This window comes from Bufo bufo, chromosome 1 (assembly GCF_905171765.1).
Source record: "Bufo bufo chromosome 1, aBufBuf1.1, whole genome shotgun sequence".
Classification (NCBI taxonomy): Eukaryota; Metazoa; Chordata; class Amphibia; order Anura; family Bufonidae; genus Bufo; species Bufo bufo.
Window position 1 is genome coordinate 755426926 of NC_053389.1, and position 72089 is coordinate 755499014.

Genomic DNA, 72089 nt, shown 5'->3' on the forward strand with positions numbered 1-72089 from the left:
CTGTGGAAAACCGCAGCCGGCGTCCGCTCACAGTTTAGTCCCATTCAATAAGGGGTAAAACTGCAAACTGAGTACAAGATATCCGCAATCACATATGGGGCTCATTCAGACGACCGTTTTGTGGAAGATGCGCACAGCACACAGTATGTCCTATTCTTGTCCGCAACGCGGACAATATGCATTTCAATCATAAGGCCGGAATTGTGCATTCCGAAAAATGCGGAACGGACACGCAATGTAGCCTTAAACTAACTTCATTATAAAACTCTATGATACAGTCAGCTTAGTTCGCTGGAGTGGCGGTCGGCCCGGCAGACACATGGGGACACAGTTACTAAGGTACGTGCAACTATTTTTAGCATAAAATAGTCGCAAGTTCCCTTTTCTAACCGTCTGTGCGACAATATTTAGTTGAATGGTCGGTTTTATGCCATGTCTGCCAGTTGGGTATGACTTTTTTTTGGGGGGCCTGCTAGGGCGGGGACTCCTACTCCAGAAAATTTACTACCATTTAGGCCTATTGCACACGACCGTATGGCTTTTTCAGTATTTTGCGGTCCGCAAAAAAAGGATTCCGCAAAAAATACAGATTACATCAGTGTGCATTCCGTTTTTTTGCGGAATGGAACAGCTGGCCCCTAAAAGGACAGTACTATCCTTGTCCGTTATGCGGACAATAATAGGACATGCTCTATCTTTGAACGGAATGGAAAAACGGAAACAGAAGGCTTACGGAGTACCTTCTGTTTTTTTTTGCGGATCAATTTAAATGAATGGTTCCGTATACGGAAAAAAAAAAATGGAACGTAAACGGGGGAAAAAAAAGTTCATGTGCATGAGGCCCTTGGCCTTTTCTTTCCCTGTCTGTTCTGTTTTTTTTGCGGACCGTATGCGAAACCATTCACTTCAATGGGTCTGCAATAAAAACGGAAGTTACTCCGTGTACATTCCGTTTCCGTTTTTCAAAAAAATAGAACATGTCCTATTATTGTCCTCATTACAGACAAGGATAGTACAGTTCTATTAGGGGCCAGCTGTTTTGTTCCGCAAAATACGGAATACACACTGATGTCATCCTTTTTTTTTGTGGACCGCAAAATACATACGGCTGTGTGCAAGAGGCCTTACTCCTGGAAATTTACTAGTATTTTTACGCCAGGCGCAAGGATTATCACAGATACGCCTAACTCATGGCAAATCTACCGGCAGCACAACGGGGAAACTAAGACCAGCGTAAAAAGCCGGTTTTAGTAAATGTGCCTCATGGACCGTGTTCTCTGGGTTGTGTGCATTGAGCCCCTACGTTCACATCGCAGATTAGGACCACGCAGGGCGGCACTGACACGACCGCGATGGGAAAACCACAGCAGCAGGTGACCCCTGCAGGTTTTTAAACGGTTCGATAAGTCATGTGATTTTTAAAAACGGAGCTGGCCCCTGGAGCAGGGGATTGTGGCTGCGTCAGCGCCGTCCGGTGTCATCCTACCATTAGGGTAGGTTCACACAGCAGAGAATGCACAGCAGCTATTCTGAGAGTGGACGTTCAGTTTACGCGCTGCGGACATGTCTAAGGATTCAGCTCCATTCAAAGGGGCGAATACACGGGAGGCCACTGATGGCGGTTTCCGTGAAAACGCAAAAAGTTTTTTTTCTGTGGCTTTCCTATGACACAGATTCTTTCCGAAAAAGGTGCCACAGCAAAAAAAAAAAAAACACAGTGTGAACACACACTTATTGGGAACATCAGCATTAAAGGGAATATTGTGGCTAAAAAATGCTCTGATCTCATTAACCAGCGTAAGAAAAATGGAAACACAAGTTAACAATTGATATCATTTTAAGGCACGGCTTATGGTCGTCCCCACTAACACATGCCATGTCACACTGCCGGGGCCCAGTTGCTACTTTGAGCCTTTTCACGCGGCTTTCACAAGAAAAAACGCGAAAGAAAGACGTTCCCTAAAGTCATGTGATACTAGGACGCCCCTCCCCCCCACTCGGTCACATGACTGGCAAAACAGCGCGTCTCCGGCTTCTGTCCCTAGAGCCCGCCCCCAAGAAGCCCATTGGCGGATAGCACTATCCTGCTTCTCTCATTGGCTGAGACGCGCCGCGGTGACGGGGCTGGTGAAGAGCTGTGTCACCTGGAGCACTGTGGACACTTCCTGGATGTGCGGCGTCTGGGAGAGCAGGTAACTGCAGACCACATACAGGGGAGGGGGGAGACAGTAGGAAAGCGGGGGCTGTCAGCAAGCAGGGGCAGTGCTTCTGCTGGTAGTGGTTACCCAACTTTCCCAGAAACAGATACCTTAACGGGATTTTTCCAGGGCTGGTGTCTTCCTTGAACAGCGCCACCCCTATTTATGGACTGTGTCTGGTATTACACTTCAGCTCTCTGCAGTACCACACACAACCTGTGGACGCCCACTGATCAGACGTTGGTTTTATGAAGCCTCGGCACTGGAAACTACAGTGTATGGAGCAGAAGCAGAGGCGCTATACAGCTCTGGTGCACTGAAACTCAGTTCCTGTGCACTTGAATGGGAGCTGACTTGCAGTACCCCGGAACGGCCACTACACAGTGTATGGAGCTGTCTGCCTCCAGCTCTGTACACTGTATTGTTAGTGGTGCCGAGGCAGCCCAAAGTTTTATCGCTGGGTGTGTCAGACCCCAACCATTCTGATAATGATGACCTTGGATAGGTCATTAATATCTGTAGCACAGAGAACCCCTTTAATATATTGCTCTAACAATCTTTTGATTTTTCTTTTCAGACTTGATCCACTATGGCGTCCTACTTTGATGAACACAACTGTGAGCCCACAGTCCCTGAGGAGCAGTACCGTCAGAATGCCTTATTAGAGTTGGCCAGGTAAGTTAGTATACTGTGTGTGTGTGCTCATATATATGCACAAACGCACACATTTTTTGGACTATAAGATGCACTTTTACGCATGGTTTACATAAAAAAAATCAGAAGGAAAATGACATACTAGTTCAGCATTAATAATAATAATAATAATATGCTCTGTGGGTAAGTATTATTTATTCTGTGGGTGAGGAAAACCTGCTCTATCTCAGGCTAGAGACATAAAGCTGGAGATATAACCTGGCGATCTCACTCCCAACTGATTTCTAAGGGCTATGTTTTGGGCTGTATCATGGCTAGCACAATGATCCCGGGCTTCATTTAATCCCTTTCCATGTCGGGTCTTTAAAGTTGGTGCCTACTCCTCCTGTTTCACACGGTAGACACCCATGGCTAATATCCACAATCGGCAGTAATGCTGATCGTCTACATTCAGCCCCTCAGATGTTGTGGTCAAATGTGACCATGTCATTTAAGAGGCCTAAAACCCGGAAGTGTGTGATTCCAGGGGCGGGAACGCCTTCCCCGGTTGAAGATCTGGAGAGGCGTTGCTTGTAAGGCTACTTTCACATATGCGTTATTGCTGGCCAGTTTTGAGATCCAGCATGGGATCTCAAAACCACAGTAAAACGCATCTGTTTGAATAATACAACCGGTTGCATCCGTTCAGAACAGATCCGGTTGTATTATATTGAAAATTAACATACCGGATCTAGCACTAAAACCATTGTAAGTCAATGGCCGCTGGATCTATTGTTTTTTCGGGCAAGAAAAAAACAAACGGATCCGGCACCATTGAGGTACATGATTTTTTGTGCTGGATCTGGCATTTTCCGTTTTCAATGCCGCACACAAAAACACTGCTTGCAGGGTTTTTTTTGCCCGACATGAGAACACAACAAACTGGAACGGAATGCATGGGATTATAGATGATGTATACACACCCCAATAACTTAACCTAATAGCCAATAATAAAATTAAGACACATGGACACATAATATAAATGGATAAATTAGGCCACGGCCAACTTTATTAAAGAATAGCTTAACAAATGAATAAATACCATAAAACTTATTAACCACTGAATAGACCAGCCATAAGCGTGGCCTAAATACCATAAACATCTAGTCCACTTGCCACTTATGGGTGAGCAACTTTACCCTACCGGACCATGCCAACTAAACAGGCGGCATGGGCCCCACCCATAGCTATCTCAATCATCGCCTGCAAGTCCAAATTAAAGATATTTAAACCAATCTCCGAAAGATCAATCTTATAAAAATACAGGCCAGGCAAACCTCCTTCTAAGTCCATGTGTCGAAAAGAGAATCCCAAACTAGAGGCATAAAACGAGGCATGATTCTGTTTATGCGAATCCTAATTTTGTCCAAATACCGTATTTTCCGGCGTATAAGACGACTTTCTAACACTAAAAATTATTTTCAAAAGTCGGGGGTCGTCTTATACGCCGGGTATACTCAGATCCGATGGTATATTCTAACCCCCAGGCATTCCCATGGTGACGGGGACGCTTGCCTGGGGGTTAGAATATACAGGGCCCCGCCGCTCACAGGAGTATACATTTATTAACTGTAATCTGTAACTTTAACTTTAAATGAGCGCTCATGTCTTTACTAGGGTACCTTACTCTCAGCTCCGCTAACAGGCAGTGCGGGCGGCGCTCACTCACTGACGTCACGTGCCTGCTCCTCCCACTAGGTGGAGCAGGGGCGTGACGTCAGTGAGTGAGCGCCGCCCGCACTGCCTATTACCAGAGCTGAGAGTAAGGTACCCTAGTAAAGACATGAGCGCTCATTTAAAGTTAAAGTTACAGATTACAGTTAATAAATGTATACTCCTGTGAGCGTCGGGGAGGGGGATCTGTGGATGGCACTGTCATGGGGGGGGGGGGGGGGGGATCTGTGGATGGCAGTGTTTAGGGGGGATCTGTGTATGGCACTATTTGGAGGGGGTCTGTGGATGGCACTGTTATGGGGAGGGGGATCTGTGGATGGCACTGTTATGGGGAGGGGGATCTGTGGATGGCACTGTTATGGGGAGGGGGATCTGTGGATGGCACTGTTATGGGGAGGGGGAATCTGTGGATGGCACTGTTATGGGAGGGGGATCTGTGGATGGCACTGTTATGGGGAGGGGGATCTGTGGATGGCACTGTCATGGGGGGGATCTGTGGATGACACTGTTATGGGGAGGGGGATCTGTGGATGGCACTGTTATGGGGAGGGGGATCTGTGGATGGCACTGTTATGGGGAGGGGGATCTGTGGATGGCACTGTTATGGGGAGGGGGATCTGTGGATGGCACTGTTATGGGGAGGGGGATCTGTGGATGGCACTGTTATGGGGAGGGGGATCTGTGGATGGCACTGTTATGGGGAGGGGGATCTGTGGATGGCACTGTCATGGGGGGATCTGTGGATGGCACTGTTATGGGGAGGGGGATCTGTGGATGGCACTGTCATGGGGGGATCTGTGGATGGCACTGTTATGGGGAGGGGGATCTGTGGATGACACTGTTATGGGGAGTGGGATCTGTGGATGGCACTGTTATGGGGAGGGGGATCTGTGGATGGCACTGTCATGGGGGGATCTGTGGATGGCACTGTTATGGGGAGGGGGATCTGTGGATGGCACTGTCATGGGGGGGGGGATCTGTGGATGGCACTGTCATGGGGGGGGATCTGTGGATGACACTGTTATGGGGAGGGGGATCTGTGGATGGCACTGTCATGGGGGATCTGTGGATGACACTGTTATGGGGAGGGGGATCTGTGGATGACACATATAGCATAAGATGCTATATAGTGTCATCCACTGATCCCCCTCCCCATAGCAGTGTCATCCACTGATCCCCCTCCCCATAGCAGTGTCATCCACTGATCCCCCCTCCCCATAGCAGTGTCATCCACTGATCCCCCCCTCCCCATAGCAGTGTCATCCACTGATCCCCCCCCTCCCCATAGCAGTGTCATCCACTGATCCCCCCTCCCCCATAGCAGTGTCATCCACTGATCCCCCCTCCCCATAGCAGTGTCATCCACTGATCCCCCCCTCCCCATAGCAGTGTCATCCACTGATCCCCCCCCCTCCCCATAGCAGTGTCATCCACTGACCCCCCCCCCCTCCCCATAGCAGTGTCATCCACTGATCCCCCCTCCCCATAGCAGTGTCATCCACTGATCCCCCCTCCCCATAGCAGTGTCATCCACTGATCCCCCCTCCCCATAGCAGTGTCATCCACTGATCCCCCCCCTCCCCATAGCAGTGTCATCCACTGATCCCCCCTCTCCCCATAGCAGTGTCATCCACTGATCCCCCCTCTCCCCATAGCAGTGTCATCCACTGATCCCCCCCTCTCCCCATAGCAGTGTCATCCACTGATCCCCCCTCCCCATAGCAGTGTCATCCACTGATCCCCCTCCCATAGCAGTGTCATCCACTGATCCCCCTCCCCATAGCAGTGTCATCCACTGATCCCCCCTCCCCATAGCAGTGTCATCCACTGATCCCCCCTCCCCATAGCAGTGTCATCCACTGATCCCCCCTCCCCATAGCAGTGTCATCCACTGATCCCCCCTCTCCCCATAGCAGTGTCATCCACTGATCCCCCCTCTCCCCATAGCAGTGTCATCCACTGATCCCCCCCCTCCCCATAGCAGTGTCATCCACTGATCCCCCCTCCCCATAGCAGTGTCATCCACTGATCCCCCTCCCCATAGCAGTGCCATCCACAGATCCCAGTCAGTTCCCTGGACTGGAGAAGATCGTCTTGAAGACAGGGAGGGCTGGGCATTCAGGGGTAGTATTATACGGCGAGTATATCCCAAACTCTATATTTTCAGTGTAAAAGTTGGGGGTCGTCTTATACGCCCAGTCGTCTTATACGCCGGCATATACGGTACTTAAAATTCGCATAAGACAGCCACCGTAAACGAGGAACCATTTCAGAGAAGATTAGAGTCAGGAGACAACCGCCTAGTTCTCACCATGGTGCGCTTCATACAATACGCTAAATCCATAGTGCCTGCCTTACCCACATCATTGCCGCCTGCATGAAAAATAATATCAGGATCTGGATACAAGGAACGCATTTCAAGAATCGCATCCATCAGACCTTCCCAACGAAGTCCCCTAACCCCGTTCCAGTATATTCAGACTTTATCTGTGGAGCATGACAGGTTATCACCGTACGATCTCTCCAACGCTCTTCGATGGCCCCAGTGCACAAAGGAATGGCCGAAGATCCATACGGTGATTCCTGCGGAAACGCACCGCATGAAAAAACATGAAGGGATCGACGAATATACAACTGACAGCGACTAGAGGACCACCTCCCAATTTGCTTAATCAGTGACTTACTTAAACCAGACCCAGCGGCCGTGGTTGCGGCGCCTTTCCTAAAGGAGTGCGACGTGAAATTAAAATCCTCTAAACCCAATTCCTGCAAGCATTTGGACATAACCGAACGAAATTGATACTGCGTTAACGGAGAAAAATCACCATGAATAAAAAACAAAACGCCACCAGCTGGCCTAGCATGCAAATAACGTGACAACATACTTACCGGAAGAAAATTAGGAAGAAAAAACAAAACCTAATTACCATGAACATTCCCCAAAGCCAAGCCTGAACTAGAACCTCTATTCTTTGGAAGGAGCTCGCTGATCCAAAATGCGCCAAAAAACATACATGTCAAAGCCGTAGAAAAAAGTAACCCTTCACAATCCTCAATGCAAACCGAAGACTTAAAGGGCTTCTGTCAGCCCACTAAACCGTATATATATTTTTTTGCTTAATAATAACCCCTACACTGCGATTTATTCATACATAAGTAAAATAAGAATTTTGGTTCAGTAGAATTTGCTAAAACCCTATTTTTATAATATGTAAATTACCTTGCTACCAGCAAGTAGGGCGGCTACTTGCTGGTAGCAGCCGCATCCTCCGATGGTAATGACGCCCCCTCTGCTTGTTGATTGACAGGGCCAGCGGACGGGATCTTTCTCCGCTGGCCCTGCCTGTTTTCATTCAATATCTGGCGCCTGCGCCGCGGCCGTACCTATCTTCAATCGGCGCAGGCGCACTGAGAGGCGGCCACTCACTCGGCCGCTTCATCCTCAATGCGCCTGCGCCGGGTGTACATGTGACGTCATCGGCGCAGGCGCATTGAGGATGAAGCGGCCGAGTGAGTGGCCGCCTCTCAGTGCACCTGCGCCGATTGAAGATAGGTACGGCCGCGGCGCAGGCGCCAGATATTGAATGAAAACAGGCAGGGCCAGCGGAGAAAGATCCCGTCCGCTGGCCCTGTCAATCAACAAGCAGAGGGGGCGTCATTACCATCGGAGGATGCGGCTGCTACCAGCAAGTAGCCGCCCTACTTGCTGGTAGCAAGGTAATTTACATATTATAAAAATAGGGTTTTAGCAAATTCTACTGAACCAAAATTCTTATTTTACTTATGTATGGATAAATCGCAGTGTAGGGGTTATTATTAAGCAAAAAAACAAAAACGGTTTAGTGGGCTGACAGAAGCCCTTTAACACGACAGAGAGGATAACAAATTAGGGGAAATCGGGCACCTGTTATCAGGAGAAAAATGACCTTTCTTATAACCCTTCAGGATTTGCTTAACCATAAAATAATCCAATATAGCCGGAGCGCCCAAAACGCTAAGAAAAAAGGAAACACCAGCTAATACCCTCACAACCGTTGCATGGGCTAAATGTTCCTTAAAAAGGGACAAACAAAAGGCTAATGCCGAAACCTTATTTCCCACAAAAGGAGACTGATTCCTACTCTCCGCAAAACGGCACCACTTACTCCAAGAGCGAACATAATCCAACCAAGTGGCAGGAGCCACAGAAGCCTGAAGATAGGACATACAGTACAGACCAAAAGTTTGGACACACCTTCTCATTCAAGGAGTTTTCTTTATTTTCATGACTGAAAATTGTAGATTCACACTGAAGGCATCAAAACTATGAATTAACACATGTGGAATTATATTCATAACAAACAAGTGTGAAACAACTGAAAATATGTAATATTCTAGGTTCTTCAAAGTAGCCACCTTTTGCTTTGATTACTGCTTTGTACACTCTTGGCATTCTCTTGATGAGCTTCAAGAGGTAGTCCCCTGAAATGGTTTTCACTTCACAGGTGTGCCCTGTCAGGTTTAATAAGTGGGATTTCTTGCCTTTATAAATGGGATTTCTTGCCTAGGATTGCTTGCCTTTATAAATAGGATTTCTTGCCTACTGAATAGACTGTTAGCTGCTTTTTTCTTGCCATAATACAAATTCTAACAGTCTATTCAGTAGGACTATCAGCTGTGTATCCACCTGACTTCTCCTCAACGCAACTGATGGTCCCAACCCCATTTATAAGGCAAGAAATCCCACTTATTAAACCTGACAGGGCACACCTGTGAAGTGAAAACCATTTCAGGGGACTACCTCTTGAAGCTCATCAAGAGAATGCCAAGAGTGTGCAAAGCAGTAATCAAAGCAAAAGGTGGCTACTTTGAAGAACCTAGAATATTACATATTTCCAGTTGTTTCACACTTGTTTGTTATGTATATAATTCCACATGTGTTAATTCATAGTTTTGATGCCTTCATAGTCATGAAAATAAAGAAAACTCTTTGAATGAGAAGGTGTCCAAACTTTTGGTCTGTACTGTACCTAAGACCAAATCAGATTCCAAAGATACGGAGGGCACAATTTGTCAACATGCAAAATTTCTGAAACTGAAAGCGAGTCAGCAATAGAGTTATCCACACCTGGAATATGCCGTGCTTTCACCCAAACATTCAATTTCAGACAAAAAAGAACTAAATGATGTAACAATTTAACAACTAATGGACACTTTGATGATAAACAGTTAATTGCAAACAAAACCCCTTTATTATCAGTATGCAGAAAAATTCGCCTATTAGAGAAAAACCTGCCCCATAAAACCAAATACACCACAACTGGGAACAATTCCAATAGCGCAATATTAATTTGTCACACCATTCGCAATCCACAATGGATGCCATCTCGAGGCACACCAGTGACCAATCCAGTAAGCTCCAAACCCACAAGAACCTGCCGCATACTTAAACAATTCCAGAGAAAGAGCCGAGACAAAATCTTCTTGCCAATAGGAACAACCGTTATACTGCTAAAAAAATTCCAACCACATAGATAAATCTTCCTTAAATGAAAAACCGGATTACGCACTCCAGAGATCTTAGCAGCCAACTGCCGTCAGAAAACGCGACCCATCGTCATGACTCTAGAAGCAAATGCCAAAAGACCCAACACGGGCTGTATTTCCTTTACAGTAGCTTTCTTTCTACCTAACAAGACAGTTATAGCAGAGCATGTTTTTTCCACCTTGACCAAAGGAAGACAGAACACACCTTTCACCGAGTCAATAACTATGCCCAAGTACTCTAAACAATTGACAGGATAAACCGTCTTATCAACCGCTAAAAGGAACACCAAACTCTGAACAAATAGAAACAAAGGAATCTAACAACTCGGAACAAACCAAAGAGTCAACCGGACCAATAAACAAAAAATTATCCAAATAATGCGTTACTGCTCCCCACATGTTGCGCACAGCAACCGCCTATTCGAGAAATGAAGAGAAAACTTCAAAAATAAAAAAAAGATAAGTGTCTCCCCTTGAGGTGTTCGTTATCAAAATAAAAGGAACCTTGAAACTGAAAACCTAGTGAACTAAAAGCAGACGGATCCACTGGCAACAAACGGAAGGCCAACCGAATGTCCGCTTTGGCCAATAAGGCCCCTTTGCCAAAACGACGCACCAGAGCCACTGCGGAATCATATGTAGCGTACTTAACCGGACACAATGCCTTATCATTTAGCGATGCCCCATAGGGAAAACACAAATGATGAATCAAACGGTAGGCGTTGGGCTCCTTTTTAGGTACAACATCCAATGGAGAAAGACGAAAGTTCCCAAAAGGATGGAATGGGGAAGGACCAGCGATTCTATCCAATGCCAACTCCTTCATCAACTTGGCCTGCACTACCTGCGGGAACTGCGTAACCGAAGATAAATTATTTACCCACTCACAACCCACCCCCGAAAATGGTGGTAAGCAAAAACCTACCGCAAAACTTTCAAGAAGTAGCTCCGCCATCTTGCGATTTGGATAACGCTCTAGCCACGGACACATGGTCTCCAGTTTTTACCGGCGTCTAAGCTTTTTGTCACAAATTCCTTGGTAGATGGCTGAGTGGGTAAATTTGCTCTTTTAAAACTCGTGCCGATATCTACAGGAGGAAGGCCATCGACACTGAGCCTCATCAAACGCAAAGCAGGTGCCCTTCCTCAACATAGGGGACTGCAGGACAGACAAATGCGGCTGCTGCTTAGGGGCAGAAAAGGACGGCTGCTGCGGCACTAATAAATTAAGCCACAAACCCACATCATTTATGCCCCAACGCATACTAGGATATACAGACAGCCGTTGTCTAACACCCTCATCATATGTAAACCACCCAATTATCTAAGTGCTGAGGCAGTCCTGAACATCTTTGAGGGAACTTCTCTCCCATCACGCAAAAAAATGTACAATAAGCCTGAAACCAATTAAAAGTCCAAGGAATCGGACGCCTCCTATCCTCATACTTCTCTAATTTAAGTACAAACTCCTTGGATGCAGGCAATAAAGATAGAATGTCGACAAATTAATTTCTCCATATCTTCTCTTTTACCGACATGGACAAATGAAAGCCTAAAGGGGAAATATCACACGGGAGCGACTCCTTATAACACGCCTCTGCCACCCCTCTTTTCCTTGATACCAATGGTAAAGGGACGGAATCTTCACTATCTAAGTCCTGTCCCTCCCTCTGCTCTCCCAGCCGCCAAGCGTCAACGACCTCCTCAGCCAAAGCAGCCGGTCTAGCAGGTGGAGGCAAATCTTGCAAAGAGGACACGGAGGCCAGCACAGGGGCTAGACCATTTTGGCACTCGCCACCAGATGCTGCCTTCGTCCGGACCTCGGCAGGAGACAAATCCACTGGAAGCAAGGATGGATCTTCATGGCACGCACCCACGAGCTGCTCAACCCCAGAGTGGGGGGCTGCCGGTCGGGACGCTGCACCTGTGGAACCCGACTCCCGTGCTGCCGGTTTTTGCGATTGCGAGACGCAGCCCGCGGCTCTAACAATCTTCCACCCTCCTGACAGGCCATCTGGGATCCCTTCTGCCGAGAAGGACCACTGGAACAAACGGGCTGGAAGCAGTTTGCGGAGGACGCTGATTCTCTGTGCACCCCCGGAAGTAACATCAGGCTCCCACTGCAATTTCCGGTCCGGGCCTCTGACGCAGGCCGCTTCTCGCCTCTGCTCATCTCCACGATAGACCTGGAAGGAGAGGGAGAAAAACGTGCGCGCTGCCTCCTCTCCCTCTGCAAGGAGCACAGCGCAGGTAACACTGATGTGGGGCCCGCATCCACAGCCGCTTCCACCGACGATTCCCCAACCTCCACCGCACCGCCGGGCTCCGACACCATTGGGAAAAATCATAATCCCATGCAGATCCCTCCACATAGGATTTTCGGGATCTTTACATTCTGGTTCACCCCGTACCGTTCAGTTCAGTTTTATCCCTATTGACAATGAATGGGGATAAAACTGAAGCGTTTTCCTTGAGTTTTGAGATCTGCCGGATCTCAAAACTGGAAAGGAAAAGCGTAGATGTGAAAGTAGCCTCGGTAATGAGCCAGAGCCTGTACTAGGCTTCTAGGTTCATTACTTTTATATTACAACTCAGGCCAGCCGGTGGCAGCACTGAAATATAATATAGTAATATCTGTATTGGATAATGGCGAAAATTCCATTACTCTATACAAATTGCAATATGATGATTTCAAAGTAAAAAGTTTTAAAACGTATAAAGAAAATATCGTGACTGGTGTAACGGAAAGAAAATGGCCAATTCGACGTTTTTTTTTTGTTTTGTTTTTTTTTCATCACTGAGGCCACTGAGACTAAAAAGATCTTACAAAACAAAACACAAGAAACGTAAAAAAGCAAACAAACCAAAAAAACAATTGCTTATAGCTTCCTGGATGCTGGAGCGTGCTGAAGATGGATCTATATAGCTCCCATTAAAGAGTCACCGTGCTTTCACACAATTTCATTTAATTTAATAGAGAATAGTATAAATAGCAGCTTTTTTTTATCACTTCATGTAAAAAATATGCCTGCAACCACCTGGGAAAAAAAGTCACGGCGACTAGGGGTCTCCCTTCCACCTAATTTACAGTTCGTGCTTTTTGTCAGACAAGATCCGTCCCTAGTAACGTAGAACTGCTTATCTTTTCTGTGAGCTGTCGAGCTGAAAACATACAAAGTGGGGAAATAAGGGAAAGGACACCCCAGAGGTGCAGTGCTTGCAGATTCCACAGGAGAGCGAAACCACCTGCTTCTTTGTGAAATGCATCTAACTGTGCAGCTGAAACAGGGAGTAATATGTGCAAGATATTAAGGAAGCCCAAAAACGCCTGCTCCTTCTCAGTTATGAGTCTACAAAGTAGCACAGCCATTATGCAAACTTTTTTTGAAAACTCAGATACGCTTTAAACTCCCCTCCCAAGTGGTGAGTGTGAATGAGAGCGCCCCCTTAACAGCCCAGGGAATGCAGATGCCAGGCTTGAGAAAAGATGCTGCTGTAAGTATGAATGCTGTATGTGCAGCCATAGTTACTGACTAGCATCAGGGCCGTCTTTACCAAGAGGCAAAAGGGGCAGCTGCCCCGGGCCCAGTTGCCCAAGGCAGCTGCCTCTTGAGCCCTGCTAGCCACTGCCCCGGGTGTCAGGCTGTCAGCTACACAGGGGGTGCTGCCATGCCTGCCGGCACTGAGTCCAGCCAGCGTACTGTGAAAGCTGTGATCTAGTCTAGGACCTTAGATGACATCATCACCATGTGACCAGTAACCTAGCAATATTACTGGTCACATGGCTATGAGGTCATCACAGGTCCTACCAGGAGTGTTGCAGGAGAAGTTTGGAGCTTTTTTGTGTGAAGATTACATCAGAAAAAGGTGACAGGGGCTGTTATGCTAATATACTGTAAACTACTGTATAGTGGGGTGCTGTATACTGTGTGGGGGGCCTGTATAGTGTGGGGGGGGCTATACTGCTTTACTATATACTGTGGGGTACTGTATAGTGTGGGGTGCTATACTGCATACTGTGTGGTGCTGTATACTATAGGGTGCCATACTGCATACTGTGGGTTGCTGTATACTATAGGGTGCTATACTGCATACTGTGGGGTGCTGGGGTGCACTGTAACAATAGGGTGAGCCGAGCCCTGGTCTCCTTCCTGCAGAGCGGTGCCCACTTCCAGCCTGAGCCCAGCTGCCCAGAGCACTGATCCTGAGCCGCTGGAGTCTTCAGAACTGGAAGTATTTACAGTCATTCACTGGACTCTATCAGATGTGTGGATTTTTTGTGTGTTGTGGTGGAGGGCGTGATTGCCTGCTAAGGTGTGGGAAGGCGGGATCCAGGGGGCCCAAGTAAATTTTTGCCCAGGGTCCAATCAATATTAAAGACGGCCCTGACTAGCATTGTGTAGTAGGGTGGTGAGTGTATATTCCTGGTATTAGACTTTGTATAATAGACTCGACTGCTCCATTCAGTAAACCTCAGCCCCTTCTTCCTTTTTGCTAAGTAAATAGAAATTTTTAAATTCTTGGGGCTTTTCCTATTTCTTCAGTTCCAGTTATCATAAATCTCGCTGTGAACTGATTGGCAGTGTTGTTTAGATGGAGCGGGATTTCATATCCTTCCTTCCTCTTGACCTTGTGCTCTGGGAACCATAAGGCTGCTCAAAACTACATTAAAAACTGCATTGAAATGTTTAACCATGTGTTTTGCTGCAGTGATTTCTGAGTGTCTTTTCAGTACCTTTCTATTTGAAATGATTGCTGGCAAAAACAGCATCTAAAACCTCCATCATAAATCTTAAAAACTCTTCAGTTTTTACCATGATTTTTGACTGCACAGTAAAAATGCTTTATGTAAATGTATCCTAGCAAATATTACATTTAATAAATAATATATTAGTATTTAGCATGCCCCCCCCCCCCCCCCCGTAGTGCCCCCAGTTTTTGGCATGGCCCTCTCTGTAGTGCCCCTAGTATTTAGCATGGTCCCCTTCTGTAGTGCTCCTAGTATTTTGCGTGCCCCCAGTATTTAGCATGGTGTCCCTGGTATTTAGCATGGTGCCCCTAGTATTTAGCATGGCCCCCCTCTGTAGTGCCCCCAGTATTTACCATGACCCCTCTCTCTAGTGTCCCCTGTACTGCCATGAAAGAAAACCCACCTGACTCCAGCTTCATGAAAATGTCTCTAGATCAGTAGTGTCTGATATAAGAACTGTAGCTTCCAGAATGCAAATTACAGAACACCCTTGAACAAGCAGGGATTGCTGTAGAATTTGAGCACTGAATAGGTGAATTGAGAGAGAGCCAGCAGAATCGTGATTGCAGCTCTGACCAAGAATGGTTTAATGATTTCTAGCGTCTCTCGGCTTCAGACCTCTCATAAGTGACCATTAATACTGCCGCATTTTTTATTCTGCATTATGGCTGCAAAATCCAGACTCCCCCCGACAGTTTGAATGAACTGAACTTAGATCAGCAAAGCATCCTATTATGATCAGAGTCTGGGTCATGGGGGGCGCCTAAAAGAGGCTTAATATGGGGATTTTTACCTATAGCGAAAGCCATTCAGCTCCTGATATGTGACTCTATTTACTTGGCATTGTCGTCTTACAATTTTCGCTGAGTAAATAAATTTTTTGGAACTTTTACCCTAAGGCGCCAAAGTCTCTTTTCATTGCCAGTCTCTGCTGTGCTCCCAGCAATGATCAAAGTTATAACCTAGGAGCTCTAGTACTGCAAGGAAAATATCCCGCTCAACATGACCCATACATGCAGCTGGACATGGCAGGAGGGGATTAAGCAAGAACTGGAAGTAGTCTAAGGGGTGGGAGGGGGGCAAATTCTTCAGTCATCGCTTTCCTAAAGGTCTTAATTTATCTGTTTTCCCCATCTTACAGCTTCTTAAAGGAGATATCCCATGCTTAATGTAAAAAAATGAGAATTTGACATCATATAACACATGACAACCTCTTTTGAACAAAGCTAGAACCAGCCCTGTACCTCACATGGATCCAGAGATCTCCTCATTCATTGCTCTGCTAGATTTATATCAAGCTGACAGCTGGGGGGCTCAGGGGGTGTGTCTCAGCTCTCCCTATCACAGCTCAGGAGGCGTGTCTCAGCTCTCCCTATCACAGCTCAGGGGGTGTGTCTCGGCTCTCCCTATCACAGCTCAGGAGGCGTGTCTCGGCTCTCCCTATCACAGCTCAGGAGGCAGATTAAGGATGAAACTGAGCATGTGCAGCCATCTCAGTGAGCAGGTCGAAGAAATAAGAAAAAAAAAACAGCAGGTGGCGCTATACAGATACATTTTATTAAATAACTCAGAGGCTATACTATATAAGTTTTTAATTAAACTCGATTTACAAAAGTATTCGGATCCAGGTGCTGGTTTGAAAGATGTAAAATATTTTTCATAGGACAACCCCTTTAAGGATTGTCAGCTTTCTGTTGGTATTGCTATGTCTTTGCTGAGCTCTTATTATCTTGTTTCTGTTCAGGAGTCTTCTTAGTGGGATGGATATTGACATCGGAGGTATGGATGTAACAGACTGGGACCATAGACTGCCCCCGCCGGCTGCCAAAAAAGTGGTAGAAAACTTGCCAAGAGTTACGGTGTCTGCAAAGCAAGCAGGTAAGAAAATCATCAGAAGCTTCTGTCACCTCATATGTACATTAGGCCTGGTTCACATGGTCATATTAAAAATTCTCCCAATACATGGAGGTTTTTTAATCCGACAGTGAGGTCTGTATGCCCGAGTAGGGCACGGACCTGGAGACCAGAGCAGTGTGTGCCCTTAGTTTCTGTGCACAGACCAAGGGGACAAGATGGAGGGGTGAATAGCACCATTTACTTCTGTGGGTCCTTGTGACTTCTGTGCGCAGTGGAAGAAAGATACAGGCGTCGGAATCGGGCCCTAGGGGTAAACAGCAGATCACACTGAACAGGTTCTGAAGGTGACCATACACATTAAGGCCCCATTCACACGTCCCCATTCACACGATTCAGAAGTGAATCCAGCCAGCAAAGGAGGCAATATGGACAATCGCAATACATTAGTAAGGCCCCTTTCACATGAACGATACTGATTGGCTCTGGATGCGTTCAGTGAAACTCGCACCATTTTGCAAGCAAGTTCAGTCAGTTTTGTTTGCGATTGCGTTCAGTTTTTTCTGCGCTGGAGCAATGTGTTTTTCACGAGCGTGATAAAAAACTGAAACAACATCTCTTAGCAACCATCAGTGAAAAACGCATTGCATCCGCACTTGCTTGCGGATGCAACGCGTTTTTCACTGAAGCCCCATTCACTTCTATGGGGCCAGGGCTGCGTGAAAAACGCAGAATATAGAACATGCTGCGTTTTTCACGCATGTACATGGACCCACTGAAATGAATCGGTCAGGATTCAGTGCGGGTGCTATGCGTTCATTTCACGCATGGCACCTGCAACTGCCTAAGGCCTCTTTCACACGAGCGTGTCCGGATAAGGTCCGGATGCGTTGCGGCAAACTCGCGCGAGTAGGTACGCAATTGCAGTCAGTTTTGATTGCGTTCCGTTGTTCAGTTTTTATCGCGCGGGTGCAATGTGTTTTGCACGCGCGTGATAAAAAACTGAATGTGGTACCCAGACCCGAACTTCTTCACAGAAGTTCAGGTTTGGGTTCAAGGTTGTGTAGATTGTATTATTTCCCCTTATAACATGGTTATAAGGGAAAATAATAGCATTCTGAATACAGAATGCATAGTAAAATAGCGCTGGAGGGGTTAAAAAAAAAAAAAAATTTAACTCACCTTAGTCCACTTGTTCGCGCAGCCGGCATATCTTCTGTCTTCTTTTGTGAGGAATAGGACCTTTTGATGACGTCACTGCGTCCATCACATGGTCCATCACATGGTCCATCACATGGTCCATCACATGGTCCATCACATGATCCATCACCATGGTGATGGATCATGTGATGAACGCAGTGATGTCATCAAAGGTCCTATTCATCACACAACAAGATAGAAGAGATGCCGGCTGCGCGAACAAGTGGATTAAGGTGTTATATTATTTTTCTTTCTTTTTTTTTTAACCCCTCCAGCCCTATTGTACTATGCATTCTGTATTCAGAATGCTATTATTTTCCCTTATAACCATGTTATAAGGGAAAATAATAATGATCGGGTCCCCATCCCGATCGTCTCCTAGCAACCGTGCGTGAAAATCGCACCGCATCCGCACTTGCTTGCGGATGCTTGCGATTTTCACGCAGCCCCATTCACTTCTATGGGGCCTGCGTTGCGTGAAAAACGCACAAAATAGAGCATGCTGCGATTTTCACGCAACGCACAAGTGATGCGTGAAAATCACCGCTCATGTGAACAGCCCCATAGAAATGAATGGGTCCGGATTCAGTGCGGGTGCAATGCGTTCAACTCGCGCATTGCACCCGCGCGGAAATCTCGCTCATGTGAAAGGGGCCTAAGTGCCTTGTACTAACTTTCTCAGCATGATAAATGCCATTTGCTGAAGTGAGACAGCCCCTTTAAAAAACGTCATCCACACGCTGCAGGAATTTTTTTTGCCACTAAATTGACCTGCGGTGCGGATTTTAAATCCATGTCTATTTATGTTTGGATTTTTTTTTGTAATGCAGAGGGTTAAATCTGCGACAACCCAGCAGCATTTCCACTATGAATACCAACTGCTGCGGATCTTGCTGCGGTGGCGTCCCGGCAGATACAGCAAATCTGCAGTAGACCCGTCACATGTGGACGTACCCGTAGAATGCAAAACTTCTAAAAGGTGACATGCCCATCAAGGCCACCCAGTCATGAAAGTGTTAAAAGTGGGATTCCTGTGAAGAGTGTACCAGCATAACGGGAGTAACGGGCGTCTTGTTAATCCATTGGTCTGTATATTGTACAGATGCCGGCCTGAAGTGTCCGGTGTGTCTGCTGGAGTTTGAGGAGGATGAGACGGTGCGGCAGCTGCCCTGCGAACACCTCTTCCATTCCGCCTGCATCCTGCCCTGGCTTGGAAAGGTGAGGCGATTTTAGCATTTCTTTTAGAAGAATAATAGAGGGTTGTAATGTGATGGGCATACCCCAAAAATCTGAATTATTATTGTAAATGTTTTAACAGAAACAAGTGACACCAGGTGAGGCTGAAATATTACCCCCTTTAACTGGGTGCACGCCCTTCACGGCCATGCCCAGGTGGACCCGGCGATCAGATGATCCTTGGGACGCTGCATTGTACATTTCCAGCTGCTTTGGGTCGACTGTGGACGTGGCCTTTTTGATTGCTAGAGTCTAAGTCTACTTTCACACTCGCGTTTTGACTTTCCGTTCAGGGCTCTCAGGAGCGGTCCAAAACGGATCCGTTTGCATTCTGAATGGAAAAGGATCCGCTCAGAATGCATCCGTTTGGCTCCGTTCAGTCACCATTCCACTTTGGAGACGGACACCAAAACACTGCTTGCAACTGAAACTGAGCCAAACGGATCCGTTTTGACTGACACAATAGAAAACGGATCCGTCCTCCATTGGCTTTCAATGCTGTTCAAGACGGATCCGTCTCGGCTATGTTACAGATAATACAAACGGATCCGTTCTGAACGGATGCAGACAGTTGTATTATCTGAACGGATCTGTCTGTAGTAGTGATAGTAGCCTAAGGCACCAGCCAAACTGTGCCCAGTTGTACCCGCCCATGCCACTTATGCTTTTTTTTAGTTTTCTGCAAAAAAATCTAAAAAATTTATCTGAATCAAGGAAAAGACTAAGCAGACATTTATGTAACGATAAGGTTGAAGGAGTTTTCTGGATATTTAATATTGATGACCTACCTATCTTCAATATCAGCGGGGGGGGGGGGGGGGTCTAACACCTGGCACCCCCGCCAATCATCTGAGCACTGCAGCCTCCTCGAAGTGTCGTCCGTTGGATGGCGGTTGTGCTTGGTATTTCAGCTCGTCCCCATTCCCTTAAATGGGACTGAGTTGCGTCTAGGCCATTTGACCGATGAACGGGACGTCAGAGGTTGCAGTGCTCTCCACGGCCTCCAGATGATGGACAAGTGTGTCGGGAGTTGGACGCCCTCCGATCTGATATTGATGACCTGTCCTGAGGATAGGTCATCAATATCAAAATCTCAGACAACCCCTTTAAAGGCAATACTGACCAATCAGATTTCAGTATTCCTCTGTAACTGTTAGTGTATGACTAATAATACTACTTTATTTCCTACAGACAAATTCCTGTCCGCTGTGCAGAGATGAACTGCCTACAGATAGCCCAGAATATGAAGAATACAAACAGGAGAAGGTAACAAGGGTGGAAAGCGAGGTTGCAGGGGTGGGATTCATACTTGTGCCCCCTGTTTCTTAATAACATGCACTTAGTAGGTGACAGATGTAGGAGTATGACTGCGGGTTTATTTGTAGCCTGTTGCAGTGGTTTAGTAGCTACACATGCTATTCAGGGTCTGGGAGGACCCCTAAGGTCATGGTTGTCACCAAGCTTCTATTAGGCCATATTCACATACGCATGTTGGATTTGCAATAGACATATTCAGCATATTCTAGCAGGATTTAAAGGAGTTGTATGGGATTGGAAAAACATGGCTGCCTTCCATGGGTTCTGTCTGGTATTTCAGCTCTGCTCCATTGAAGTGAATGGGAATGCAAAACCACACACAACCCATGGATAGGGGAGGTGCTGTTTTCGGAAGAAATAAGCCATGTTTTTCCTAATACCAGGGCATCCCCTTTAAGTGTTGAACACGGCCTGAGATCGTTTATTGTAGAAGGAAATAGTCTCCGTCTTGAATCTTTTGTCCCCTGTGCTGACGTATGGTTGTCACTGTCTGTTACAGGCAAGAAGACAGCAGAGAGAACACAGACTGGAGCATCTCCATGGAGCCATGTACACATGACCTCCCTTCATACTGGTCTAACGCGTCTTACACACCACTGGAGCTTCCAGCGCAGCTAGAACAGGTCCCCGGGCGGCTGCACCCAGCGGAGCTCAAACATGGCATTCCGTCTGAGGCCAGATCTGGGAACATCATATGTTTTATTCAGTCTTCTGAATTTTTTATTTTTTTTATTCAAAATTCACCCCTTCCAGAAATCGGAGTAGTGTTTTATATAAAGTGACACAGGGATGGGTAATAATAAAGTGACCCGGCTGTTGTCTACAGAGTGCTCCTATGTATATAGACCTAATCGTACAGCACAGGCTGGTGAAGGCCCTTCACTTGTCTAATGTTTAGCATGATATGATTGGCACCATAAGGGGGTCGTGCCCATAGATGTTGATCCACAGTAACTGCACGCGGAATACCACGCCTCTATGTCCAACAGGAAGCACAGGTATAAGTGCAGTACTCTGCGGCTTGGCTAAAACACATCCTAACCGGCTAGTTGGGAACCAGGTCCTTAAAAACAGTAAGGCTGAGTTCACACGGGCGAGATTTCCGCGTGGGTGCAATGCGGGAGGTGAACGCATTGCACCCGCACTGAATCTGGACCCATTCATTTCTATGGGGCTGTGCACATGAGCGGTGATTTTCACGCATCACTTATGCATTGCGTGAAAATCGCAGCATGCTCTATATTGTGCGTTTATCACGCAACGCAGGCCCCATAGAAGTGAATAGGGCTGAGTGAAAATCGCAAGCATCCGCAATCAAGTGCGGATGCGGTGCGATTTTCACGCATGGTTGCTAAGATGACAGTCTATTCACTGTATTATTTTCCCTTATAACATGGTTATAAGGGGAAATAATAGCATTCTTTAATACAGAATGCTTAGTAGGTGGTCAATTGAGGGTTAAAAAATAATTAACTCACCTTCTCCTCTTGATCGCGTAGCTGCCGGTCTCTTCTTACTTCTTTAATCATGAGCTGCCGGCTAAAGGACCTGTGGTGATGTCATATCACATGGTCCAATCACATTGATGGACCATGTGATTGGACGTCACCACATGGATGGACCATGTGATTGGACGTCACCACATGTCCTTTAGCCGGCAGCTCATGATTAAAGTAGTAAGAAGAGACCGGCAGCTACGCGATCAAGAGGAGAAGGTGAGTTAATTATTTTTTAACCCTCAATTGACCACCTACTAAGCATTCTGTATTAAAGAATGCTATTATTTTCCCTTTATAACCATGTTATAAGGGAAAATAATAACATCTACACAACACCGAACCCAAACCTGAACTTCTGTGAAGAAGTTCGGGTCTGGGTACCAGTCAGTTTTTTATCACGCGCGTGCAAAACGCATTGCACCCGCGCGATAAAAACTGAACAACAGAACGCAATCAAAACTGGCTGCAATTGGGTACCTACTCGCGCGGGTTTGCCACAACGCATCCGGACACGCTCATGTGAACTCAGCCTTAGGCCTCATGCACATGGCTGTTTCTGTGCACCCACCATGCACCTGCTGTCTGCAGACCCATTCACTTGGATGCAGTCGGCGATCTGCATACAACAGTCTGCACCGCAAAAACAAAGTAGTTCACGCGCTACTTTTTTGCGGTGCGGAGGCATGGACAGAAAACCTATGGCAGCACTAGGTGAGCTTCCAATCCATGCCTCCATTCCACACCGGATTGCGGACCTGTCCGACACGCGGGACTCCCACCGATCAGCTGTTTGAGAAGTCAATGGCCTTCCTGTGAGCGCTGCAACCTTCTCACAGCTGTTCATCAGTCACGTCACCTAGGTGCAACTCATAGAAGTGAACGGGGCGGAGCGCGATACCAAGCACAGCCGCTCTACAATGCATGGCGCAGAGAGAAGGCAGCACGCTCACAGGAGCCCCGGTGCCTTCTCATCCAGCTGATTTGTGGGGGTTTCGGACCCCCACCGATCAGATACTGGATGGTCTATCCATAGGATACGTCATCGGTATAAAAAGCCTGGAAAACCCTTTTTAAGTTTTGAAATTTCACCTCTATTTTCCTTTAATTGTTGTGGAACACCTAAAAGGTTAACAATGTTTCTAAAGTCAGTTTTGAATAATTTACAGGGAGTAGTTTCTAAAATGGAGTCATTTATGGGCGGTTTCTATTATGTAAGCCCCCTTTAAGTCACTTCAGAACTGTACTGGTGCTTACAGTCTGTAACCTTCTAATGTCCTGAAAAATGAAATTACATTTACAAAATGATGCCAACGTAAAGCATTCATATGGGGAATGTTAATAACTATTTTATGAGGTGTCACTACCTGTCTTAAAAGCAGAGAAATTCCAATTTAGAAAAGAGCGGGTTTCTCCAAATTTTCAAAATCGACCCATATTTACCACTAACACGAAGAACAATGCGTCAAGAAAAAAAAAAAAAACGGCATAAATTCTGGACAAAAACTTGTGCGTGCGCAACATCATGGCGCCAGGAATAACAGACCAGAAGACAGATGACAAAATTCCACCTTTATTAACAATAAAAAAAAGCTATCCTGTAACAAACAAGGCTCCGAGCCTCTGTTAGAGCAGCAAGTAGAAGAGTGTGGATCCCCTGGGATAGCAGAGCGAGCAGGAATCCCGGCTCTGCTGTACTCAGGACAAGGTTTCCTGTATGTGTCAAGTGGCAGTGAGGAAGTTTGTAACAGTTTCGGACAGGAAGGGCACTTCCCACCCCAAAGCAGCAGCGACAGTCACTTCTCCAGGAAAAGATCTTTCTGAACAAAGCCGTACACAAAAAAAGGTTTTAAGGCTTGTGGATATGTGACCTTGACGCAGATGACATAACAGGACGTTGTCTCTGCCCTGGTTAAGGTTTGCATTTCGACACCTAGTGGCTGATCTGGTGTACTGCTTCTTTTTTTTTATTGCCAAATACTGTAGCATGTGGTGTTACCCTGGTATGAATATTCATGACGTGCAACATATAAAATGAAAAGTTCCCATGTCCTACATATAAAAAATGTGTTCAGAAAATATGGCAGTTTTGAGGTATTGATATCTGCATCAGTTGTACCAAGGGCCTGCAAAGCAATACATTACCGTAATACTAAGCTGCATACAAACACGTGGAAACCGTAGTGGTCATTAGCTTATCTAAGACGATCACATAGGGCCAGATTTATCATTAGCTCAGGTCAGAATAATGGAGTGAAAAAGTCCCATACGCTAAAACTGCGCACAAATTTGCGACTTTTTTCTGCTCTGCACTATGCTCGCCAGTTTTCTAAAAGTGGGCGTGTTTTCTTATGTAAATGAATCTCTACACAGATTTACTATTGGGACTATTTAAAAAGTCGCAATTTCACTCCAGTGAGGACCATGCTTATCTTATGAGACTTTTTAATAGAACATGCGACTTTTTCATAAAAACGTGTGACTTTTTCATAAAAACGTGCGACTTTTGTAAAGCTGCTTACTGACGGATAAACTGCTACCGTCAAACCACATTTATTACAGTCTTAAAGGGCCGATCATAAATCTGACTTGGATAAAACTGACTTTAGCCATATGTTAAAGCGGATTGAGCTGTCAGAGTCATGATAAATCTGGCCCATAGTGTCTTATCTGTGCTGGTTTGACATATTGCATGTACTACATGGAATGCGACGTTTGTGCCACCAGGATCAGTGTAGAAAGTTAGGATGGCCTCTATTATTTCAGCATAGCACCGCGATATTCAATGTTCTACCTGCCTCAGGGTCCACCGTATGAATTATCAATACAGTTGTCGTAGCCTTAAAGGGGGCGTCCCAAAATCATTACCCACCACCTATCCTTCAATCAAAAGGTCCCTTGTCCCCCTTCTGAATGGAGCGACTGTACTCGGCTGTCTTCTGTAACCCCACAGACTCTGCATAGGGTGGCAGTGCACATGCTCGACCGCTGCTCTATTCAACCAGGGGATGCAGGGCCCCGTTTTCGATCGGTGGGGGGGTCCAGCGGTCAGACACTTAGAAATTATCCTGTGGATAAGTGGAAACCCCCAGCTCCATTAAAAATAACATGTCTGGAGCCTCCGGTCTTAGAAGTGTGCATTGTGCTTTTCTCCCTATTATTCCTCCTGGAAAAATAACGACATTGACAAATGGGTTTTACCATTCACTTTGTAAGAGGAACCAGTCCCAACATACTGCTCGCAGTATCGAACTGTGCAGGGACATACCCTATTGACAGGGGGAACGGTAAAAGCCTAGTGGCCAAGTTACTCATATGTGTCCAGTAGGAATAAAAGAGGAAAGGCACAATGTAAAATGCTAAAAATAAAAAAAAAAAGGTGCTCAAAGTATTGTTATTTTATGGAAAATACAAGTAGACACTGTTGGCTAGCTTATACAGTAAAACAAGGACACCTATTCACAAAATAAGCTGGGGTCCTAAGGGACCTCCACCATCAGACAATGGGTTTTCCCATCTTCACAAAGAATACACCATAAATGTCTGATCGATCGGTCCGTGTCTTAGAGGCTGGACCTGCATCCACCTCAAAAACAGAGGTCCCCCAACCCCATCTTGACAGGTGATGCGACTGCAGGCCGCGATTGAATTCAGAGGTGGCCAGGATTACGGAAACCGCTGCACTGTGATGTGACCCCGGCCACCTCTGCACTCGATTGCAGCCTGAATGCGATGGTCAGTGTCCATCTCACCAGGTGACGTGGCTTCTTCAGATACATGATGGGACCCACGAGGCATTAATGGTATATTCTGTGGACCGGAGTATACCTTTAAAATACTAGGGCACCTAAAAATACAAATATGAGAAGTCCATAGGGGGTTAATCTAGTCGGCAGTAGATGTGCTCATCACACAGCCTACCCTGGAGCTCAGGGGGCTATCTTTAACAGAACCCTATATGACCACCCTGTAACAGTCACACTTGTCAATGTACATGAGAAAGCAATATATAAATGTATGGGTAATTCCTCCTGATTATTATCAGGTTAGAGGTTTCCACATGTTTTAAGCAATAGCTATTACTTTTGAAATACTCACACACAAATGCAAAAAAAAAAGAAAAGAAGAATACAAGTGAATATAAAAAAATCCCCAAAAAGTGTCAGACGTGACAATGTACATGAAAAAAGTGAGTCTTTGTGAATACTTTTGTTTCACGTGATCCGTTTGCTGCCAGTCAGGACCGTCTTAGGCCTATCCGGCTGTAAAAGAGTTAAAATTGGCTTCTTACATTACTTTATATATTTGGTAAAAATAAAAATTCTTAAAAATAATCCTGAGTGTTAGGACTGGTAGGTCAATGGCCCCTTTACCACATGGTTCTTTAAATCATGGCAATCCGCTCAGGGTTACAGTTGAGGTGGGTGGATGTGCTGCTGCTTCCCGGCGACTTACAACTGCGAGCGGCCGAGCTCTGCAGGGCCGCCATTATTGTATCTGTGGAAACTGAACCAAACTCGTAGGCAAAAGTCCCGTAGAAGACCAGTATGTCCAGGACAAAGATCCACTCGCAGATGGCAGCCAGGTGTTGAAGGAGGAAGCTTTCGTGGATGAAAAAAACACCACCTGGGTAGAAAGTTAAGGGAAATACACTTGGATGCACAACTTGCTCATCAGCGCCCTCTTGTGGTGACTGAATACAGCCAAAATTTTACATTTCCACACTTTTCCACCCCATGGTGTAATATTATGCCAGCGGCGGGTTGGCCTTAAAGGGGTTGTGAAAGACTGGGAGAGTTTTGGCCACCAACCCCCTCGGCCGAACCTGTAAGGGCTCTTTCACATGAGCGTGTCCCTTGCAGGAATCACACTCCATATGAGAGAGAGATTGTGCGGTCTGGAATACAGAAGCGCAATGCATTATCAAGATTGATAATGCTGTGTGCATCCCCCTGACCTTTCTGTAACGGAATCATACTGACATAAAGCTGTCAGTATGATTCCGTTACAGAAAGGTCAGGCAGAGGCACACAGCATTATCAATCATGATAATGCCGTGCTCCTCCTAAGTCCAGAACACATGATTCCTCTTTCACATGGAGGAGCGCGATTCCCGCAAGGGACACCCTTATGTGACAGAGCCCTAAAGGAAAGATGACTTACCTGCTCCCCGATGCTGGCTGTAATATAGCAGACTGCAGTGTTGCAATGGCAAGGATCGGATATAACTTAGATCCTAGCTATTTAACCCCTTAGATGCATGGTTAATAGCGACCACGGCATCTAAAGGGTTTGACAGAAGCACTGTCGCTCTGCAGCACAATCAACTTAGGCTGATAAGCATAATACACTGTAATTCAGAAGGATGGCAGTGTATTACAATAGTCATTGAGCCTCCGAATGGACAAGTCGCATAGTATGACAAAAAAAGAAATGAAAAAAAAATATAAACACACATAAAACTATACATACTTGATATTGCAGCAATCGTACTGACTAGGGATGAGCGAATCGACTTCGGATGAAACATCCAAAGTCGATTCGCATAAAACTTTGTTCGGGAAATGTTTCTTTACAGTACAAATTAATTTATCACGTTATTATGCGATGTCTCGCGAGACTTCGCGGAGCAATAACTTCTGCTCATCAGAGCCAATACATTCTAATACGGTACGGAGCTCCTGCTCCGTACAGTATTGGAACAAAGTTTTATGCGAATCGACTTCGGATGTTTCATCCGAAGTCGATTCGCTCATCCCGTAGTACTGAGCCATAGAATAACAGTAACGTATTAGTTATGCCGCACACTGAATATTGTAAATTTAAACTGCTAAAAACAATGTCGGAACAGCTTTTTCGTTCCCTCTTCGCACCCCAAAAAAGGTAATAAATTATATATACCCAAAATGGTGGCACTAAAAAATACAATTTACATCAACCAAAAACAAGCCTTCATACGGCTACATTGAAAGGAAAATGAAAAAAAAAAATTTATAGCCAGAAAAAAAGCCATCCAGCGTATTATTTTGCTAACAATATTCCTCAAAACTACTAAGAAGAAAACATGTGTGACCTCTGGGTGCAAGGACAGACACTTTCCTCAACCTCTGTACATACTATTGGTCGGATTACAGAATTTTACACCAGACTTGTGTCACATCTTGAGCAACACCCGTAACAAAGCTCGACCCCTTCCCACCAAGCAAAAACACCCTTTTTGAACAAGTGTGAAAAAATGTAGAGACTCTAGTTGTGGCAAATTACACCAATTTACGCACTTTTAAGCCACACAGCAGTGCCCACCATCTTTCACCGTTTCTTTTCCTTCCTCGTATGTAAAGGATACTCAAGACAAGGGATATTAAGGCCACAGTGGTCAGGCTTACACGCAGATGTCCTACAAAGTAGTCTAGAGCACTAGCAGCCAGATGGTAAGTAAGGATGCAGTGAAGACATACAAACAACAGCCCGGCTGGAAATGCCACTCCTGCACCAATGTAATGTAGAGACTTGGCGTAATCCACCTGCCAGGAATAGACTATTTAGTGACACTCATTACCCAAAGCTACCCACACCAGAAAATCCCTGGATCACCAAAAAGTACTACATTTAGGCTTCCTGCACACGACCATATTGTGTTTTGCGGTTCGCAAAGTGTGGATCCGCAAAACACGGACACCGACTGTATGCGTTAGATGCTTTCCCATTCAGCACGTTCCGTCCTATTGTAGAAATGCTTATTCTTGTCCACAAAAAAGGACAAGAATAGAACATGTTTTATTCTTCTTGCAGGACGGACATACGGCTGCGTGGATGCAGATAGCATATAGTTGACATCCGTCTTCTGTTTGCATTTTTCCGGCCCTGGCAAAAAATGTGGATTGGACACGGACCTCAAAGTGTAACTGTCATGTTTTCATAAAAAAATAAAATGTTGCATATGTTACTGCTGGTGGAGCATTATGCATAAAGCAATCTTTAGTTTCTTCACATAGCACTGTTTTCCTTGAGCTTTTCCCTTGTTTTCAACCCTACAACATGAGGATCTTCTCAAGATGGCTCCTCGGCCAGTTCTCTGGGGCTAAAACTGCCTTCCTTCTCTTTACATACACACTTTCTGTATCCAGCAGCTTCCTGCCAGCCAATCAGATTGGATTACGAGAGACACGCCTCCTCACTCTGAAGCCTAATGCAGACAGGCAGTGTAAAGGACCGTCTTCTGTTTACATTAAGTTGGGAGACAGACAAGCCCTAGTAATGGACCAGTGGAAAGGGACAGGGGACATTAATGAAATTGTTATTATAAAGGTCATTACACAATTCACAATCATTGACAGACTAACTCAGGTATACATGCCTACCTCTAATAAACTAGCAAATAAAAAAATAATAATATGACAGTTACACTTTAAAATATGGTCTAGCGGTCTTAAGAAAATACGGTCTAGTGCATGAGGCCTTAGTCAGAGGTTACACAAGTTGTTCACCTTAATTTATATCTTTTGGAGTACTGTTGGGTCTACTTGTCGCCACCTTTGGCCTATAACCGGACACACGGGTATGCTGAGACAGACTGGTTGCTAGGGAAGCACTGCCTGACAACGTGAAGTGTATCGATAGCAACCTCTCTGTCCGAAATGATTCAAAGCTGCCATTGCTGACAGAAGAACAGCAGCCTGGCAGTAGTGACATCACGCTATGGGAAATTAGATTTTCTAAATTGAGGTGAATAACTCCTAGAAGAGTAGCACTGCATGAGCAGAAAACGTTACGGTAAAGGAGAACACAAAGTGGGTGAGAACTACGGCAAGCACAGACACAAAGCTGTTGAGACTACTGCATGCTTACCTGGAAGTTCCCCACCATGACTAGTCCTGCCGCGTTGGTGCAGCCGGAGATCAGAGCAACAGTGTTCAGCCATGAGCTGTGGCTGAGCTCGATGACCTGGCTGTATCTCAGCAAACAGATCATCACCACTGAGAGAGAGGAGAGTCAGGGAGGAGGGACGGAAAGAGGACACGGGGGGCACGGGATGAATGGGGGAGAAACATTCTTGGTTGGAAAGATGGCAATGGGATGGGTGGGGAGACAAGTGTGGTGGGAGAAGGGATGGGGAAACTGATGTGAGTGTGGGTGGATGAGTAGGACACTGGTGGAAAATGTGGACAGTGAAGATACATGAGGTTTCTTGGGGAGCACTCACCCATAAAAGCTCCGACATTCCCAATCAGGCTGAAGAGGCAGCTCTCAGGTGGGTATGTCCCACACTTACTGATAGGATAGGACAAGAAAAGGTTTGATTGTCAATATGGAGAAGACACAAGCATGAGAACGGAAAACTGACAGCAAAGCCCGTAAGCAGTGTGGATTTGATTTAAATCACGATTTAAATCACTAGTCAGTAAGGCTACTTTCACACTTGCGTTCGGAGCGAATCCGTCTGGTGTCTGTACAGACGGATCCGCTCCTATAATGCAAACGCTTGCATCCGTTCAGAACGGATCCGTCTGCATAACTGTTTTTTTCAGATCTGATTTTTCACTTTGTGAAAACTCAGATCCGACAGTATATTCTAACACAGAGGCGTTCCCATGGTGATGGGGACGCTTCAAGTTAGAATATACTAAAAGAACTGTGTAAATGCCTGGCAGCAGGGGGCAGACCCCCCCCCCTCACCTGTATTTAACTCATTGGTGGCCAGTGCGGCCGGCCCCCCCTCCCTCCCCTAATTAAAATGACGACCCCCCATCATTGGTGGCAGTGGAGAGTTCCGATCGGAGTCCCAGTTTAATCGCTGGGACTCCGATCGGTAACCATGGCAACCAGGATGCTATTGCAGTCTTGGCTGCCATGGTTACTTAGCAATTAGAAGCATTATACCTACCTGCGATGTCTGTGACCGGCCGGGCGCTCCTCCTACTGGTAAGTGACAGGTCTGTGCTATAGGCAATGCACCGCACAGACCTTTCACTTACCAGTAGGAGGAGCGCCGGGCCGGTCACAGACATCGCAGGTAAGTATAATGCTTCTAATTGCTAAGTAACCATGGCAGCCAAGAATGCAATAGCGTCCTGGTTGCCATGGTTACCGATCGGAGTCCCAGTGATTAAACTGGGACTCCGATCGGAACTCTCCACTGCCACCAATGATGGGGTGGGGGTCGGTCATTTTAATTAGGGGGGAGAGGGGGGGCCAGCCGCACTGGCCACCAATGAGGTAAAAACAGGGGGGGGGGGGGCCGCACTGGCCACCAATGAGTTAAAAACAGGGGGGGGGGAGGGGGGGCCGGCCGTACTGGCCACCAATGAGGAGTTAAAAACAGGGGGGTGGGGGGGGGGGCGGCCGCACTGGCCACCAATGAGTTAAATACAGGGGAGGGAGGGAGGGGGGGTGTCTGTCCCCTGCTGCCTGGCAGCAGGGGGCAGTCATTTACACAGTTCTTTTAGTATATTCTAACTTGAAGCGTCCCCATCATCATGGGAACGCCTCAGTGTTAGAATATACTGTCGGATCTGAGTTTCACGATCTAACTCAAATCCGATGGTATATTCTAACATAGAAGCGTTCCCATGGTGATGGGGACGCTTCAAGTTAAAATATACCATCGGATTGGAGAAAACTCTGATCTGATGGTATATTAATAGGAACTCCTGACTTTACATTGAAAGTCAATGGGGGACGGATCCGTTTGCAATTGCACCATATTGTGTCAACGTCAAACGGACCCGTCCCCATTGACTTGCATTGTAAGTCTGGACGGATCCGTTTGGCTCCGCACGGCCTGGCGGACACGAAAACGCTGCAAGCTGCGTTCGGGTGTCCGCCTGCTGAGCGGAACGGAGGCCAAGCGGAGCCAAACTGATGCATTCTGAGCGGATCCGCATCCACTCAGAATGCATTAGGGCTGAACGGATCCGTTCGGGGCCGCTTGTGAGAGCCTTCAAATGGAACTCACAAGCGGAACCCCGAACGCAAGTGTGAAAGTAGCTTTAGGCTTGATTTAAATCATAGTTTTCTACATAAAGACTAATTCCTGCTGGTATAACTTATAATATGCAAGTAGATGAAGATTTTTAGAATAACTACTTTTCATATTAGTTTGATTAGGTTGATTCTGCATTCATAGGTTTGTAGAAGTTAGGATTAAGGTCTTTTTCTCAACTCTGTTCATGTTATAACATTTTTGCTGTGAAGAAGAGGCATGTGATCTCTGCTGAGTCAAATTCAGTTTTGAGAACTGCAAAAGTAAACCAAGCATCTGTGATAATATCTTGTAGGCAGAGAAACTGCCCAATAATCTTACAAAAACCTCTGGAAGAGCATGACATTGTGAATAGATTAATGGAATTTATTTACCAAAAAAATTACATATACAGCCTTATTCTACATAATTTAAAAAACAAATCTTTATTTCATGATGGAATAACCTTTGGATGGTAATATATTTTCCTCAAAAAGCATTTTATCTAAAAAAAATCCAATTTAAAATAAAAAAAAATCAGATTTTTTAGATTTAAAAAAAAAAAAAAGAAATCATAGATTTTTATCCACCCTGCCCGTAAGTCACCTGATAAGGGGGACATCATCCAGGGTACAGCAGGTCTTGGGGGCCCCCTGCTTGGCGTTGTCATCGGAACAGGTCACGTTGTACATCCTGCAGAGAGAGTCCATAGGCTTCATTACATAAGGAAAGCATTGCTTCACCTACATCCATAAACTAAAGGAAAACTGTGCAATACCTGAGCCATGTTAATCAGAAGTAAAGGTATTTTCTGGTGTCTCTCTTACGTAATCAGGTTGGGTAATGTTTTTCATGCAAAGCCAATTAAACATTATTCGCCCTACTCCCAAGACTGGGTGCCACTATTTCCAGGTGTGGTTGGCCAATAGCCAAGTCCTGACCTGGTGTACAGTCATCCTGGCCTCACCAAGGAGAGGCTTCATCTCTTAGTGAAGTGAGGACCATACATGCGGCCATCTCCTGAGTGTGTCAACCTCCTGAACATACTGGAACACTTAATAGTATTGGAATTGTATAAATGTGCCTGCACCCTAACCTATGGTGGGCGATATGTGGTGCGAATATACAATGGAAGAAAAATGGTGTAAGCGTGTTTCATACCAGTTCTCCACAGGACACACGTGATGGTTCATCACAGCCATTGCATACCTGGAGAAAAAAAAGACCAAGTGACAATGTTACCAGGAGTCCATCAGCTCTGCTTGTTATACATGCGAGCAAGACCTGCCTGACCAGAAAAACTTTGTGGTTCAAGGTAAAGCAGTTTTTTAATAAAAGGTCAAGGGCTGACTGGTTAAACAACTGTACAGGTTGGACCACCCAGGCTTTACATGGAACCCACCAAAATATGGGGGGCATCAATGTAATGCAATAACAAGTAAGGTCCTATAAATCTAGAGTGGCCTTCTGTTCTGACTACTGGAATGGAAGAAGGTGGAGGGGGGGGGGGGGGTTTAAAGAGTGGAGAACCCCCTTCACATTCACAGAGAACAGGGCAGCCCTCAAGTCACGGAGTCTGTAGAGGTTCTTTGGGTTATGTTCACATGGGACTGAAACGCTGCTGATTTTCCACAGCAGAAATCTGCACCTTTTCTCATGAAAATCCACAGCAGAGAAGAAAGCGACAGAAAATCTGCAGAGGAATTACATGAGGAAAGTCCGCCATATTTACAGTAGTGGATGAAATTTTACATCTGCAGGGGGTCTGTTCTGCACCTTTCTGCTGTAGACTGCAATGCAAACCCCCAGAATTTCCATGAGGATTTCTGCACCAATTGGTGCAAATTTCGCTGTTGACTTTCTGCTGCAGATAATTCCAGGAGGGGCCCACCATGTGTGGTCGTAACTACTTCTGGAACTCCTGTTCCAGAGCAGCATTTCTTCTATTCATACAAACACGTCACTGCTATCTCATCTGACCATACCGTATACAGCTCACTTACTATAACCAGGGATAATCATGTCTCCACACTCATATCCCGTCTATTATATCTTTCTGCGCAGTCGCTCTACAACCACCATCAGTCCTTCCTGCATGGCGCTCTGCTCTCCACGTGCCTACACAGTCCTCCTATAACCATCTCCTATATCTTAAGCTATTTGAAGCTCTGACCAGTAAGACATTATATTTTGTCTTTTTTTGCCAAATATTGCAGACGCGCAGGAGGTGGCATAGCAACCAATGACGCCGTGCGCTCCTGCTCTGAACAGGAATCCAGCCCGGCATACCACGGACCGCTCTCGGCACCGGAACACGGCCGTGTGCATTCGGCCGTAGGCATAGAAAGTGTATCTACGCCAGCAAGGAAGCTAGCGTAGATTTAGACCGGTGGTGGATGCGCCGGAGTTATGTAGAGGCTGGCGCCTCTACCTAACTTCGGCAGATCCACCGCCAGCGCACTGATCTTATTGATCCTCTGCGCCAAGAGTGTATTTGGACTTAGGGGTCAAACTGGCCATTTTTGACTGTTTGTTGCTCTTCCCTGCGAGGTGGGCACTGTTATGCCAGGGGCTAATTTGTAATAAATATAGCAGTACTTACCTCTGCACAACCCATTACGATGAGTCTTCGTGACCCTCCCTATTACTGCGCTGTCCTGAGGGCACTCACTCTATGGTGCCCCCATCCTGCATGATATGTCAAGCTGAGGTTACTTACACAATCCATATCCCAGGAATGGAAAATGCAGTCAGGCTGATGGGTAGGACAATCCAGCCAGTCATTAGTGAGGAAGGTCCAGGGGTCAAGGGAGGGGGACGAGCAGGAAGTACAGGAAACTCCACCGCAAACCATCAGCAGGCGCTCCCCACCAGGACAAAGGACATTTCACTGACCACCTGTGAGAGAGAAGAGACCATCGCCATGAGCTCCGGAAAAACCACCTGTGGACTCGGGTGTAACTACAAACAGCAGGACATGCATCCGTCATTTTACAGGTATGGACCATGTGTCCATCTCCTATGGAGGCTTCAGGCACCGCATCCTGTGGACCATAACAACAGAGGTGCTACGCAAGCATGTGCCGGGATGAAGGCCTATCTAAAGCCAAGCACGGCGTGCCCACCACATGTGCCAGTTTTAGTGCCAATTTAATTGCTAAGAGGAACATAGTGATTGTTTTTCATACAAACTCCACCGAGTGGCACTAGACGTTACAGATTGTGCACCTTGGGGGAGGGGGTTACTTTGGCAAACCCCTTTCCTCCCGGGCAGACCTGGAAAGGGAAGCATACTTACTGGCTTCCCAGCGCTGTCACCTTCACTCCATGGCGTCAGCTGCTCCGCTCTGGTCCCTAGATGTGAGCTTCCTGTTTGACGCTGCTGAAGCCAATCTCTGGCCGCAGCAGTGACCTGCTCCCTCTGCGTCACGTGACCCTCTGTCATGATGCAAAGGGTGCAGGTCACTGCTGAAGCCAGAGACTGGCTGCAGTGGCGTCAAACAGGAAGTTTACATCCTGGGAGTCGAACAGCAGTTTTCTTGGCTGCTGCAGTGATGTTCTGGGCTCATCATGTCACTGCTGCAGCCAATCACTGGCCTCCTTCTGGTAAGCCTTGTGACTGGCCCAACGGTGACGTGTGTGCACAGAACATCTCCGCTACAGACAGGAAGGTGACGTCATCACTGCAGGACCGAATCACAATGCTGGAAGCAGCAAGAGAGAAAAGGGGCAAAAATGACTTATTTTTATTATTTTAGACCATTTGAGTTTTTATTCAACTTGGATAATCCCTTTAAGGCTTTCCATGTAATTACTGGGTTGCTCTTGTGTGTACCTGCAGTATAAACGATTAAAGGGGTTTTCTGAAAGTATATTCATGGCTTATCCTTGGGATAAGTCATCAACATCAGAACGGTGGGGTCGGACACCCAACATCTGAATAGGCTGTGACACACTGGTGAGTGCTGCAGCCTTGTCACAGCGCCATACATTGTATAGAGGCTGTGCTTGGTAATGCAGCTCAGGCCCATTCACCTGAACGGTACCGACCATGTGACATCACTACTAGCCTAAGAACAGGCAGTGGCCCTCACCACTTGAAACGGCTGATTGGCTGGGGTGCTGGAAGTGAGACCCCCAAGGATCTGATATTGATGTCCCTTTAAACAATGGTGTCTGAAAATTGGAAAAAAATAAAAAATATCTAAAATCTATGAGAAGCAAGAACCGCAAGACTGTTATAACGTGAAATGGGATGCAAATGTACGAGAACGACAGACTTGACCTTTTGGAAAATTTCTGTATAGAATACGGACGGAAAAAAACAAAACAAAAAGGTAGATTTTATAATGTACTGCCCCTCCTTGTATGCATGTCCTCAGACGCTGCATGTACTAGTGTAATACAAGTCACGGGCTCATAACTCATTTATAACCTAATTATGCCAGCACTGCTATGGGCAGCCATGTCAACACCCAACAGCTGTTCTACCATTTTAGGTACGGTGTAATTACTTATACCTGAGGTGCATCCACTCTGCCAGGCACCAACATGAAAACATCTGCAGAAGGCCTCATGCACACAGCCGTTGTTTGGGTCCGCATCCGAGCAGCCGTTTTGGCGGCTCAGATGCGAACCCATTCACTTCAATGGGGCCGCAAAAGATGCGGACAGCACTCCGTGTGCTGTCCGCATTCGTTGCTCCGTTCCGTGGCCCCGCAAAAGAAAAAAAAAAATAGAACATGTCCTATTCTTGTCCGTTTTGCGGACAAGAATAGGCATTTCTACAATGGGCCGCCTGTTCTGTTCCACAAATTGCGGAAGGCACACAGGCGGCTTCCGTTTTTTGCAGATCCGCGGTTTGCGGACCGCAAAAAAAACGAACAGTCGTGTGCATGAGGCCGAAGATGAATGCATTGCCCTCTATAACAAACACAAGTCTCTGGGGCCACATGTGGTGCGGCTATGATCGGGTCAGAGATCTGCTGCAGGGTGCCCAGAAACCTTCATCCACCCCTTCCTGACACAGTGATTTTCCGTTTTCTACTCTCTGCCTTTACTTTTTATTTTTCTGTTTTTTTGCGGGACAAGTTGCACGTTCTAGTGGCACCATTTAATATTGCATAGAATGTAGTGGGGAAATGGATAAAAAATTCCAAATGGAATGGAACTGGAAACAAAAAACGCAACACCGTCATCATGGGTTTAATTTTGACAGCGTTCCCTACGCGGTAAAATTGACTTGTGCGATTACAGCGATACCACAATTGTATAATTTTTCTTGTATTTTAATACTTAAGTAAAAGCGTTGGAAATAAATAGTTTTTCTTCGCCATATTCTGACCCCCATGACTTTAAAAAATATATATTACGTCAACATAGCTGTGGAAGGGGCTAGTTTTTTTGCAGGGCGATCTGTACTTTTTTATTGATACCATTCAGGAGTGTGTGTGACTTTTTATTCAATTTTTTTTTGGGGGGGGGGGGGCAAGGGGGGAAGTGAAGTGCCCAAAAAAACAGTAAACCAGCTATGGCGTTCATCGTAAAGGATATCGCGCGGGCGTTTTGGGACATGGAAATACCTAAGATTTTTTTTTTGGTTCATTTTTAATAGGGGGGGGAGGGGGGGGGGTAAGTGGAATTTTACTTTTTTGGCATTTATTTTAGGTCCCCCTTGGAGATTTTAACATTCGATCCTCAGATCGCTTCTTCCATAGACAGCAATGATTTAACAGAGCAGCATAGCCGTTGTAGGCCTCGGATCTTCCAGGCTGCCCTAGCAACCAAAAGGCTACCTTGATCGCAGTGTGGGGGATAAGGGGGGGCATTAGAGCCCCAGAGCATAGCTCCCAGGAAAAGGCCTCTCAGATGCCGTGGTCACAATCTGAGAGGTTAAACATTTGTGATTGGCTTTATTGCTGATCGCAGACATTGCCTCCAGGTGTCTGCTATGTAAAACAGTAGACTCCCAGCGGCTTTGGGGCTCGCTCCACTCCAGAGCAGGCACCATCTTGAAAGACCTGACATGCCTTGTACATGTATGGAACATATTGGAAAGGGATTAAAGGGGTATTCTGGTTAGCTTGTTATCCCCTATCCACAATATAGGGCATAACTATTAGATCAGTGGGGTTGCTACCGCTGGGACCCCCACTGATAACAAGAAAGGGGGACCAACACCCCCTGCAGCACCCCCTGAAATGAATGGATCGGCCGGTGAGGCATGCGTGTGGCCCCTCCATTCATTTCTATGGGAATTCCGGAGATAGATGAGCGCTGTACTCGGCTCCAGAACTCCCAAAGAAAATGGAGTGGCCACGCGCAGGCACCTAGGAACTGTCAAGGCGCACATCTCAGGGGAGAGGGTTTTATTGCGACGTATCGGCCCCTGCACCCCAGAATTCTGGCTTCAAAAAGTCACAAAATAGGGCTTTGATGGAGACTTTTTGGAGCTTATTTTCTCAACAATTTGGCAACACTAGGTTCTGCAAAGTATGTGGGAAAGTGGATGTGGTTAGCCCGTTGAGCAAGAATGGTCACAATCTCACTCCAGGAAAGGGTCTTGAGTATCATCTCAAGACTAATGTGTTAGCATCTGTCAGCAGGGACAACCCTCCGAGACCAGGTGTAAAAGCGTGTCTGCCATTTCCTCCTATCATGCAGCATTGTGGAGAAAATCAACGGTTATTAAATAAGCAAATGCAATCAGAAGTGCACCGAGGGGTCGGGCCTGTGCACCTGAGCTTGGCCTGGTTCTGCCCTCCCCCGCCTCTGGATTGACAGGGCCAGGTATCAGCAGCCTCATGATGGAGCGCGCACCGTGGAATCCACTGCGCATGCGCCAATCAAGCAGCAATAATCCACACATATAACTACATACTAATATATAGAAATACATGTGTGTAAAACCCAAAGATATCTGTATATACACACAGGCTATATACCGACTATCTCTATATAATACACACACACAGGCTATATACCGACTACCTCTATATAATACACACACACACACAGGCTATATACCGACTATCTCTATATAATACACACACAGGCTATATACCGACTATCTCTATATAATACACACACACAGGCTATATACCGACTACCTCTATATAATACACACACACACAGGCTATATACCGACTATCTCTATATAATACACACACACAGGCTATATACCGACTATCTCTATATAATACACACACACACACAGGCTATATACCGACTATCTCTATATAATACACACACACACAGGCTATATACCGACTACCTCTATATAATACACACACACACAGGCTATATACCGACTACCTCTATATAATACACACACACAGGCTATATACCGACTACCTCTATATAATACACACACACACAGGCTATATACCGACTACCTCTATATAATACACACACACAGGCTATATACCGACTATCTCTATATATAATACACACACACAGGCTATATACCGACTATCTCTATATAATACACACACACAGGCTATATACCGACTACCTCTATATAATACACACACAGGCTATATACCGACTACCTCTATATAATACACACACAGGCTATATACCGACTACCTCTATATAATACACACACACACAGGCTATATACCGACTATCTCTATATAATACACACACAGGCTATATACCGACTATCTCTATATAATACACACACACACACACAGGCTATATACCGACTATCTCTATATAATACACACACACACAGGCTATATACTGACTATCTCTATATAATACACACACACACAGGCTATATACCGACTATCTCTATATAATACACACACACACAGGCTATATACCGACTATCTCTATATAATACACACACACACAGGCTATATACCGACTATCTCTATATAATACACACACACACACAGGCTATATACCGACTATCTCTATATAATACACACACACACACAGGCTATATACCGACTATCTCTATATAATACACACAGGCTATATACCGACTATCTCTATATAATACACACACACACACAGGCTATATACCGACTATCTCTATATAATACACACAGGCTATATACCGACTATCTCTATATAATACACACAGGCTATATACCGACTATCTCTATATAATACACACAGGCTATATACCGACTACCTCTATATAATACACACACACAGGCAGGGCCGGCCTTAGGTGTCCAGGCGCCCTGTGCGAGCTAACCTTGTGGCGCCCCTCCCCCCCCCCCCAAAAAAAAAAAACACTGCTTGTTGCTGACTATCCAACCAAGTAGTTACCAGCCCACACACCCCAAAGGCCGGTGTAATGTTATACTTCCCTACTTCGTGAGATTTCCCTACCCTCGTCACTTCCGGTCGCACCGGACATGACGTGAGGAGGTGTGCAGCGCCGCGCAGGCGCACAACGTCAGGTTAGGGAAGTTTCACAGCAGAGTGCGCATGCGCCAGGAGTCTCGCCGGCGGTTAGGGTAGGGAAAAACTATGGGCCAGTGCGCAGGCGCAGTGATCGGATGGATGTTCTCAGCTGGACACCGGCCGACAATGCGCATGCACCGGGAGCCTCACCAGCGGTTAGGGAAGGGAAAAATTACGTACGGGCCAGTGCTTTTTCCCTACCCTAACCGCTGGTGAGGCTCCCAGCGCATGCGCAGTGTCGGCCGGTGTCCTGCTGAGAACATCCATCCGATCACCGCACCTGTGCACTGGCCCATAATTTTTCCCTACCCTAACCGCGGGCGAGGCTCCCAGCGCATGCGCACTCTGCTGTGAAATTTCCCTAACCCATCGTTGTGCGCAGTGCGCCCCCCCAATATAATAAACATTGGCGGCACAGTGCGCCCCCCCCCCAACACCCCAGTATAATAAACATTGGTGGCGCAGTGCGCCCCCCCAACACCCCAGTATAATAAACATTGGTGGCGCAGTGCGCCCCCCCAACACCCCAGTATAATAAACATTGGTGGCGCAGTGCGCCCCCCAACACCCCAGTATAATAAACATTGGTGGCGCAGTGCGCCCCCCCTCAATATAATAAACATTGGTGGCGCAGTGCGCCCCCCCTCAATATAATAAACATTGGTGGCGCAGTGCGCCCCCCCCAACACCCCAGTATAATAAACATTGGTGGCGCAGTGCGCCCCCCCAACACCCCAGTATAATAAACATTGGTGGCGCAGTGCGCCCCCCAACACCCCAGTATAATAAACATTGGTGGCGCAGTGCGCCCCCCCTCAATATAATAAACATTGGTGGCGCAGTGCGCCCCCCCTCAATATAATAAACATTGGTGGCGCAGTGCGCCCCCCCCCTCAATATAATAAACATTGGTGGCGCAGTGCGCCCCCCCTCAATATAATAAACATTGGTGGCGCAGTGGGCAGTGCCAATGAGGGTTAAAAAATAAAAAAATAATTAACTCACCTCCTCCAATTGATCGTCTTCTGTTCTTTCTTCATGACCTGTCAAAGGACCTGTGGTGACATCACTGTGCTCATCACATGATCCATCACCATGGTAATGGGTCATGTGATGAGCTGTGACGTCACCACAGGTCCTGAAGAAAGACCGGCAGCTACGCGATCAACTGGAGGAGGTGAGTTAATTTTTTTAAATTATTTTTTAACCCTCATTGGCACTTCCCACTGAGCTACCAATGTTTCTTATACTGGGGGGGGGGGGGCGCACTGTGCCACCAATTATGTTTGTTTCTTATACTGGGGTGTTTGGGGGGGGGGGGGCGCACTGTGCCACCAACGTTTCTTATACAAATACAGGAGGCGGGTGCCGGAATCAAATAGCCGGCACCCGACCTCTGTGACAGGGAGCTGCGATCAGCGGCAGTTAACCCCTCAGGTACCGCACCTGAAGGGTTAACTCAACTGCAGCTGATCGCAGCTCCCTGTCACAGAGGTCGGGTGCCGGCTATTTGATTCCGGCACCCGCCTCCTGTATTTGTATTCAGGTCAGTTTTCTTCATTGGTGGCGCAGTGGCCACAGCCCCTCCTCCTCCTCCTCCTGCCTCTCTTCTTATTGGCAGCGGCGGGGGCAGCAGGCAGGTCAGACAGGGGAGGAGGAACGAATCAGGTCAGACAGGGGAGGGCTAGATGGAGGGGGCGCCCCGAGGGAGAACACAAGTGCAGCCTCGCCTGCCGCAGATTACATTGCGAGCTGTCGGCCGCCCAGCGCCCCTGTTACTATGGCGCCCTGTGCGGCCGCACAGCCCGCACACCCCAAAGGCCGGCCCTGCACACAGGCTATATACCGACTACCTCTATATAATACACACACACACAGGCTATATACCGACTATGTCTATATAATACACACACACACAGGCTATATACCGACTACCTCTATATAATACACACACACACAGGCTATATACCGACTATCTCTATATATAATACACACACAGGCTATATACCGACTATCTCTATATAATACACACACAGGCTATATACCGACTATCTCTATATATAATACACACACACACAGGCTATATACCGACTATCTCTATATAATACACACACAGGCTATATACCGACTATCTCTATATATAATACACACACACAGGCTATATACCGACTATCTCTATATAATACACACACAGGCTATATACCGACTATCTCTATATAATACACACACACAGGCTATATACCGACTACCTCTATATAATACACACACACAGGCTATATACCGACTATCTCTATATAATACACACACAGGCTATATACCGACTATCTCTATATAATACACACACACACACACACACAGTGTATATACCGACTATCTCTATATAATACACACACACACACACAGTGTATATACCGACTATCTCTATATAATACACACACACACACACAGTGTATATACCGACTATCTCTATATAATACACACACACACACACAGTGTATATACCGACTATCTCTATATAATACACACACACACAGGCTATATACCGACTATCTATATATAATATACACACACACACAGGCTATATACCGACTATCTCTATATAATACACACACACACAGTGTATATACCGACTATCTCTATATAATACACACACACAGTGTATATACCGACTATCTCTATATAATACACACACACACAGGCTATATACCGACTATCTATATATAATATACACACACACAGGCTATATACCGACTATCTATATATAATATACACACACACACACAGTGTATATACTGACTATCTATATATAATACACACACACAGGCTATATACCGACTATCTCTATATAATACACACACACACAGGCTATATACCGACTATCTATATATAATACACACAGGCTATATACTGTCCATCTATATATACACAATACACACATACTAGCTATATATTATCTATCTATATGTCAGCGCTATATAAGTGTAATATATATAGATGACATCTATATAAAACATATATACACACACATTCTATACAAGCTATATACTATATATAATACACATATTTACACACAGGCTATATACTGTCCATCTATATATACCATACACACATACTAGCTACATACTGTGCACACGTATACATACGTCAGTGTACGGCTGCTGCATGTCAATACTATGTTCCCAGCATGCAGTCCACATAATGAAAACCAGAAGAAAGGACACCGGGTGATAAAACACACCGCACTCACCCCCACCGTGCAGCCACCCCTGCTCAATAACACGGGTGCCCCCAATTCACCCGCAGCATTCCCACCAGTCTCCACGACGTATACCCACCCGCACCCCGCTGCCCCTGGGTCCCCCGGAGCCTTCAGCGAACAGACCTTCAACTCATTAAAGTGCCTTACATCGAGGTGGCTCACGGGAACTGTAGTGCACGGAGCTCTGTCCAGTATAGCTGCAAAAGACAATGCGGACTACGTTACCCAGCAGCCCTTGCGGGAATAACGTCAAGTCACAGGTAATAGGATTGACAACAACGTCCTGACGTGCGGAGGTATGTAGAAGTGGGCGGCGCGGTGACGTCATAGGGTGTGCTAGGGCTGTAAACAGCCACTCACCGGCAGAGGGCTGTAATATCGGTAGCAGTAGTGTCTATAATGGATTTGCTCCTGGTCGGTATGACGTCACAAAAAGAGGCGGGGTCTCTTCCTCTAAAGGGCGGGGCCTTACGGTTGCAGGAGAGATATTAGAGCAGGTTCTTGCAGTGAGGAGCAGGTTGGTGCAGGTTGTTATGTGCATGAGAACAATGAGGTGTTTTTTTTTTTTTTTTTTTACTTTTTTTTTTTTTTCCAGGTAGCTGTAGGGAAGAGAGTTATGTTTCTTTTTATTTATTTTTACTTGGGACTGTCGGTTAGAGAGGGCTGAAGAGGGGAGTGTGCAATGACCAGGAACAGGGTATGCACTGACGCCAAATTATGCAATGGCTGGGTGAGGTGTAGGTGATAGTCTATAGTTTTGTTTGTGATGCCAATTGCAGCGTGCGCAGGGTACAATCACAGGGCCCTCCAAGGTGTTATAACTCACGTACCAGGTGAGGAATGCCAGAGTGGTGTAAAGTCCTGTATGGTGGTGATAATGGTGTCTCCTACCTGGGTACGGCTGGACTCCTGGATCCTGTCTCACTTGCAATAAATTGAGTGTGGTGCTAGTAGGAGTAATAGAGGGATTTGCAGCAGAAATTCAGATCCAGACCTTGGGTGAAGTTCAAACTTGTCTTTACTGATTGTAACTTTCATCCAAGCAAGATACAGCTTTAGGCCCCATTCACACTTCCGCAAAAGGGTCCGCACCTGTTCTGAAATTTTGCTGAACGGGTGCAGACCCATTCATTCTCTATGGGCCCGGACGTGAAGCAGAGAGCACACTATGTGCTCTCCGCTTCCGCATTTGCGGAGCGTGGCCCCGAACATCCGGTCCGCATCTCCGCAAAAGATAGAACATGTCCTAGCTGCGGACAAGAATAGGCATTTTTATAGGGGGTGCCGGCCGGGTGTGTTGCGGATCCACAATTTGCGGGTCCGCAACACACCACGGACGTGTGAATGGACCCTAAGTCTTAGGTCCCAGCAGGTATTGGCAATGGTTGGTAGGAATTTATCTTCTGCTCTCTTATGTACCTGGAGCTTGCAGGAAAGGACGTCTGCTTGTTAGCTCTATATTATACTGTGGCAGGAATTTGGCTTCTGCTGTCTGGGGACTGATTAGATGAGGAGGAATATGGCTTCTCCTGGGTCGCTGGACTTTACTGACAGTTATCTTCTCAGGGTCTGCTTTCTTTCTGGAACTGGAGTTGTCTGCTTGCTTCATCCAGCTGAGGCTGCAGGGCTCAGGCTTGGGGTTTGATCAATATCTCAGCCGAGACAAGATCCTGGTTTGGCTCCCTATATCTGGGAGCTTTTAACATGCACACCCTACCCCTAGCAGAGGGTGGGCCACACTTACTCTAACTTCCTTCTCTCCCCATGCTGCAGGATATGGGCACAGCCCACTCTGCTCACAGAGGGGGAGCTAAGCTGGAATGAACTATTAAAGTTTAGAAATACTAAACTGAACTTAAAGAGGACCTTTCTGCACTTACTATTATCCCTGGGCGCCGCTCCATTCTCCCGTTATGTCCTCCGGTATGTTCGGGGACTTGGTTATAGTAGGCGGAGTCTGCCCTTGTTCTGCTGGGCGTTTCCTTCTCCTAGGCTGTAGCGCTGGCCAATCGCAGCACTCAGCTCATAGCCTGGGAGAAAAAAAACTCCCAGGCTGTGAGCTCTGCACTGCGATTGGCCAGCGCTACAGCCTAGGAGGAGGAGACGCCCAGCAGAACAAGGGCAGACGCCGCCTACTATAACCAAGTCCCCGAACATACCGGAGGACATAACGGGAGAACGGAGCGGCGCCCAGGGATAATAGTAAGTGCAGTGAGATCCCCGGGCGCCGCTGTATATGTCATGATACTTAGTTCACAATGTCAGGATCGGTGAAAGGTCCTCTTTAACCACCTCCGGACCGCCGAACGCAGCGACGCGTCCTGGAGGTGGTTGATTCATTCCGCCTGGACACGCCGGCGCGTCCTCTCGCGAGACGCGAGATTTCCTGTGAACGCGCGCACACAGGCGCGTGCGTTCACAGGATCGGAAGGTAAGCGAGTGGATCTCCAGCCTGCCAGCGGCGATCGTTCGCTGGCAGGCTGGAGATGTGATTTTTTTTTTAACCCCTAACAGGTATATTAGACGCTGTTTTGATAACAGCGTCTAATATACCTGCTACCTGGTCCTCCCTTTTGTTTGGATCGACCACCAGAGGACACAGATAGCTCAGCAATATGTAGCACCAAGCACCACACTACACCCCCCCCCTGTCACTTATTAACCCCTTATTAGCCCCTGATCACCCCATATAGACTCCCTGATTACCCCCCTGTCATTGATCACCCCCCTGTAAAGCTCCATTCAGACGTCCGCATGATTTTTACGGATCCACTGATAGATGGATCGGATCCGCAAAACGCATACGGACGTCTGAATGGAGCCTTACAGGGGCGTGATCAATGACTGTGGTGATCACCCCATATAGACTCCCTGATTACCCCCCTGTCATTGATCACCCCCCTGTAAAGCTCCATTCAGACGTCCGCATGATTTTTACGGATCCACTGATAGATGGATCGGATCCGCAAAACACATACAGGCGTCTGAATGGAGCCTTACAGGGGGGGTGATCACCCCATATAGACTCCCTGATCACCCCCCTGTCATTGATCACCCCCCTGTAAGGCTGCATTCAGATGTCCGTATGATTTTTACGGATCCACGGATACATGGATCGGATCCGCAAAACACATACGGACATCTGAATGGAGCCTTATAGGGGGGTGATCAATGACAGGGGGGTGATCACCCCCCCCCTGTCATTGATCACCCCCCCCTGTCATTGATCACCCCCCTGTAAGGCTCCATTCAGACATTTTTTTGGCCCAAGTTAGCGGAAATTTTTTTTTTTTTTCTTACAAAGTCTCATATTCCACTAACTTGTGTCAAAAAATAAAATCTCACATGAACTCACGATACCCCTCACGGAATCCAAATGCGTAAAAATGTTTAGACATTTATATTCCAGACTTCTTCTCACGCTTTAGGGCCCCTAGAATGCCAGGGCAGTATAAATACCCCACATGTGACCCCATTTCGGAAAGAAGACACCCCCAGGTATTCCGTGAGGGGCATATTGAGTCCATGAAAGATTTAAATTTTTGTCCCAAGTTAGCGGAAAGGGAGACTTTGTGAGAAAAAAAAAAATAAAATCAATTTCCGCTAACTTGTGCCAAAAAAAAAAATATTTCTATGAACTCGCCATGCCCCTCATTGAATACCTTGGGGTGTCTTCTTTCCAAAATGGGGTCACATGTGGGGTATTTATACTGCCCTGGCATTCTAGGGGCCCTAAAGCGTAAGAAGAAGTCTGGGATCCAAATGTCTAAAAATTCCCTCATAAAAGGAATGTGGGCCCCTTTGCGCATCTAGGCTGCACAAAAGTGTCACACATCTGGTATCGCCGTACTCAGGAGAAGTTGGGCAATGTGTTTTGGGGTGTCATTTTACATATACCCATGCTGGGTGAGATAAATATCTTGGTCAAATGCCAACTTTGTATAAAAAAATGGGAAAAGTTGTCTTTTGCCGAGATATTCTCTCACCCAGCATGAGTATATGTAAAAAGACACCCCAAAACACATTGCCCAACTTCTCCTGAATACGGAGATACCACATGTGTGACACTTTTTTGCAGCCTAGGTGGGCAAAGGGGCCCACATTCCAAAGAGCACCTTTAGGATTTCACAGGTCATTTACCTACTTACCACACATTAGGGCCCCTAGAATGCCAGGGCAGTATAACTACCCCACAAGTGACCCCATTTTGGAAAGAAGACACCCCAAGGTATTCCGTGAGGGGCATGGCGAGTTCCTAGAATTTTTTTTTTTTTGTCACAAGTTAGTGGAAAATGATGATTTTTTTTTTTTTCTTACAAGTCTCATATTCCACTAACTTGTGACAAAAAATAAAAACTTCCATGAACTCACTATGCCCATCAGCGAATACCTTAGGGTGTCTTCTTTCCAAAATGGGGTCACTTGTGGGGTAGTTATACTGCCCTGGCATTCTAGGGGCCCAAATGTGTGGTAAGGAGTTTGAAATCAAATTCTGTAAAAAATGGCCGGTGAAATCCGAAAGGTGCTCTTTGGAATGTGGGCCCCTTTGCCCACCTAGGCTGCAAAAAAGTGTCACACATGTGGTATCTCCGTATTCAGGAGAAGTTGGGGAATGTGTTTTGGGGTGTCATTTTACATATACCCATGCTGGGTGAGAGAAATATCTTGGCAAAAGACAACTTTTCCCATTTTTTTATACAAAGTTGGCATTTGACCAAGATATTTATCTCACCCAGCATGGGTATATGTAAAATGACACCCCAAAACACATTCCCCAACTTCTCCTGAGTACGGAGATACCACATGTGTGACACTTTTTTACAGCCTAGGTGGGCAAAGGGGCCCACATTCCAAAGAGCACCTTTCGGATTTCACCGGCCATTTTTTACAGAATTTGATTTCAAACTCCTTACCACACATTTGGGCCCCTAGAATGCCAGGGCAATATAACTACCCCACAAGTGACCCCATTTTGGAAAGAAGACACCCAAAGGTATTCGCTGATGGGCATAGTGAGTTCATAGAACTTTTTATTTTTTGTCACAAGTTAGTGGAATATGAGACTTTGTAAGAAAAAAAAACAAAAAACATAATTTTCCGCTAACTTGTGACAAAAAATAAAAAGTTCTATGAACTCACTATGCCCATCAGCGAATACCTTAGGGTGTCTACTTTCCGAAATGGGGTCATTTGTGTGGTGTTTGTACTGTCTGGCCATTGTAGAACCTCAGGAAACATGACAGGTGCTAAGAAAGTCAGAGCTGCTTCAAAAAGCGGAAATTCACATTTTTGTACCATAGATTGTAAACGCTATAACTTTTACCCAAACCATTTTTTTTTTACCCAAACATTTTTTTTTAATCAAAGACATGTAGAACAATAAATTTAGAGCAAAATTTATATATGGATGTCGTTTTTTTTGCAAAATTTTACAACTGAAAGTGAAAAATGTCATTTTTTTGCAAAAAAAACGTTAAATTTCGATTAATAACAAAAAAAGTAAAAATGTCAGCAGCAATGAAATACCACCAAATGAAAGCTCTATTAGTGAGAAGAAAAGGAGGTAAAATTCATTTGGGTGGTAAGTTGCATGACCGAGCAATAAACGGTGAAAGTAGTGTAGGTCAGAAGTGTAAAAAGTGGCCTGGTCTTTCAGGGTGTTTAAAGGGTTTCTATCACTTCGTATCACATATTTAGGTGTCAGACACTAGCGATCCGCTAGTGTCTGCTCTGCCCAACCATCCTAATATGATAGGTTTTGGGGCAGCCGTTTTGCTAAAATAACAACTTATATCTATATGCTAATGAGCCTCTAGGTGCTATGGGGGCGTCATTAGCACCTAGAGGCTCCGTCTACCTTCATAAACTGTCGCCGCCCAGCGCGTCCCTCCAGCCTGCCCATCTCCTGCTGAATGCGATCCTCTCCATGCGCGTCTCTGTTCTGCGCATGCGCAGTGAATGTCTGACTGCTTCCCTGCTCAGACATCTCCACTGCGCCTGCGCCGATGACGTCATAGTGCTCCGAGGAACAGGCGCAGTGGAGATGTCTGAGCAGGGAAGCGGTCAGACATTCATTGCGCATGCGCAGAACAGAGACGCGGACGGAGAGGATCGCATTCAGCAGGAGATGGGCAGGCTGGAGGGACGCGCTGGGCGGCGACAGTTTATGAAGGTAGACGGAGCCTCTAGGTGCTAATGACGCCCCCATAGCACCTAGAGGCTCATTAGCATATAGATATAAGTTGTTATTTTAGCAAAACGGCTGCCCCAAAACCTATCATATTAGGATGGTTGGGCAGAGCAGACACTAGCGGATCGCTAGTGTCTGACACCTAAATATGTCATACGAAGTGATAGAAACCCTTTAAGCTATGGGGGCTGAGGTGGTTAAGTCCTTACCAGAACATTGCTGCCACCTGCTGGGGTGAACATGGGAATTACAGCAATATACACTTAACATGGTTTACAATGCACAGTTGTGAGGATTTAATGTAAAATTACATCAGATGACAAAGTTAATGCTCTTAAGAGATTGTAGCGGGGTAAAAGAGTTTAGTAACGCAACTCTGGGGTGTTACAAGTGAGTATGGTGGAGGGGCTGAGGATGGGAGTGAGTGATGTTTTGTTACATGGGACTGTATGGTGGAGTGGCTGATGGTGGGGGGTGATTTATTAATATTTTTTTTATAGGTGAGTATATTTTGGAGAGGCTGAATTTAGGGGAGGGGGTGAAATTATTTGCTTGGGACTGTAACGTGCAAGGGACAGAAGGCAGGCTATTGATTTTTTATTTTATTTTTTTATTATTATTATGTGGGACTTTATGATGGAGGGGCTGAAGGTAGAGGGGTAACCTTATTTACATGGGACTGGGGTAAGAGATATTTTTCAGAGTGGGACTGTATGTTGGGGGGTGGCCACATTCATAGGGACACTGCTGATTTTGGGATTAGGCCTCAAGCACACGACTGTGATGTGTTTTGAGGTCTGCAAATCGCGGATCCGCAAAACACGGATGGCATCCGTGCGTGTTCCGCAATTTGCGGAACGGCACAGACAGCCTTCAATATAAATGCCTATTCTTGTCCGCAAGGCGCGGACAAGAATAGGACATGCCATATTTTTTTAGCGGGGCCACGGAACGGAGCAACGGATGCAGACAGCACACGTAGTGCTGTCCGCATCTTTTGCGGCCCCATTGAAGTGAATGGGTCCGCACCCGAGCCTCCAACGGCGTCTCGGATGTGGACCAAAACAACGGCCGTGTGCATGAGGCCTTATTATCATTTTTTTCCTGTTATCACTTTATTAATGGAGTTTTTTTCCCCTTGCCCAGCCTATGAACACACAGCGTTGTTACAGCGCCCCTGGCTGCCCAAGAACTTGATCTGATGAGTGGCTGATGTGTATTCACTGAACAGAAGCCCCCAGCTCTCCACCCCCCCCCCCCCCCCAATATTATACCGCCAGCGTTCTCCCCCTGTGGTAGAAATATTATTTTCCAATGTTACTAATTTACAACGTGGCTTCAGTTCGCAAATTTATTCTGTTACCGGGCCCCTGTCACCGTAATCGGCCCTAATGAAGGGCATGTCACCTAATTTTACTATATGTAGCCCGTGGCAATGTAGTGGGGCCGACAACACCTCCCCCGACGTCACTATTTTCTTCCAATTCCTCTTTGACACTGCTGTGAGTCTGATGTCTACTGCAGTAGGCAGCCAGATTCCTAGTCTGCACCAGTGCTAGACTTCAATGAGACACTCTGTGACCTCATGGGTGGAGCTGAATGAAAATAGTGATGTCGCAGAAGAGGAGGTACTGGGAACAACTGTAGAGGCGATCTTGGAGGAGGTGGTCCAGAAATCTTACAACAGTTGACGCCCCGCTGGGCACTTTGGGCCTTATTAGCATACCAATCAGAGTTCACTTTCTGGAGTTCAGAAATAAAGCTCATGCTAACAAAAGTATAATTTGAATTATGATAAGCAGCATTACATTGCCATGGGTCACATATATTAAATTTAGGTTAAGGGGAATTTGTTGCCACCATCATGACTAGTATCTGCAGTAATACCTGATCTTTTTCCTACTGCCCTCGGTTCCTTTGCTGTCAGCACTCAGAGCTGCACTGAAATAGTCTGGACTGCCATGCATGTAAAAGCGGACCTGTCACCACTCCTGATAGCTTCATGCATTCCCCCATGTAATAACAATTCTGGAGCATCTATTCTTATGGTTCTATGTTGTGCCGTTCCTTTATTATTTCTACTAGAAGTTATGTATGACTTGCTAGCAGTCTGCAGTAAGGGTACAGGGGGGAGGTAACCAATTGGGAAGGGGTGTCTCTGCACAGTCTGAAAAATGGCAGCACTGATTGGATAGAGTGAGTCTGTGCAGGTATACCCTCCAGCGTTTCTAGCTTTCAAATTTTGGGGGGGCACACTGGAGGCCAGGACAAAAGTGGGGGGGGGGGGGGGGGGGCAGCTATAACAACGATACAGTTACACAAGTATGCTTAGAAATGCTGCGATACTTTACCCAATACCTAAAACTGCAACAGGGAAGAAAAGTCCTGCTGTCTGTGTTTAAAAAAAAAAACAATCACTCAGATTTCAACATGTCCTAGTTGCCTGTGGATGACACTTTTATAGGGGGGGGGGGGAATCTGTGGATGACGCTGCTATGGGGGGGGGGGAATCTGTGGATGACACTGCTATGGGGGGGAATCTGTGGATGACACTGCTATGTGGGGGGAATCTGTGGATGACACTGCTATGTGGGGGGAATCTGTGGATGACACTGCTATGTGGGGGGAATCTGTGGATGACACTGCTATGTGGGGGGAATCTGAATGACACTGCTATGGGGGGGATCTGTGGATGACACTGCTATGGGGGGGATCTGTGGATGACACTGCTATGGGGGGGATCTGTGGATGACACTGCTATGGGGGGGATCTGTGGATGACATTGCTATGGGGGGATCTGTGGATGACATTGCTATGGGGGGATCTGTGGATGACACTGTTATAGGGAGGGGGGTCTGTGGATGACACTGCTTTGGGGGGGGATCTGTGGATGACACTGCTATGGGGGGATCTGTGGATGACACTGCTATGGGGGGATCTGTGGATGACATTGCTATGGGGGGGATCTGTGGATGACACTGCAATGGGGGGGATCTGTGGATGACACTGCAATGGGGGGATCTGTGGATGACACATACTGTATATAGCATGTTATGCTATATGTGTCATCCACAGATCCACCCCATGACAGTGTCATCCCCATTTCTCCCTCCATAGCAGTGTCATCCACAGACCCACCTCCCTATAACAGTGTCATCCACAGACCCCCCTCCCTATAACAGTGTCATCCACAGACCCCCCTCCCTATAACAGTGTCATCCACAGATCCCCCTCCCTATAACAGTGTTATCCACAGACCCCCCTCCCTATAACAGTGTCATCCACAGATATCCCTCCCCGCCTCTCACAGGAGTGTACATTTGACATTTCTAAACTGTAATCCATATCCTGCAGTAACTTTAACTTTAAATCAGGATTAAGCGGCCGCTCATCTCTACTAGTACCTTAACCTTACACCACTCGGCTAGCTTCGGTAACAGGGCCAGGCTACAGCCTACAGGTACTGCCTGTTAGTTGTTACCGAGCGAGTGCTGATTTCTGCAGGTCAGAGGATACGGATTACAGTTTAGAATAAATGTACACTCCTGTGAGCGGTCCAGTGGTGGATCCAGAGCCTGGTCTCGGGAGGGGCACTTCCATATTATTTTCTGTCCACCGCCACAAAACACTGGTGCTTATAGAACAGACTACACAGTGTAGAGGTATATTGTACATTGTGTGGCACAGTGTAGAGGTATACTGTATATTGTGGGGCACAGTGTAGAGGTATACTGTACATTGTGTGGCACAGTGTAGCGGTATATTGTGTGGCACAGTGTATGCTGTATGTGTATAACAAAAACATATTTCACATGAAAACTAACAATTACTTGGCTTGGCCCTTGGGGATCTCGGACATAACTTCCACACTTTGGCCGGGGGGGCTCGGCGGAGCTGATGTTGTGTTTTATCCTAATGAGAAAGATTTCATAATAAGGATTTGGAGAAGGGGCAGAGGGATAGCAGAGCAGGGAGACGCTGGTGCTGCTACTAGAAGGTCTTACGATGGGGGAGTAATAAAGCCCACCATAATGCCCCCCAGTAGAAATAATTCTCCTTATAATGTGACAATGCAAAAAATACCCCCCATCATGTGCCAGTAAGAAGCCCCCCCATCATGTGCCAGTAAGAAGCCCCCCATCATGTGCCAGTAAGAAGCCCCCCCATCATGTGCCAGTAAGAAGCCCCCCCATCATGTGCCAGTAAGAAGCCCCCCCATCATGTGCCAGTAAGAAGCCCCCCCATCATGTGCCAATAATAAGCCCTCCATCATGTGCCAGTAATAAGCCCCCCCCATCATGTGCCAGTAATAAGCCCCCCCATCATGTGCCAGTAATAAGCCCCCCCATCATGTGCCAGTAATAAGCCCCCCCATCATGTGCCAGTAATAAGCCCCCCCATCATGTGCCAGTAATAAGCCCCCCCATCATGTGCCAGTAATAAGCCCCCCATCATGTGCCAGTAATAAGCCCCCCATCATGTGCCAGTAATAAGCCCCCCATCATGTGCCAGTAATAAGCCCCCCATCATGTGCCAGTAATAAGCCCCCCCCATCATGTGCCAGTAATAAGCCCCCCCCATCATGTGCCAGTAATAAGCCCCCCTAATGTGCCTGTAAAACTATTGTAAAAAAAAAAAAACATTTATACTTACCTCCATGTCAGCAATGCGATGCAGGCCTCTTCTGGCCTGTGTCCCACGCTGCGCCGGCCTCTGATAGGCTGCAGGCACTAGGCCTGCAGCCTATCAGAGGAAGGGACACGCCTCTCCCTCCCCTGCCCCGCCGCAGCACAGGCAGATGACTATGGAGATGAGTGCAATAGAAGCGCTCATCTCCCTGTGCCCGGCTGCAGCCGCTCAGTTGGGGGGGCATTTTAGTTGGGGGGGCACAGCGTGATGTAGGGGGGCCATGGCCCCCTCTGGGCCCCCCCCCTGGCGACGGCACTGATACCCCCTCCCCCCCCCCAACTGGTTACCTCCCTCTGTACCCTTACTGCAGACTGCTAGCAATTCACACCTAACTTCTAGTAGAAATAATAAAGGAACGGCACAACATAGAGCCATAAGAATAGATTATCCAGAATTGTTATTACATGGCGAATGTATGAAGCTATTAAAAAGGCGTGACAGGTCCTCATTATGTTAGCACAGTATGGCGGTCCAGGCTGTGTATTTCAGTGCAGATTTGAGCACAGTGTGGTAATCGGGGTCATTAGGAAAAACAATGGTGATCTGGACTCCAAGATCATGCCGACAGATTCCCTTTAAAGCAGGCATACTGCCAAGTCAGGATATAGAAATTGTAGAGAGGCTGAGCATTCACACTTGGACCACACAGAGACACAGACAAGATAAATAAGGTGAGTCATAAGGCTTGTCCGCGGACAAGAATAGGACATGTTCTATTTTTTTCGGGGCCGCGCTTCGGAAATGCGGATGCGGACAGCACACTGTATGCTGTCTGCATCCATTCCTGCCCCATAGAGAATGAATGGGTCCGCACCCGTTCCGGATAATTGCGGGACGGGTGCGGACACATTCTACGGATGTGTGAATGGACCCTTACTGCAATCTGATGTATGGTTGCAGCAAAATCTTTATTTTTGAGAATGAATTGCTCAGAGCAGGCCTAGCTCCTTAGAGCCCCACTTCAACTCCTCCTCCCCTCAATTCTATTTCAGTCATGGTCTGTTTCACAGGGTCATGCATCCTCGCTGTTCCGAAGCCTGACGCTGAAATCTTGTGCACTTGCACCCGTGAGACTTCTTCGGCACATGTGTGGTTGATCTCACACGGTTCTCCCCGCTGAGATCTGCACTGCACAAGCGGCTATGATGTCAATCTCCTCCCAGAAACGTCTTCTCCTTTGGGAGGAAACTGACATAATCAGCGCTTACGCAATGCAGATCTCAGCCCGAGATTTCAGGACTGGGAAACAGTGAGGATTCCTGCCGCTGTCCACCAGGCTGTGAGGAGAATGGTGATGTGGGGGAGAGAAGGAGATAAAGTGGTGCTCCGAGAGACTAGGCCTTCTCCCCAGTGCTACAATCACCTAATTTACATAAACGTAGATTTTGTGTACATTTGTTTGCAGCAACAGAGGGCTCAATCACCATGATCATTTCTACCAGGCAGTATGCATGCTTTATTATGGTGATCATTCTCTAAGTTTTATATTTAAACATATTTCTACCTTTACAATGTCTGGTTTGTGGTTATATATTTTAATAAAAAATTTGGACGAGAGAGTTTATTATTTTTTTTTTTTTTTATCAAATCTTTATTTAAGAATTCACATACGGAAAACAATGGGTAAGACATTGTACATGCGAACATCATAGAGGACAGAACAATAACAACATCCTCTGTTTTGAGTCATAAAATACATAACAACGGATTGGACATACATATGATCGCTTGCAACCATCATTACCATACAATATGTTGAGAGACAGAGACAATAAAACAATAAGTCCATCACCCACGTCTAAAGGACAACTTCAGCGCAGCTGAACAGAGCGACAAATAGACAGGAGTTAGTTTGGTCACGTCTGAAAATCTGTGATTCTCTAACCACCAGCAATGTGAGCCAAGACAGAGTGAATCTTATCCTTGTAAGTAAGTAGCGCTAGTGAAGGTGGAATTTTTTATGCCAATCGAGCCATGGATTCCACGTCAGAAGATACTTATCGTGCGACAAAGATTCCCAGCTGGACAGCTCCTCTAGCTGACATATCTCATGTACTTTACTAACCCAGTCCCCAATTTGCGGCGTTTTACTGGATAACCAGAACATAAGAACGAATAGCTTTCCTGCAGAGACTAGGGAGGCTAACAGTTTTGACATTGCAAAGCTGGCACTAGGTAGATTAAGTAAAACTACGAACGGGGTAAGTGGCGAGGAAATAGGGCAAATCTCCTGTATATACTTGGAAATCATGTCCCAAAAGGGGGATATCAGTGGGCACGACCACCATATATGAAACAATGTGCCTATAGCATTACCGCATCTCCAGCATTGAGCCGAGCGCGCGGAATCCATGGCTCGGAGTTTGTCAGGCGTGTTGTACCACCTAGTGACTAACTTATAGGCATTTTCCTGGATCCTAATACAGCGTGAATAACCGTGTGAATGACATAGAATCCGAGCCACCGTCTCATTGTCAAAGGAGGTACCCAAGTCCTTTTCCCATTGGGTAATGTAAAGGGGTCTGGAGGAATCAGCAATGTCTAGTAATTTATTATACATCAGTGGGATTGCCCTTTTCATACCCGCTTGTTGCGTCAAGACTGCATCATACCAAGTAGGATCATAATGACCAGGGGTACAAGCGATGTATTGAGTGCATATTTTCAAAATCTGCGAGTAATGCAAAGGGGTCCACGATATATGTGGGAAGCTAGATTGAAGCCGTTGTAGTGAAGGGACCCTGCGCTGTTCCATAAAGTCCCCCACTGCACCTGTTCCTAATGCTGACCATATTCCTAAATCATCTTTGAAGTCTTTAACCAGCAGATAAGGTAAGTAACATATAGGGGTGAACGGCGACAGGCATTGAGTAGAGTTTTATATTTAAACATATTTCTATCTTTACAATGTCTGGACCAGGAGAGCAGGGCAGGCCAGACAGGTGCTGGTAGTGGGAGACTCCATTATTAGGGGAACAGATAGGGAAATCTGTCACAAAGACAGTGATCGCCGAACAGTGTGCTGTCTTCCTGGCGCTAGAGTTCGACACATCGCGGATCGGGTTGACAGATTACTGGGAGGGGCTGGAGAAGATCCAGCGGTCATGGTCCATATCGGAACCAATGACAAAGTTAGGGGTAGGTGGGGAGTCCTTAAAAATGATTTCAGGGATTTAGGTCAAAAGCCTAGGGCAAGGACCTCAAAGGTAGTATTTTCCGAAATACTACCTGTTCCACGGGCCACACAAGAAAGGCAGCGGGAGATTAACAAGTGGCTCAAGAACTGGTGTAGGAAGGAGGGGTTTGGGTTCCTGGAGAACTGGGCCGACTTCTCTATCGGCTACAGGCTCTATCGTAGGGACGGGCTGCACCTTAATGGGGAAGGGGCAGCTGTGTTGGGGAAGAAGATGGCTAGAAGGTTGGAGGAGTGTTTAAACTAGGGACTGGGGAGGGTAATTATGTTATAGAAGGGGAAGATAGTGTAGATAGAGACAGGGGGCAAGGTAGTGGGACTGGGGGAGGAATGGAAGGAGGGACTAGAACAGTTCAGAAGGAAAGGTGTAGGGTAAAAAATATACATAAACCTCTTAAATGTATGTATACTAATGCCAGAAGCCTGACAAATAAAACTGGGGAGCTGGAATTAGTGATGTGTGAGGAGGACTATGACATAGTGGGAATAACTGAGACATGGCTGGATGATAGCTATGACTGGGCAGTTAATGTACAAGGTTACAGTCTGTTTAGAAAGCATCGTCAAAACCGGAGAGAAGGAGGGGGTTTACCTTTATGTAAAGTCCTGTCTAAAGCCCACACTCCGGGAAGATATAAGTGAGGGCCATGAACATGTGGAGTCACTGTGGGTAGAGATACATGGAGCTAAAAACAATAATAAATTACTAATAGGAGTTTACTATAAACCACCTAATATACCAGAGTCCACAGAAAATCTACTACTAAACGAGATAGACAAGGCGGCAAATCATAATGAGGTGGTTATTATGGGGGAATTCAACTACCCAGATATAGACTGGGAAACTGAAACTTGTATATCTTATAAAGGAAACAGGTTCTTGGCAATAACCAAAGACAATTACCTCTCCCAACTGGTTCAGGACCCGACTAGAGGGACGGCCATACTGGACTTAGTATTAACCCATAGGCCTGACAGAACAACAGACGTGCAGGTTGGGGGACACCTGGGAAATAGTGACCATAAAGTAATAACCTTCCAATTTTCATTCAAAAGAGCGTTTCTACACGGAGGAACAAAAATACCAAACTTCAAAAAAGCTAAATTTAGCCAACTAAGAGAGGCCATAGGCCTAACTAACTGGGACAAAGTCCTCAAAAATAAAAATACAGCCACAAAATTGGATATCTTTAAAAGCATCCTAAAATCTCATTGTGAGAGGTACATACCGTATGGGAATAAAAGGTTAAGGAACAAAAAGAAACCAATGTGGATAAACAGAACTGTAAAGAAAGCAATAAATGACAAAAAGAAAGCATATAAATCACTAAAACAGGAGGGTAGCACGGAAGCATTGAAAAACTATAAGGAAAAAAATAGAACATGTAAAAAACAAATAAAAGCGGCCAAACTAGAGATCGAGAGATTAATTGTCAAAGAGAGTAGAACTAACCCTAAAATGTTCTTCAATTATATAAATGTTAAAAAGTATAAATCTGAAGGTGTCGGCCCTTTAAAGAGTAATGAGGGGGGAGTCGCAGAGAGCGACGAGGAGAAAGCAAAGCTGTTAAATATTTTTTTCTCCAATGTATTTAATGAGGAAAATAAACTGTCAGATGAAATGCTGAATGTAAAAATAAATTCCCCATTAAAAGTGCCCTGTCTGACCCAGGAAGAAGTACAACAGCGACAAGATTAAAATAGACAAATCGCCAGGACCGGATGGCATACACCCCCGTATCCTAAGGGAATTAAGTAATGTCATAGCCAGACCCTTATTTCGGATATTTGCACACTCTATACTGACAGGGAATGTCCCACAGGATTGGCGCATAGCAAATGTGGTGCCAATATTCAGAAAGGGTTCAAAAACAGAGCCTGGAAACTATAGGCCGGTAAGTTTAACATCTGTTGTGGGTAAACTGTTTGAATGTTTTCTGAGAGATGCTATGTTAGAGCATCTCAACGGAAATAAGAAAATAACGCCATATCCGCATGGCTTCGTGAGGGATCGGTCATGCCAAACTAATTTAATCAGTTTCTATGAGGGGGTAAGTTCTAGACTTGACAGCGGGAATCAATGGATGTCGTATATCTGGACTTCTCCAAAGCATTTGACACTGTACCACATAAAAGGTTAGTATATAAAATGAGAATGCTCGGACTGGGAGAAAACGTCTGTATGTGGGTAAGTAACTGACTCAGTGATAGAAAACAGAGGGTGGTTATTAACGGTACACACTCAGATTGGGTCACTGTCACTAGTGGGGTATCTCAGGGGTCAGTATTGGGCCCTATTCTCTTCAATATATTTATTAATGATCTTGTAGAAGGCTTGCACAGTAAAATATCAATTTTCGCAGATGACACTAAACTATGTAAAGTAATTAACACTGAAGAGGACAGTATACTACTACAGAGGGATCTGGATAGATTGGAGGCTTGGGCAGATAAGTGGCAGATGAGGTTTAACACTGACAAATGTAAGGTTATGCACATGGGAAGGAATAATGCAAGTCACCCGTACATACTAAATGGTAAAACACTCGGTAACACTGACATGCAAAAGGATCTAGGAATTTTAATAAACAGCAAACTAAGCTGCAAAAAACAGTGTCAGGCAGCTGCTGCCAAGGCCAATAAGATAATGGGTTGCATCAAAAGGGGCATAGATGCCTGTGATGAGAACATAGTCCTACCACTTTACAAATCACTGGTCAGACCACACATGGAGTACTGTGTACAGTTCTGGGCTCCTGTGAACAAGGCAGACATAGCAGAGCTGGAGAGGGTCCAGAGGAGGGCAACTAAAGTAATAACTGGAATGGGGCAACTACAATACCCTGAAAGATTATCAAAATTAGGGTTATTCACTTTAGAAAAAAGACGACTGAGGGGAGATCTAATTACTATATATAAATATATCAGGGGTCAGTACAGAGATCTCTCCCATCATCTATTTATCCCCAGGACTGTAACTGTGACGAGGGGACATCCTCTGCGTCTGGAGGAAAGAAGGTTTGTACACAAACATAGAAGAGGATTCTTTACGGTAAGAGCAGTGAAACTATGGAGCTCTCTGCCTGAGGAGGTGGTGATGGTGAGTACAATAAAGGAATTCAAGAGGGGCCTGGATGTATTTCTGGAGCGTAATAATATTACAGGCTATAGCTACTAGAGAGGAGTCGTTGATCCAGGGAGTTATTCTGATTGCCTGATTGGAGTCGGGAAGGAATTTTTTATTCCCCTAAAGTGGGGAAAATCGGCTTCTATCTCACAGGTTTTTTTTTGCCTTCTTCTGGATCAACTTGCAGGATGACAGGCCGAACTGGATGGACAAATGTCTTTTTTCGGCCTTATGTACTATGTTACTATGTAAATGTGTGCTGACATTTTGGACCACGTGTCCAAAACGCCTTTGAGAAGGTCATGTTTGTCTGAGCCCCTATTACAGCTAGCTTTAGGGTCCCATAACCCGACTAGTCCCCTCGGACCCAGTAACCTCCTGGCTATTTGACATCCTAACTTATAAACTTTTGGATTGCTAAGTTCCGAATGCCATCTCAGTTGAACTGCTTTGTAATAATTAGCGACGTACGGAAGCCCAAAGCCCCCCTTAAATACAGATTTAGCTAAAACTCTATAGGCAAGCCTAGGACTGCTGCTCCCCATATAAAGGAAGAGAAGAGTCTACGAGTTTGGGCCAGAAAAGACTGGGGAAGGATCTGCAGCGTGTATAAGAGTTTGGGTAAGACATAGGTTTTTAGTAAATTTTTCCTACCCACCCAGGATAGATATGGGATTTTAATGTCCGCAAGTTGTTGTCTAATGCTGGAAAGCAGAGGTACATAATTCAGGGAGAACAACTGACTAGGTTCCTTTGTCACTTTAATGCCTAAATATCCATTATGGGAGTCATGCCACTGAAAAGGGAAATCCCTCTTAAGTCCTTCCACTAAAGAACGGGCGATATTTATACCTAAAGCGGTACACTTGGAGAGATTAATTTTAAAATTGGACAGAGACCCAAATTTGTCCAATTGCTTCAGGAGGGCTGGAAACGCTTCCTCTGGATTTGTCAGGAATAATAACATGTCATCCGCAAACGCAGCTACACTATGAATTTCGGGACCTACTGCAAGTCCCTTGATCGCAGGGTCCTGTCTTAAAGCTTGAATGAACGTCTCTAGACAGAGTATAAACAATGTGGGTGAGAGCGGGCAACCTTGCCGCGTCCTGTTCGCTATATTAAATGAAGGGAAAAGCATGCCATTCACTTGGACCTTTGCGGAGGGGCTGGAGACAACACCGCATCAACAAACTGCAAGGGGAGACCGAATTTCAACAGGGTGGCTTTCATAAAAACCTTTTTCGTCGTCAGTACTAAGGAACGCAAGCTTCCGCCCATGTTTCAAGGCGTACTGCTGTGCCTGAAGGACTCGAAACGTGCTGTCCCTGCACTCCTTGCCCCCCACAAATCCGGACTGTTCCGGCGATATAATCCCTGGTAACAAAGGAGAGAATCTGTTGGCCAAAAGTTTCGCCCACAATTTGATATCCGAATTTAACAGCGAAATTGGCCTATAACTGGAAGGAACCTTAGTGTCTTTGCCTGGCTTCGGTAACACAATAATATGTGCCTCCAGCGCCTGCTTGGCTAAGGGGGTTCCGCTCATCAATGAGCTGAAAAAAGCGACAAGTTGTGGACCTAATACCGGGAAAAATAATTTGTAATAAGCCACCGTAAGACCATCTAGGCCTGGGCTCTTACCTGTAGATGTAGTTTTAAGAACCTTCTGAACTTCATCTAAAGTTATGGGGGCCAAAAAAGCAGTTTTAGAAGACTCTGAAATAACAGGTAAATCCAACCGTTGCAGGAACTTCCCAATTTCCTCCTCCTTGATATGTAACTCAGCACTAGTCTCGACAGGCCTTAGATTATACAATGCGTGATAATAAGCACTAAATATTTTTGATATGCTTTGGGTATCCGTAGAGAGGGACCCTTTCTGCGATCTCATTTGTTTAATGAAAGCCTGGTCATCATGTTTCTTAATGAGGACTGACATGATCTTACCACCCCTGTTCCCATGAACGTAGTGTTTGTGTTTCACTCTCAAGTAAGCCCGAGCCGCTTTCGCGTTTAGTAACCCCTTAAGTTCCTGCCTAAGGGCTTTTAGTTCTACAAAATCCCGTATTGCTAATGACCTTTTATGGGACGCTTCTAATGTGGAAATACGGGCTAAGAGGTCTGACATTCGCCTCATCCTGTCCTTTTTAATGTGAGAACCCAATGTGATAAACTCCCCGCGGATCACCGCCTTATGTGCTTCCCAAATTGAGGCCCTAGACGATGTGGAATCAACATTCAGGGTAAAGTACTCTTGTAATTTCTGTGATATAGTGTCAACCTGTGCCCGAGAGTCAAGGAGGGTATGATTCAATATCCACGTCCACTCTTTCCCGCAGAAATCTGGAAAACAGATAACAAAGGAGACCGGCGCATGATCAGATACTGTGATATTATGGACTATTGAGGATTGAACAGCGGGTAAGTATCTATCAGAGATGAAGAAATAGTCCAGCCTCTGATAGGACTTATGAGGGTTAGAGTAGAATGTGTAATCTCATCTATCTCCATGCACCGATCTCCAGATGTCACTGAGATGGAGGTCTCTGAGTTGTGTTTGGACAGACTTGAGAGCTCGAAATGAGACAGCAGATTTCTGGGTTGAAGAATCAAGCAGAGGATTTAAGGTTAGATTGAAGTCACCTCCAACCAAAAGGACGCCCATGGCGAAGGCATTAATCGTATTGAGTATGTCCTTCAACCAACTGGCCGTTCTTACATTCAGGGCATATATATTGCAAATAGTGACCATCAAATGCCCTATTTCGCCTTTCAAAAGAAGGTACCGTCCTTCAGAGTCTTTCAACTCTGAGTGGAAAGTAAAGGGGACACCCCGTTTAAATCCAATACTAACTCCCCGTGCGGATGAGCTATCAGAATAAGCATGATACCATAAACCAAAAGAGGAGTTACACAGGTTGGGAACCCGAGAACCAGTGAAATGAGTCTCTTGGAGACCTGCGATTTTTTTATGGACCTGGAATATTCCACTGCGCTTAACGGGGTTATTGCAGCCATGGACATTAAAGGTGGAAAAACTTAGCGTTAACGGGGCCATTGGTATGATCTATAGAACCACAAACAAAGGCCGTATGTATGACCAAACATCAAGGATATACACAACAGAATAAACAGAACCGTAGAATTAGTGAACATTTCTGATGATTTCCAATATAATCGGAATATTGTACTAGATGGGGAGGTAAATACGCATGCAAGCAACATGTGTATCCCGACCAGCCCAGTACCCCACCAACCCAGCCTCACGATTAATTGTAAAAAAAAAAGTGATCAGGAACCACCCTTTGTAACCCACCTATTAGGTGAAAGAGAGAGCCCATGGTAAACATAGAACAAGTAAGTATAGCAAACATAGATACATGATAAACAGGATTGGCAAGATCAATATATCACTAAGAGATAACGGCTGTTAAAGGGCTTCTGTCACCCCCAAAACACTTTTTTTTGGGCTTTTTAAAATCCTTATTTAACGACTATTCCCTATATAGGGCTCTTACTCTCAGCACTCCCTCAGTGCGCTTGCGCCAATGACGTCACCGAAAGAGAAGACGTCATCGGCGCTGGCGCACTGAGGGGGTGATGAGGAGGCGAGCGTCAGTGCGCCTGCGCCGAATGAAGACAGGCGCGGGATTTGAAATGCTGACAGGGCCAGCGGGAGGAGGAGAGCGCTCCCTGGCCCTGTCAATCAACTGGAGGAGGGGGCGGTTTTTTGCGGCGTGAAGTGATTTGCATATTTTAAAAGATCGATTTTTAAGAAAAAGAAGCCACAGACAAAGGTAAGAGCCCTATATAGGGAATAGTCGTTAAATAAGGATTTTAACAAGCCCAAAAAAAATAAATGTGTTTTGGGGGTGACAGAAGCCCTTTAAAGGTATCATAATAAGCCTAAGATCATGGTCCTAACAAACAACCACTAGCGATATTAATATACCACCAGCGCCCAACCCTCAGTCTGGCGCGTCTTTGAGCAAGGCCTTTTTATTCCTCCCGAATCTCTGAGGTCTTGGTTTCATCTATTTCGATGCAGTTGGAAGCGGCGGGAGGTCCTCTATAGTCGGAATGGGCATCCAAGAAGGGATCTCCAATGGCAACAAGTGCAATGTATCTGATACGGGGAGAAGATCTTCAGGTGCGCGGACGGTTATGCGGCGATTTCCAGCTGTAATCAGGATCCCAAAGGGAAAGAGCCAACGGTAGGGAGTCTTGGAAGAGTGTAGGAGGTCAGTGAGTTGTTTCAAAATCCTCAGTTTTTAAGGGTAGAAGCAGCTAAATCCTAATATATCTGGACATTAACCCCTTGTAGCTTCACTTCGCTTTTTTTCCTCGCCGCTTGTAAGATCAGCTCAGTGTCTCTATAGCTCAGAATGCCACATATTATATCCCTGGGGTTGTCAGGGGATACCGGTTTGGGCCGCAAGGCCTGGTGCACTCTCTCAACCGTGATATGATCAGCTTGCTCTGGGCCTAGGAGCATGTTAAAGAGAGAGTCCATAACTTGGAACAGATCCTCTTTATCTTCTGCCTCTGGTAAGCCCCGGATCCTGATGCTCCTATGCCTATTCCTGTTCTCCTGGTCCTCCATCTGCAGCAATAGAGTATTCATCGTCCTAGTGTGAGAGTTCAAAGAGTCCTTCACTGCTGAGTTAAAGGTAAGTAGAGCGTCTTGGGACTGTTTGAGGGTATTGACCCGATCTCCAATATGGCAGACATCAGATTTAATAGTCGCCAGGTCTGCCGCAAGCGGAGCCAGAGCTCTTTGTAGTGCCCTCTCCAAAAACTCCCTGGTGAGTTCAGACTGCTCACCTCCGTGCTGCAGGCTACATGCCCCCATTGTCTCGCCGTCCCTCACCGCTTGGGAGTCTGCTGTGCTGGCTGAGGCCGCGCCATGCTTTTTCAGCTCCATCTTGGAGGCCCTCGAGGTGGCTGAGAGGCCGGTTTACTGAGGAATTTCTCCATGTCCAGCCGTGGATTCGAGTCTCCCTTATGCCCGGGGACGTCTTGTGGGCTCTCCTTCGGCTGGATATTCATGCCGGTCACAGGGTGATGCTAAGAATAAGGCTGACATAGGGCCTGGTGGCGGGAGCTCTGCTAACAAGCAGACGCCATCGAGGTCGGTCAGGCCACGCCAACCCCCCCCCCCCCCCCTGAGAGTTTTTATTTTTAATTTTATTACAACAATAAATTGGAATGAAAATTAAAGAGGTATTCAGGTTACATTAAGTTATCCCCCTATCCACAGGATAGCAGATAACTATTAGATCGGTGGGGGTCCTACTGCTGGGACCCCCACCGATCACAAGAATGGGTTCCCTCTGCAGCCCCCTGAAATGAACCGGGCTGCCAGTCGAGCATGTGCATAGCTGCTCTATCCATTTCTACTGGATTTCCGGAGATAGCTGAGTGCCTGCTGTTCTAACTCTTTTGGCGGCATTGTTTAGATGACAACATGTAAAATGCTTGTTTTTCATGAGTGAGGCATATCTACTTATAGCATACAGCTGACGTGCATTTCCAGGAAGAAGAACAGAGTAACGGCAGATGAGCCAGAATTGTTATTGGGTTGAGAAAACTACAATAGACATGTCAAGAGATCTACCCGATCCTCATTAACACATTTAGTCTTTTGTTATAACCATAATGAATTCAGTCGGGAAGCAACAGTGGTTCTGAATGACACTTCAGTTTCTAAGCCGTGATTTTGCCTTGGTTGATGTCTACCATAGCATCTACGTTGACAGCCTCAGCTTTTATGTTGTAATAGGGAGAAGGGGAACTGACTTCTTCACTAAGGCTTTCGCTACGTGCATCCCAGAACTCAGTGGAGTGATGGCTTCTTCATGTTTCCAGCCCACAGACATTCAGAGGTCTTATCTTCTAAATGTAGATATGTTAGTACTACAACAAAGGAACACAAGACACTGTCCCATGGTGATGTCACTTGTCTCTACAACCAAGGAACACAAAACATTGCTCTATAGTAAATATAACAAGTATATCGTGGCTCACCCGTATCCGGTCTGTGGTTAAGGTCCTCTGTCTTTAGATGATTCACCCTATCATCCATGAATTAGTTACAAGTATACAAAATAAAAACAGGTACTCACCATCTGGTATGAATATTTAAAATATCTTATTTAATTAATAAAAATAAGGTAAAAATAGATAGTATGAACCCCTGACTTCTTTTTTGCTGGATTGCTGCAATGTTGGGTTGGAGGATATATTATAGAAATATTCTAGAAATATGAGATTTAGTGGTAAACAAATTATCGCTATGTGCTCCTTATCAAAGAATAATACAGATATGTATAATATACAACTGTGAAAAACAACCATGTGGTCAATGCGTATTGGTGCTCCAGAAGTATAGTCCCACAAAATGTGTAAAAAATGGCAAGGCAATATCAAAAAGTATATTAAAAGTATCAAAATGATCAAAAAAGGTGACAAAAAAGTATCAAAGCAGTGATCAGTACCAATTGTATCTTTGCAGTCAGTGGGATGGCTTGTCAGATTTAAATATACCTGAAGTCTCCCTGAGGACTGGGTATTAGCTGTAGGGCTGGCGTCTGGGGCGTCCCCCTGATGCACAGCCTCTTACCTCACCCTTCCCACGATGGTCTTCAGACTTGGTTCTTCTGTTTTTACACTTGTAGTGACAGATAAATCGTGTGGTGTCCTCCAAGACAGCTGGTAAGTTGCAGTCTCTCCGGACTGTGTTGTGCGTGAGTCTCGGCGTCCCACGTGATCCTGCGCTAAGATCTCCGGACTTTGCAATACGTGAACCTCGGCGTCTCACGTGTCCCGGCAAGTTAGCGTTGTCATGTGATGTTCCACATGATGTAGAGAGAGTCAGGTGATGACGTTTTCGCTCTACTGGATCTTTCAAGGGCTCAGTCTTTATAATAAAAGATGATGACGTTGGATAGTATATATATCGTTTTAGGTGGGTAGTTCTCAATTTCTGAAACAGCCAGACGCGTTTCGAGGTATCGACCTCTTCCTCAGTGGAAGCCAATGAGGAAGAGGTCGATACCTCGAAACGCGTCTGGCTGTTTCGAAAATTGAGGACACCACACGATTTATCTGTCACTACAAGTGTAAAAACAGAAGAACCAAGTCTGAAGACCATCGTGGGAAGGGTGAGGTAAGAGGCTGTGCATCAGGGGGACGCCCCAGACGCCAGCCCTACAGCTAATACCCAGTCCTCAGGGAGACTTCAGGTATATTTAAATCTGACAAGCCATCCCATTGACTGCAAAGATAAAATTGGTACTGATCACTGCTTTGATACTTTTTTGTCACCTTTTTTGATCATTTTGATACTTTTAATATACTTTTTGATATTGCCTTGCCATTTTTTACACATTTTGTGGGACTATACTTCTGGAGCACCAAAACGCATTGACCCCATCGTTGTTTTTCACAGTTGTATATTATACATATCTGTATTATTCTTTGATAAGGAGCACATAGCGATATTTTGTTTACCACTAAATCACATATTTCTATAATATTTCTATAATATATCCTCCAACCCAACATTGCAGCAATCCAGCAAAAAAGAAGTCAGGGGTTCATACTATATATTTTTACCTTATTTTTATTGATTAAATAAGATATTTTAAATATTCATACCAGATGGTGAATGCCTGTTTTTATTTTGTATAATTGCTCTATAGTGATGTCACTTGTCTGTACATCCAAGGAACACAAGATTCTGGTCCATGGTGATGTCAATTGTCTGTACATCCAACAAACACAAGATTCTGGTCCACTGTGGTGTCACTTGTGTGTACATCCAAGGAACACAAGACTCTTCTCCATGGTGATGTCACTTGTCTATACAACCAATAAATACAAGACACTGCTCCATGGTGATATCACTGGCATTTTAAAATGCAAAGGCCCACTTATTGTGTGGTGAATGTGAAATACGTTTGCGCCGTCTCCCCAGTGCTAATGGTATATTTGGATGGACATTACCTTCATCACTAATATTAAACATCCAGGAGCATATAGCACCACATGCCTCTTACATCCCATGATGTCTCCTCTAATGTAGATGTTCTCTTTCCTCATCTTCTCCATTGGGGTCAGACCATAATGACCATATCTTTTAGCCGTCTCTTGTCTGCAGAGTGTGACAGACATCTTAGATTCCTGACTTTTCCATCATCCTCCTCCTGGTACCCGAACAGTGTTATCCTGCTGATACCTCCAATACTGTGCCCACTGTGCTCCTCAATGCCCCCAAATACTATACTGCAGAAACAACAGTGCCATACAGATACAGTGCTCCCAAAAGTCTCACCAATAGTAATTCACTCCCAGACTGCCCTTATTACCAATAGTGCCTCCTACAGTGATTGTGCTCCTTGAGAGTGCCTCTGTTAGTAGTAGTGCTCTCCCCACTGTACCACCAGTAGTACTAATGCCCCCTAAAGTGCTTCCAGTAGTAATAAGGCCACTCTATAGGGCCCCCAGTAGTTATCATAGACTCCTGTACAGTGCTCCCTGTAGTTATTATAGATTCCCCTACAGTGCCCCCAGTAGTTATTATAGATTCCCCTACAGTGCCCCCAGTAGTTATTATAGATTCCCCTACAGTGCCCCCAGTAGTTATTATAGATTCCCCTACAGTGCCCCCAGTAGTTATTATAGATTCCCCTACAGTGCCCCCAGTAGTTATTATAGACTATTATATGTAGGTGTGAAGCAGGCTACTGGTCTGTTACAGCCTGCAGCCTGAGTTCCAACCTCCTCACGTCTCAGGGGAAGGTGTCCGCAATGAAGACATCACGCCACCCGCGTCCTGGCCTATTGACTTTATCGCGGCCACCTGTGCTGCCACATAAAAGCTTTCTGCCCGATTGGTGAAGGTGGGGATCCTAAGTAGCAGGCACTATAATGTGCTGAAACAATAGTGTGCCAAGACATTTTTGTGGTGATGGCACTAAAGGCGGGTTTACATTGCACGATTGTTGGGAAGGAATCGATCTCTATTACGATCGCTCGTCCCCCTGCAGCTGCTCTGTTTCTGGGCAGAAGATTGCTGCCCAGAAACGATAATTTATGTACCTGCATGAACGACAGGATCACCCGATGAATGAGTGTTTCGCTTGTTCATCAGGTAATCAGCGGCACATTTAAATAGGCAGATTGTCGGGAACGAGCGTTCACAGGAACGTTCGTTCCCAATAATATGCCTGACAATCAGACCATGTAAATCCACCTTAAAGAGGCTCTGTCACCCGGATCAAGCCTACCCTACCAGGCATATAGCTGATGACGCTGACAAAAGCCATACCTTTCTTTTGTTTCTAGTCTGTAACCGCACAGACAGGACTGCATAGAAACTGAAGACACAACATGATAGAATTTCAAGACTTTGCAGTTTGTACTTGGTGTATATATGTGTATTTTATGCAAAAATGTGCATATTCAAACTCAACCAATTTCAGCAGGACCTGGAGCTGTGTATGTGCTGGGAGTGATCAGGGTATATAGTATATCAAAGATAATGGCTGTTTATTTATTTTTTTCTTCACCTGCACCTCATTTTCAGCCTCCACTACCAGCAACTGTGTGAAAAGTGCATATCACTGAGGAACCAGATGAGGGATCCTAATTTTAATGCACACTCAGTTGTTACAGCATGTGCCAGACATGGCCAACGTTAACAATCGTGGCCCAACCCTGTCTAGAACTTAGGGTGTGGGCTGGCTCCACCGCCTGGTTCCAGATGTTTTCAGTCAGTCAGTCTAGCTGCAAAGATGGAGGAGGTAAGAAGCAGTCTCCATGTGTTCCTCTCCCCCTATACTCAAGATCCAAAACCTGGATCCTCGGTCACCTCCACAATCTCCAGGAAACGCAGACAAGCAAGAACTAAATGACAAGGATTTGCATGGCTATAGCGAGAGAGAGAGATAGCGAGAGAGAGAGAGATAGAGACAGCAAGGTAATTTATCTTAAGGTGATCCAGACCCAGCTGCTGCAGAGGGATAACAAGTTAAGGCACCCTATGCATGCCAAATAGTCAACACTACAGCCATGGTTGCCATAGCACACCTATTAGCCAAAGATCCCTATAGCAGATATTTTAGCCAGAGTAATCTGAGGACCAGTTAAAGTATCTTCTTAACTCATGCTGGGACATCTGGGAGGACTTTGTAATTTGGAAAGATTTGCTGGATGTACTACAACTTCAATCCTTCATACAGTAAATAGAGATTCTTGTTAATTTTAATCTGACCTGGTCTCTGACTGTTTTATTATCACATGCTGGCCATTGCATTTCCAACACGTGCCCTGCCTAGCACCCACATGTGTAACATCCTGAAGTATGTCACTACACTTCTTTCACTCTGCTTCATAATGTTAGGTGTGAATGTATTGTCATCTAGTGTAACATGCATTTGCCTTTTATATATATTTCTATGCCTGTATTTTATATATTTGCTGTAATTCCCAATGTACACCAGCAGGTGGAGCAGGTCATAGGTAGTATCTAGGCTGGAATAGTTTATTCCAGGCTAGCTCCCCCCTTTCTGAGGAGGAGTGGAATGTTCCCACATCCTCCTTCAGGGGGAGGAAGGAAAGTTCTAGGCAGTGTGTGAGCCAGCCCCCTGTTAGGTAGGGGCTGTGTTAGTAGGAGCTCCCAGAAACAGGGATCCCAACCTAGGATCCAAGCCTCGGCTGAGGCCCAAGATCACCCTTCCCAGCCTGTGTCCTCTACCTCAGCTGTGGACAAAGAAAGCAGCCATATACAGCACTATAGATCTCCAGGAAGACAACACCATTCCCTGCGAGCAGTCCTGTAAGTACAGATCCAAAGACAAAGAGAAGCTAAATACCTCATCAGCTAGTCAGGCCCAAACCAAGCAGACCAAAGACAGAGCTGAAGATAGATACCTGCCAGATTCTAATAGGCGTATGTATAAGAAGCAGGATATATATAAATTCCTGCCACATATTGCCAATACCTGCTGGGATCCTAGACTATTGCTGTACCTGTATGGATCAAAGCTGCCAACCACTAAGTAAACACAAGTTGGACCCTATTATCTGTGTGGATTTTAATTATTCCTCAATTACTCCTGCTAACCACACTCAATTTATTGCATGTGAGCCAGGATACAGGAGTCCAGCCGTACCAAGGTAGGAGACACCGTTGACACTACCATATCTACTATACAGAGATATTATCCCACTCTGGAATTCCTCACCTGGTACGTGAGCTTATTACATCTTAAAGGACCCTGCTACAGTACCTGCGCAA

The 72089-nt window shown here is 45.9% G+C and overlaps 2 protein-coding genes across 6 annotated transcripts; one reads left to right on the top strand and one right to left on the bottom strand.

The window, feature by feature from the left end:
* The first annotated feature begins 2095 nt into the window (after positions 1-2095).
* On the top strand, positions 2096-21271 carry RNF181 (ring finger protein 181). The gene is made up of 6 exons (XM_040414524.1): positions 2096-2192; positions 2776-2873; positions 16586-16719; positions 18998-19113; positions 20323-20397; positions 20948-21271. The coding sequence occupies exons 2-6, from the start codon at positions 2788-2790 to the stop codon at positions 21005-21007; spliced, it is 471 nt and encodes a 156-aa protein (XP_040270458.1). The 5' UTR covers positions 2096-2192; positions 2776-2787; the 3' UTR covers positions 21008-21271.
* A 4122-nt stretch (positions 21272-25393) lies between these two features.
* Positions 25394-43821, bottom strand: TMEM150A (transmembrane protein 150A). Of its 5 annotated transcripts, none has more exons than XM_040414529.1 (8): positions 43733-43821; positions 34625-34803; positions 33067-33114; positions 32512-32598; positions 30148-30215; positions 29793-29920; positions 28291-28468; positions 25394-26570 (listed from the first exon to the last, which is right to left on the bottom strand). In XM_040414529.1, exons 2-8 carry the CDS (start codon positions 34687-34689, stop codon positions 26329-26331), a joined length of 816 nt encoding a protein of 271 aa, XP_040270463.1. In that variant the 5' UTR covers positions 34690-34803; positions 43733-43821; the 3' UTR covers positions 25394-26328. The 5 variants fall into 5 exon arrangements, with proteins under 5 accessions (XP_040270463.1, XP_040270462.1, XP_040270460.1 ...); XM_040414528.1 differs by having other exon boundaries at positions 43709-43819; XM_040414526.1 differs by having other exon boundaries at positions 43662-43776.
* Between the last annotated feature and the right edge of the window lie 28268 nt (positions 43822-72089).

Excerpts from the sequence above, each read along its gene's own strand:
- RNF181 (XM_040414524.1), top strand. The coding sequence starts at position 2,788 with ATGGCGTCCTACTTTGATGAACACAACTGTGAGCCCACAGTCCCTGAG. Across the intron at positions 16,720-18,997 it reads GGTGTCTGCAAAGCAAGCAG|ATGCCGGCCTGAAGTGTCCG; the intron begins GTAAGAAAATCA and ends TATATTGTACAG. Across the intron at positions 20,398-20,947 it reads AAGAATACAAACAGGAGAAG|GCAAGAAGACAGCAGAGAGA; the intron begins GTAACAAGGGTG and ends TGTCTGTTACAG.
- TMEM150A (XM_040414529.1), bottom strand. The coding sequence starts at position 34,689 with ATGACTGGCTGGATTGTCCTACCCATCAGCCTGACTGCATTTTCCATT. Across the intron at positions 30,216-32,511 it reads GATGATGTCCCCCTTATCAG|TAAGTGTGGGACATACCCAC; the intron begins GTGACTTACGGG and ends CTATCCTATCAG. Across the intron at positions 29,921-30,147 it reads GAATGTCGGAGCTTTTATGG|TGGTGATGATCTGTTTGCTG; the intron begins GTGAGTGCTCCC and ends CCTCTCTCTCAG.